The sequence below is a fragment of the Zalophus californianus genome, chromosome 3, assembly GCF_009762305.2.
Source record: "Zalophus californianus isolate mZalCal1 chromosome 3, mZalCal1.pri.v2, whole genome shotgun sequence".
Classification (NCBI taxonomy): domain Eukaryota; kingdom Metazoa; phylum Chordata; class Mammalia; order Carnivora; family Otariidae; genus Zalophus; species Zalophus californianus.
Window position 1 is genome coordinate 96,900,646 of NC_045597.1, and position 72,089 is coordinate 96,972,734.

A 72,089-nucleotide genomic window follows, 5' to 3' on the forward strand; every position below is an offset into this window, starting at 1 on the left:
CCAGACAAAAACATCACAAGAAAACTACAGAAAAATATCTCTCATAATCATAGACATAAAAACCTTAACAAAATACTAACAAATTGAATTCAACAATATATAAAATTTAAAAGAGTTATAAACCATGACCAAGAAGAATTTATCTCAGGTATGCAAGGCTGGTTCAACATTTGAAAATAAATTAATGCAATCCACCAAATCAACAGGCTAAAAAGGGAAAAAAAAATCACATGATCATGTCAATAGATGCAGAAAAAGCATTTTACAAAATCTAATATCCATTCACAATAAAAACTCTCAATAAAGTAGGCATACAGAAGAATTTCTTCCACACAATAAAGGATATCTATAAAAAATCCACAGTTAACATCATACTTAATGGTGAGAAACTCAAAGCTTTTCCATCAATATCCCATACAAGGCAAGGGTGTCCCCTCCAACCACTCCTTTTCAAAATCATGCTCAAGTCCTTGTTAATGCCATAAGTCAAGAAAAGGAGAAAAAAAGTGTACAGATTGGGAAGGAAAAAATAAAACAGTTCTATTAAAAAATGACATGATCATCTATGTAGAAATTCCAAAAGAATTGACAAAAAAATCTCCTTAAACTAATAATTGATCATAACAAGGTAGCAAATTACAAGATTAATATTCAAAGTCAATGCTCTCCTATATATCAACAATGAACAACTGGAATTAAAAAAAATACCATTCATGTTAGCATCCTCAAATGAAATCCTGAGGTATAAATCTAAAAAAAAAAAAAGTACAAGATCTGTATGCAGTATACAATAAAACTCTGATGAACAAAATCAAAGAAAATAAATAACTGCAGAGATATTCCATCTTCATGGATAGGAAGACTCAATATTGTCAAGATGTCAGTCGCTCTGCCCAAATTGACATATGGATTGAATGCAACCCCAATCAAAATTCCAGCTAGATATTTTGTAGATATTGACAATATCTGACTAATTCTAAATTTTATATGGTGAGGCAAAAGACTCAGAATGCCCAACATAATATTAAAGGAGAAGAACAAAGTTGGAGGACTGATACTATGCAACTTCAAGACTTACTTTAAGCTATAGTAATTGAGATACTGTGGTGTTGGTGAGAGAACAGAGAAATATATCAATGGAATAGAACGGAAAGCCCAGAAGGAGACTGCCATAAATATAGTCAACTGATCTTCGACAAAGGAACAAAGGTAGTACAATGGAGCAAGATATCCTCTTTGAGAACTGGTGCTGGAACAACTGGATATTGACATGCAAAAATAAATAAATAATAATCTAAATACAGAACATACACTCTTCACAAAAATTAACTCAAAATAGATCATAGATTTAAATGTAAAATGCAAAATTTAGAAGACAACATAAAAGAAAACTTAGATGAACTTGGGTATGGGAATGCCTTTTTAAATATAACACCAAAGACATGATCCCTGAAAGAAATAATTGATAAGCTGGACTTCATTAAAATTAAAAACTCTACCTCTGCACTATGTAAGACAATGTCAAGAGATTACAAGTCATAGACTGAGAGAAAATATTTTCAAAAGACATATCCTGATAAAGGACTGTTATACAAAATATACAAAGAACACTTAAAACTCAATAAGAAAATAAACCAGATTAAAAAATGGGCCTAGTGAATTTAACAGACAACTCACCAAAGATGCTATACGGATGGGAAATAAGTATATGAGAAGATGTTCCATATCATATGTCATCATGGAAATGTAAACTAAAAGGACAATGAAATAATACCACTATACATCTATTGGAATGGCCAAAATGCAGAACACTGATACCATCAAATGCTAACAAGGATATGGAACAATAGGAACTTTCATACATTTCTTATGGGAATGCAAAATGGTACAGCCAATTTGAAAAACAATACGGCAGTTTCTTATAAAATTAAACATACTCTTACCATACAAACCAGTATTCACAATCCTTGGCATTAATCCCAGAGAGCTGAAAACTTATGTCCACATAAAAATCTTCACAAGGATGTTTACAAACAGCTTTATTCATATGTGTCTAAACTTGGAAGCAACCAAGATGTCTTTCACTAGGTAAATGGATAAACTGTGGTACATCTAAATAATGGAATATTATATTTAGCACTAAAAAGAAGTAAGAAATTTAAGTTATGAAGAGAAATGGAGGGACATAAAATGCACATTACTAAAAAGCTACATACTGTATATTTCCCATAATATGACATTCTGGAAAAGGCAAAACTTATAGACTACAAAGTCAGTAGTGGACAGGGATGGAGATACAGTTGAGTAAGTGCAGCACAGAGAATTTTCAGGGCAGTAAAAATATTATGTATGATATTACAACTATGGATATGTCATTATACATCTGTCAAAACCAATAGAATATACAACATTAACAGTGAACTCTAAGGTAAACTCTAGACTTTGGGTGACTATGATGTGTCAATGTAGGTTAATTAATCCTTGTTTAAAAAATGTGCTATTTTGGTGAGTGATGTTAATGGTGATAATGGGGGAGGTTCTGAATGTGTCAGGTAGCGGGCATATGGGAAATCTCTGTACCTTCCTCTCCATTTTGTAGTAAACCTAAAACTGCTCTTTAAAAAACAAGTCTTAGAAAAAAAAGAATAAATAAGACTGGTTAAGACCAGCTTTTCTTGGGTCACCAGGGTGGCTCAGTTGTTAAGCATCTGACTTTGGCTCAGGTAATGATCTCGGGGTCCTGGGATTGAGCCCCACGTTGGGCTCCATGCTCAGTGGGAAGTATGCTTGTCCCTCTCCCTCTGCCCTTCCCCCAGTCATGCTCTCTCTCTCTCTCTCTCAAATAAATAAAATCTAAAAAAAAAAAAAGACCAGCTTTTCTCGTATGTGAAGAGATACACCCTACTACATCCCACAGAGAATGAACTAGTGAGGAATCCTTGTTCATTTATGACATTGACCAGAAGTAGCCAGAAGGGTAAACATCAGAGTAAATTGTGTCAGTGTTTCAAATATATCAAAAGATGAACGTAATTGACCAATTAATTATTATGCAATATAATTGAGTAAAAAGGCAATGTTCCAAAGAAGCCTAAAGGAAAAAGAAGAAACTATCACTATTCATGAGTGGAGTAAGTGTGTTTTTAGACTAAAGTCAGTTGAAATTTATCTGGGTCTACACCAGATTAGATACTTTATATTTGGTGTGTGTTATGGGGTTTAAATTTTTTAAATTTTATTATTTATTTTGAGGTATGTGTAGATTCACATGCTGTTGTGAGAAAAAATACAGAGAGATCCTATGTACTCTTTACCCAATTTCTTCCAATAGTAACTAACGTCTTTTAAAATTATATTACAATTATTAATAATTCCACTTTGATGTATCTAATTATTCACACAAACTCTTTTTTCTCCTTCATCTTATCCCTAAATATCTGAAGGCATGAAATAATAATAAGAGTAAAAGGAAAAACTAATAAGTTTAAAGAATTGAGTCTTATTATATAATTCAAATCCATTAATATTCCAGTAAGTGAAAGGTGCAAACTTGAGGATTAATTTCATTAGGGAAATAATGACAAATCTGTTCTTTGATTCAGGAGAGTAAAAGGAGAACAACTTGTTGAGCCAGCCTATTATCATCTCTTTTTTTTTAAATGTTTTATTTTTTTTAAATGTTTTATTTATTTATTCATGAGAGTCAGAGGGAGAGAGAGAGAGAGGCAGAGGGAGAAGCAGGCTTCCCACTGAGCAGGGAGCCCGACGCGGGACTCGATCCCAGGACCCCGAGATCATAACCTGAGCCGAAGGCAGACGCTCAACCATCTGAGCCACCCAGGCGCCCCTATTATCATCTCTTATTCCCAACAGACTCTTATTTCTTCTTTTATTTATTTATTTTTTTGTCTTGGAAAAAAGCTACCTTAGAAAGAATTGTGAACTATAGGTAAATTTAGAGTTAAATAAGTCACGCAAAGAGCCACTGTATCGTGTGCAGCCATAAACCACCAACTAATCATACATTAAAATTTTTATTATATTTGCTTTATCACGTATTCTATTCATCTCTCAACGTCTCTATCCAACCATCAGTCAAGCAAGGGTTTTTTATCCACCTTATTAGGCTACCTTTCATTTATCATTAAAAACATCCTGTGAGGTACACAGGATTCCTAGTGTTCATCTCATCATCAATATGGCATTCAGAATTGGTCCCTAAAGAGCAATGGAAGAACGAATGGATTGATAGATAGCGATGGGGACACGAGTGGATAAAAGGAGAGAATGAAACCACGGAGAGTAGATTTAAAGCTAAGCTTTTGTAACTCTTCTCATCCACTTCCCTTCATCCTGTGAATGTCTTACTTTCCTAATATGGTGCCATTCTAAAATGGGAAAAGGAAATAAACAGTGTATCTTTTCTAACGCTTCAAAATGCTATACACAGGCACATCATGATAATAAAATATCATCATCATCATCATCATCATCATCATCATGTCATCATGATTGATATGATTGTGATTAACTCATTTCATTCTCAAAAATATCCCCCAAACTGTAGAAGAGGAAATCTAGGCACAAAGACATTAAGAAACTTGCATATATCCTCTATATTCCTCTTCTGATAACTTTCCTTTAGTTGCTTTGTGGAAAACTCAGAAAGCCCTGTTGCTCAGGAATTGTAGTTCCCAGGTTAATTGTGCCCTTAGTCCTGTTCACTAACCCAAGTGTAACCATGTGAAGACACACTACTTTGTCTTTATTGAAATGTAAAGTGTAGTAGCATTAGTGAGTTAAGATGTCTAAATGATGATTCCTTACAAATTGGGTCATCATCTAAAAGTACTGCTGACTTCAGTATGCTAATTCCAAGCACAGAAGCAGCATGGCAATGGTTCCTTTCTTTTGCTTACCTCAACATTTTTTAAGAATTCCATTTTAATATATCTATGGTGTTTTTCTTATGATGGCTACTATAAATTCTTTATCACATAATGTCATCTTAATGTTGGCATGTTTTATTTTTTTACACTCATTTTGAAATCTTCCTGGTTCTTAATGTGACAATTTTCAGTTGAAACTTGAACATTTTGTGTTTTATGGGATTCTGGATCTTATGTAAACTTTCTGTTTTAGTGGCTTTCTCTGTCATCATTCTGACAGAGCAAGGGAGTATGCCTTCATACTGCTATTACTGCCAATAGGGGTAGAAGTCTGGGTTCCCTGTTTAATCCCCATTGTTAGCAAGGTCTCGGATTCCTTTTTACCGCAGATGGATGTGGGATTTCGGTTTCCATCCAGCTGGGAGGGTAGAAGAGTACTCTGTTATTGTTTCCCATGTTGATTTGCTAACAGGGGAATGGTAGATGTCCTTATCACTGGTGGGTGCTGATGAATGTCCTCAGTCTCAACTAGGCCTGCTCTCACGTTCCTCCAGTAGAAAGGCCAAAGAGCTCCTTACTGCTTGGTAGGGATGGAAATTCAGATTCCTCACTGGTCTCTGCTGACACCACAGGATAGGGCTTTCTTTAATTACTGCTCAACAGGGATGAAAGTTCACGCTCCCTACTCATCCTTCTCTGATATACCATTTGCCCTGCTATAGGTTGGTGAGAGTAGAAATTTGGGCTCTCCAACCAGTCTTTGCTGGTGAGGTAGTAGTGAGGCCACTGGTTGTGTGTGTGTGTGTGTATGTGTGTGTGTTTATGTGTGGTGTTTGTTGGGTTGGAGCCATTATTTTGTGAATGGTTTGTGTCCTCATAAGTTACACCTTTCTTAGTCCTTTGGCTAGAGAGAGCAGGACTGTGTTAGCACATTTTCTGGTTAGTGCCTATTGGTGTTTCTAGGTTGTTGGCTTCTTCAGCACCATCTCTGGGTAATATTAGGTAAAGAGAAGAAGAAAACTCACCACCATCATTCTTTCCATTTTGGGATCTCTGATTAGTCTGTTTTTTTCTCTCCACCTCTTAGAGTTTTCTTATGTTGGTTTATTTATAATGTCCCTAGGTTTCTAGTAGTGTTTATCTGGAAATAAGGAGAAAAGTATGACTGTTCTATTTTTCTGGAATCAGAAGTCTATATCATTTATATTTAACTTTTAACATAGACATCGAAATAGTATCTACTTATTAGCTAGCTTAAGCAACATGACCAGGACAATCAGTTGTTCTAATCAGTAACATATAATCCAGTAGCAGTATTCTAATGAAAAGACCACTCTCTAGGGCCAGCTAATATAGTATAAGATAGTATAGTACAGAAGTAGTATAATATAATATAATAATATAATATGATAGTGCTGCAGCCATCATTATCTCTGGCAAAGAAAATTTCTTAGACCATTTATTTATGAGCATGTGTTAGATTTTTATTACAATATTGTTTGGAAAGAGAAAAGACCCCTAGTAGGCTACCAAAAAGATTCGTTCTTGTTAGGACATTTTTATAGGAGAAATAATCACTGTAAGAGAGAAAGGAAGAAAAGAAAACCTGGTGAAAGTCCCTATATTTTCACCGATAGTCAGCTAGGTAGGAGTGTAAACAGTCACTTCATAATTTCAAAACAATCTTATTTGCAATAAAGTTCTTTAAAAAATTCACTTACTTTTATCAGGTATGCTCATTTCTTTTCAGAAGAAACTTATTAGTCATGGTCCCAGGAAGTTTCCAGACCATGTTGAGGATATCTTTTCTTTTTATATGCCTATCAATACCAGAAGCCTTTCTCATTAATGCAATAAAGATTGGGGGGGGAGTCTTAATTAGAGAATATATGCCTTATTAAATAGCTTAAAACTGTTAGGATTTCCAGATATGGCGCCTATCTAAGAGAATTTATAGACATTCTGACTTCAAATGAACAGGGCATGTGAATCCTATAGCTTCTACAATATTGCCTACTTGGCTTGATCTATATATGACCCTTTGTTGAGCCACCCATTTGGAGAATCTCTTTACTTGCCTCCGTCTGACTACTGGTCACTCTAGGACTGGCCATAGAACACTGCTTTAATTGTCTCGGGTCATTCTTACACGTGGGGTGTTTTGGAGCTCCAAAAAGATTGAGATTGGAGATCACTAAACTTACATAGTGGTTGTAAGATTGGGTTTTGCCTGTTTTGTTAAAAAGTGTATGTGTAAGTAGAGTTTGGTCTGACACTTACTTTGTTATCATCTATAAAGAAGCTTATGGGGCAGAAACTAGTACTCACACCCAGCAAATATTGTTTACCACCTTTATGTACCAAAAGTACACAATAATTGTGCATTCCAAATTGTCTCTCTCAGTTTGCAACTGTATGTGTATCAAAGCATACTTTCTGTGAATTAAACACTGTGATATAATTTTGTTTAGGGAGCTTATTTGAAATAACAGATTTTTCTAAGTGTTTTGAGACCAGGAAAGCTGTATCACCTGACAATATTCCATGATTCTAATTACCTGGGAGGAATCTCATCAAAAATTTTATTTCATACCACGTCTGTTTAATGTTTGTAGTGTTTCATATTTTTTTTAAAAAGTTATGCTCTTTTTAAAAAGCAAAATACAATGTCAACTTTCTTACCTCCCCTGATTTTTTTTTAAAGATTTTCTTTATTTATTTGAGAGAGAGAGAGAGAATTAGAGATAGAAAGCACGAGAGGGAAGAGGGTCAGAGGGAGAAGCAGACTCCCTGCTGAGCAGGAAGCCCGATGCAGGACTCGATCCCGGGACTCCAGGATCATGACCTGAGCCGAAGGCAGTCGCTTAACCAACTGAGCCACCCAGGCGCCCCTCCCCTGATGTTTTATACTGTGCAATTACTGTGCAAATTTCCTAATCAGTGATCTGTAATATTTGTAACCACAAATTCCCAACACAACACATTTACCAGGTTTGGGCACTCATTATTTATATATGTCTAAAAACCACATAAAAACCATAAACTGGGGAACCTGGGTGGCTCAGTTGGTTAAAGCATCTGCCTTCAGCTCAGGTCATGATTCCAGGGCCCTGGGATTGAGCCCTGTGTTGGGATCCCTGCTCAGCGGGGAGCCGGCTTTTCCTGCTCCCTCTGCAGCTCCCCCTGCTTGTGCTCTCTCACACACTCTTTCTCTCTCAAACAAATAAATAAAATCTTTTTTTTTTTAAAGATTTTATTTATTTATTCATGAGAGACAGAGAGAGAGAGAGAAGCAGAGGGAGAAGCAGGCTCCCAAGGAGCTGGGAGCCCAATGCGGGACTCGATCCCAGGACCCTGGGATCATGACCTGAGCCGAAGGCAGACGTTTAACCATCTGAGCCACCCAGGCGCCCAATAAATAAAATCTTAAAAAAAAAAAAAAACACTAAACTTTTTAAACTTATCTTTCCATTCATGGTTTTAGAGATTTAGAATCCTCAAATTATTCCCCAATGCATGGAGTGGATTATGCCTTTTTTATATGTTATATCTGATTAATGCTAATTGCTCACTAGGCCCGTTCTATTTCTTTTAACTTATGCTCTCATATCATAGGATATTATAAGTAAACCTGTACCAAACTGGAGCTTCAATCTAGCAGAATGGGCATTTCCAAAAGATTTTCAACAATTGTTATTTACCTGTGACTATTTCTGTGTCCATTAAGGTCCTATGACATTTAGGTATGGATGTGAACCATTGCCACTTCACACAGCCAACATTCATCAGAAACAAGAGCCTAAATCTGTTCCCAGATCCCTCTTTTTGGGCAAAAAACTGTTTAATGAAATGTGAAAACAGGCATCTCATAAAGTTTTATGACCAAGCTATGGGCCTAGGAAAGAAAAAACATGGCCAAATTTATAGTTTGAAAATATAAACCCTTTTCATATACCTTACTTCACTAACAATCACGGCTAGATCCTAACCTTTAATTCAGGATTAACATCCTGAAGTATGAATCCTTTCTAATTCTGAAGGTACTGAGATATAGAACAGCCAGATCATATCTACTTCAAATACTTATCACTGGCACCTAACACAGTGATGAGTGTAAATGATTTCAGTTGCAAACTAACTAAAAATGAGCAAAGCAATATGGAAAATTAATTCACTTAGCCGTAGTCCAGAGATAAAGCAGCTCTAGAATTGGTTAGTTCATTGGCAAAATGAAATCATCAAAAATCCAGCTTTTCCTTCCACCTTTTTCTGTCAGGCTTAGTATGTTGGATATTTTCATGGGTAAAGATTGCTATTTTATTTGTAGGCCTCACTTGCAGACATGACAATATTAAGTGGACAAATAATCTGGTTTTTCCAAGATGTCCCTTTTTAAAAGTTAGTAAATATTACTTAGAAATCCCCTCAATTTCTCTTTTTCTCACATTTCATAGATCACATGCCCTCTCCTAAAATAAGCATTAACAAAGAATTCCCATGATTGATTTACTCTCTCTAACAGGTGAATATCTCAATACAATTAGGGTTTTGATAACAAGGAATTGGGGAGAATGTTTCCACAGGCAACTATGAGTATCTGCTACAAATTTGTTGTCTAATACAGATATTCAGCTAGCCAGCCTTGTATAGCAATCTATAATAAACTAGAAACTATGTAAGCATTTATATGAGATTTTAAAATAAATGTAAGTAAAAAAATTGATAACTATACTGAGAATATCACGGTTTAAGCCAGGTATTTTGCACAGCTAGATTTTACAACTATCTTGGAGAAAGGCTAATGTCCTATAATGCTTGTGCATTCTCTGTTTTCCCCTTGAGTGTCTTTGTCATACAAGTGTCTTACCAAGAGAATCAGCTTCTATTTAAAAAATGTAATTCTAAAAGGTAGACGTAAAAGCTGGCAGACATGAATCCCTTTCAATTATCCCTGGTCCCTACAGTCTTGACAAATCAATTAGATGCATTAATTATTGAATATTTTCAGCTTTTGGAATCGTGTTTCATTCACACGTCTAGCCAGAGAATACTCAGTGCCACATGTACATCAGTCGAGGGGGACTGGCTTGGGGTACAATTTCCAGGGCTAGGATGTTGCTATTGGTTTCTACTCTGATTTCTACATTATCATCTTCCACTTTAAATATAATTGTTTATAGTTATGTGTGCAGAGATGTAATAAGAATAGGAAAATATATAGTAGATGATGACAAGAATCAGGGTAGGAAGCATAGGCTTTGAGAGTAAGTAGAGGGCTTTGCATTAGCAAATATTTGTGTTTATCATCTTTCCAGTTTTTGACTCCCAGTGTGGCATGTGCCCCAGTGCTGGTCCACAAATTGCTAAGTGTCAACAAGAAGATAGAGAAATTGAGAGTGAGCCTTTAGAAACACATTGCAGCAACATCCAAATGAATCTTCTTTTTACAGACCAGTGCTAGGTCTATTCAGGTAATAGTTAAAATCATTTGCTAAAATCACATGTAGTGTGAACAGCATGTATTGGTCTGTGATAAGTTGTACACTTAAAAATTAAGACGAAAAACAAAACTTATCTTCGAGCACACAGAACTTGCGAAGACTTACTGTACAACATTTAACCTAAGAAAACAAAGGTTCCCTTTAGTCTTAAATAGATGACCCATAAGAATATGTTCATGAATTAATAAATGGATTACATAATAGTAGCTATAAGTGTAAGGCTTAACACAGACCAAGTCACTTTGGGTAATGGGTGTAGGTCACTCAAATGTCAAACCAGTGTGTTTCTTTCAACCTCAGGACAAAGTATTTTCGAAAGTAACATGAGTGTGTCCTACCCCTAAAGCTTTTGTTTCAAGCTAATAAAATAGGTCTTATCTGTGTGATTAAAAACAGACAGTAAACAGCAACAAGAAGCACTTGCCTGCTTATACTCCCGGAAACCAACGTCTGAGACTCAGTGGAAATTTAGCTGAGGTTGAACTGGTAAAATCCTAAGTATGAGGATCAGTGCTGGAATTGAGTTCCAGAGGTCAGGCTAGCTTCCTAGGTGCTGGGAAGCACCCACAAATTATGAGTGCAGAAGTTTGTTTTGTAACTAAGATGGGTTGGTTAAGTGAGAAAGGAAAGGTGAATTATGGAAAATAAGAAACACTGAAGAAAAAGCAGAGAAAGATATTAAGTACTGCTCCATCCTAAATTTATTTATTTAGGGCAGCTTGTAGATTTTGGAATAGTAGACACATAAACCTTTTAAACAAAATACATTATTATATTAATAAGCACTGAAAATACATACTGTAAAATTTTAAGTCCAGGTATTAATTATTTGTTATAGTGTGTATAATTTTATGCTTTTTTTCTGTATTAGGCATGTATTATTTTGTAACTTTAAAAAGTATTTAAAAGTATAAATCAGGATAACACACAAAAAAGGGGAAATGAAATCCCAGTTTTACAAAAAAATATATGGGAAATAAAAAGTCTGAAAAGCTCTAATATTTTTACAGGCGCAAGAATCCAAACTCTCATATCTTTTAGATAGAATTTGTGAACTTGTACAATAATTTTAGAAAGTAAAATGGTAATATTTGTAGAAATATGCATTTTCACCAAGTCATATCACATTTGGGAATCTCTGTTATTTGAATTAAAGAAATATCAGGTATAGACATATATATTAAACATACTGTTATAATATATATATAATATAATATATAATTATATAAAACATAATAAATGTAATAGGATATATACTATATATATATAATGGAATTTATTGCAGCATTGTTTGTAGTGGAAAAAGATTAGCAATCTAAATTTTGAACTAAAGAAATGGTTGAATAAACAGTGAAGAAACTAGAAAAAATGAGCTAATTCTATATGTTTTAAACTGAACATTCTTGATGTATTGATCCAAGTTACAAAATAATGTGAAAACAATAAATTATTTGTGAAAACAACAAACAAAAATCTTATATGTGTGGATTCATGTAAACAGCTAAGTATAAATTTGGATGGACATGTTGTAGTAAGGTGTTAGGTGATGACATTTTTCTCCTTACATCTATTAGCTCAGAAGAAAAAGAATGGCAGTGTAAGAGAATTGAACAAATTTCTCTTTATACATTTTTGAAAGATTTCCTTTTCACAGAAAGAGCATGTTTCAATTGAGAGCTTTTGTTAATTTTTGTTTATCTTAAAATAATTTTAAACTATCAGTGAATTTGCAAGAAGAGCACAGCTAGCTATTTACCATGATTCAACTGTGAATATCTTGACGGTATTCATGCTGTCTGTACACATGAATGCATGTACAAATGCATGCACATACATGTATTTCCTAGGAACATTTTGCTTTCTTATATAACTACAATGGTCAAGATCAGAAAATTTAACATTGAGACAAGGTGATTATCAACACATGGTCCATATTCAAAATTCACCAATTTCTCCTATCTTCTCTTTCACAGAATGCTTCTCTAGCCAAGATCTGATCGAGGATCTCAAATTTACATTGAATGTCATATCCAAGTAGTCTCTGATGATATAGAACAGCTCTAGTCTCTCTCTGTCCTTCAAGACACTGGTATTTTGTTGTTGTTGTTGTTTTCCACAAACGCTATTAACTTAATATTAAAGTCACACAAAACACCCAAGCACAAAACTAGTTTTCTGCTGTCATTTGTTGACACACAACAATGCATTATTTGAATCACTGTTACATTTGAGAGTGAAACTTATTTTTAGAAATTTTTGAAGAGTACAGGCCATTTTTGCAGAAAGTTCTAGAATTTTGATTTGTCTTATGTTTCCTCATGACAAATACAGGCTATGAACTTCTTGTCAGGAAAGTGACATTTATGGAGTTAATTTTGATCACTTGGTTTAAGAGATGCCTGCCAGATTTCTCAAGTTATTATTTTCTCCTTTAGTACCAGCTAATAGTGCAGTAGGGAGATATTTTAATGTTATGTAAACATTGTTTCTCATTAAATGCTCACCTACTAGTTTTAACATCCATTGGTGATTCTTTGTTACCATAATAGTTGTAAAATGTTGACCTTCCAACTCTACCATTTCCTCTACATTTATTGATTGGTGTCCTACTGTGGATTTTTTTTAAATTTCAACAATGCTTAATAAAAAAAATAACAGCAGTAAGTCGTATAACATATATTGGAGGCTATTGAGGATTAACCAGGCTTAGGATCAGGTGAGGTTAGTAGTTGGCAAAACCAAGCCTTGCATCAAGCTTTGGCTCTAAGAGGATGAATTTCAGTACATCTGTTAATCTTCCTCTGCCTTTGTTCCATTCCTGACAAAATAAGGTTAATTACTGCAAAGGCACTGTTCAGAATTATGATTCTATGAGATATTTTGGAATTGCTTCATTTCCAGGAATTCTTGCACTGGAAAAAGTAGTACAAATTTAAAAGCTTTGGATGAACAAAGATGGAGGCAATTTGGTTTTTTACTATGCTTCAGGGGCCATGACTTCTCACATGGCATTATGCGCAAAGGAATGTGATTCTAGGTAACTAGGGCATGGTATAATTTTTCTGACAATTGATCAAATTATACGTTTTGTACCAGAGCCAAAACAGTAATATGGAGACAGGGGTAATGTGAACATTAAAATATTTGTTTTAAAATATTACAGTAATTTTCCCCCAGTTCCTCCATGCCTTTAAAAGATTGAATTGCATATAAAGTAAACATTTGCTGTAAAAAATAAACCTCCTCTTCATGTAAAGGATAATGATAAAGTGAAATTACACCTCAAAGGAACATGTTTTGTTAGCAATGAAATTTAAATTATCATCCTACAAAAGAGAAAGTGGATGCTCCACATAATCATACAACTAGAGAGAATCTTAGACATTATGAGGTCCCACCTCTTTATTTCACAGATGATGAGCTGAAGTCAGCTGAGATGAATCACTGAAGGTCATGGAGATGAGAATGCAGATTCTTTGCTGTCTAGCCCATGATATTTCTAATGTTCTGTTCTTCCCTTTCGTATCCAAAGCTTAATCACTATCAGGTTCTAGACACAGTATGTCAGGATAAATATATTAAGCCCTTTCCTGCGTGGTATGATATAAAATGTAGCAAAATATACTATCCCCCAAATTATTCCTCACTGAGATGACACATTTTTTTCCAAAGTTCTAATATTAGAATTCTATCTTATGAAAATTTATTTATTTCTATAGCTCTCTTTTAAAACTCTTACATTTTTCTATTATACCTTCATTTCATTGAGACCTGCTAATTCATTAACAGAATGTTATGTATTTCCTATGGATCTCTGAAGTCTTCTTTACATCTCCTTTATCTATCTACCTATCCATCCAGCCATCTATCCAACTATGTATTCATTTATTTTTCCCTATATTCCCTATGCTGTACTTTACATTCCTGTGACTTATTTATTTTAATATGTACTTGTCTTTATGCATGTATACATTTTTTATATGTATTTGTTTTCTCTGTTTTTTTCTTGATCAGACTACAAAGGCTAATCTATTATTTTGGTCTCTTCAGAACAATACTTTTGGGTGTGTTTATTAAATCTATGGTTCTTATATCTTTTAAATAACTATATTTTTGTTTTATTTATAGGTTTCTTCTACCTTTCCATGTTTTAGAGTACTTTTTCTAAATAGTGTTTAATATACCACCCTGCTAACTTTCATACATTCTTACAATAATACACTGAATATCAAATTTTGACGAAACTCTGAATATAGCTTTAACCACATTTCTTACATTTAGAAAAACACTAATCTAATTATCTTACAGTTTATAAAGTAATATTGGTTAAAGATTGGTGTCAGACAGACCTAGACTGAATTCCAGCTCAGCCAGTATTTCCAATTCATTCTTTAGAGAATTACTTTAATATTGAACCTTACTAATATCATTTTATATGTTGTAATCTTGATGATACACATATATGGGAGTGAAAGACACAAATGTTAAGTAGTAATAAAAAAACTGCAGATAATGAAATGGTAATTAAGATAGTTGAGGAATATATTGTATTACTACATTCAATTCCACACTGTTCTCAAATAGCAAAGGTGGATATAAAATTCATATTCCTTCTCTGTTCTCTACACCCAGTTCTCCATTTCAATGATATGTCCTTAAAAGGAATGTGGAGGATTGTGTGCACTTGAGGGAAGGAAGATAGCTGTACTTTTAAAAATATTTTTTTAAATAATTTTTAAAATTATCTTCACTGGGGAGTGAGTGTATAGAGTACTTCTTGCTGTCATGCAGGAACTCCTCCCTAAGGTCATAATTTGCATCTGGTAACTGATAATCCTGAACATCATGTTTGGGCTCATTTAACTTGATTAAATATGTATTTAAGAATTTCTGATTTTGTTTAAATGTGTTGTTCATAATTTTTGCCAAATCATAGTAATTTTTTTTCTGGGTGTAAATATTTTCATTGTCTTCTCATTTGTGGCTCACTTTTTGATTCTTTTAATAACATCTTTCAATGGATAAAGGTTTTAAATTTTAATAAAATTCATTATTTTTTCTTTAAGGCTATCATTTATACACTTTATCTAAGAATTAGTTGTCTATTTCAAGGTCATGAGAATATTTTCCTAATTTTTAGTTTTTTACCTTTCTTTTTTTTTAAAGATTTTATTTATTTATTTGACAGAGAGAGTCACAGCGAGAGAGGGAACAAAAGCAGGGGGAGTGGGAGAGGGAGAAGCAGACTTCCCGCTGAGCAGGGAGCCCGATGCAGGGCTCGATCCCAGGACCCTGGGATCATGACCTGAGCCGAAGGCAGACGCTTAATGACTGAGCCAACCCCTTTACCTTCTTTTTGATAACAAAGTGATTCTGTGGTATGATGTTACAGCACCTTTTATTAAAAGATAGTCCATTCTCCAACAGAATTTCAGTAAACATATGATATGAATCAAGTTGCTTATATGTGTAGATATTTTTCTGGACTCTAGTTGGTCTTATGGATCTATTTGCCAATTCTTATGCCAACAGTCAGTTTTATTATTTTCTAATAAGTCTTGAAATATGGTACTATTATTCTTCCAAATTGTTGTTCCTCTTTAAGATTGTTTTGGCTGTTTTAGTTTCTTTTCTAATAATATTTAGAATCCAGATTGTCAGTTTCCACCAAAAAACTGAAGAGTTTACAGAAAACTTCCATCCTAACAATATTGAGTCTTCCACAACCTTTATTCCCCCATTTAAGTCTTCTTTAATTTCCTTCAGCAATATTTTTATTAAATTTATGGTTAAGTGTTTGATTTTTTTCTTTTATATTGTAAGTGAAATGGTTTTAAAATTTCATTTCCCAGCGGTTGCTTTACAGTAATACAATAAATTTGAGAGTATTATATTCCGTGTGTTACAAATTAGCAAAATTTTTATATTTGTGCTGATTCCTTTGCATGTTAATTTAGATTTCACACTTACCCAATCATGTTATCTGTAGATAAACAATTTTTTATTTCATTGCAGTCTTCCCTGTTGCACTTACCTTTAGTAAAATGTTAAATGGAAGTAATGGGAATAAATGCCCTTGTTCTTAACATCAGGGACCAAACATTACATTTTTCATTTAATATTATGTTAGCTATGGCTTTTTTTTGCAATTATTCTTTATAAGAATAATGTTATTTCCTTCTATTTCCAGTTTGCTTAAATTTTTGTCATAGTAGGTGATGAATTTTTTCAAGTGCTTTTTTTCTGCTTCTGCTGAGATGATTATATAGTTTTTCTTTATTCTGTTAGTGTGATGATTATGTTGATTTTTTGAATGATAAGAATTACTCTGTCATGCAGCATAATCTTTTTTTATTATATGTCTAAGTATTTGATAATACTTTTATTCATGTTATTTTCATCTATGTTGATAAGAGATGATCATTTTCATTTATTTTTCTTGTAACATATATGACACATTTGGTGTCAGTTATGCTACCCTCACAAAACAATTCAGCAAGTGTTGTCTCTTTCTCTGTTCTCTGAAAATATGGCATTCTGTAGCCTCTAATATCATCCATCTTCCATGTCTTCTTGTTTCCCTAAATCTTCCCCCTGCCCCTTCTGGAATACTTAGGTCTCATGATAGAAAAACTCTTATGCTTATTCTTCCCACAATAGGAGAATTCATTTACTTTGCAAAGTCTCTTCCCCTCTTGACCTACTTGAAAGCTACTTCTACCATAAGGATATCCTTACATGGCAATCCTCTCAAGTGGTGATAATTTTTATAGCCACATCCTTCCTATCAATGGTGCTGAAGTATTGTAATTGTTCCTTTTTAATAATTGACTGTTTCAGAGCATTTTTCTTCCATACCCCACCCACCTGACAAAAAACAAAAATAACAACACAAGAAATATTTTCAAAAGTATTAAATCTCAGGCGGTAAGATTATAAAACCTGCTGTACTCCTCATAGTAAACTTCATCATAAAGGCATAAATATAACAAATTCTTTTTGCCACAACTTTTCTCATAAACCTTACATAGCTCTCAATTCCCTGCACATTTTATAAAATTTGGTCCAAAGTTTTATATTCTCCATAATTTGGCCCCGCTCTGACTCTGTAATGTTGGTCTTTCAGTAATATCCCTGGAGCACGTTTATTTTATTTTCCTAAACACATGTAAGTAATATATCCTTACTCATACCATTTCTCTGGAATACACTCTACTCTGCCTATCCAGATTCTGCTCATTCTTCTATACACAATTTTTATTTCATCCTGTCCATGAAGCTTTGTTGGTCAACTCAAAAGAGTTGTACCTTTAAACTTCTGTGGCAGTGACATCACTGGTTATTATTAGTTAACCCTTTTTGTATGTCAAATTTTTCAACTACATGATATATTCAGAATAGGAAGAAGTTCTCTCTTATATCTCTTACCTAAAAGAGTGCCCAGAATATATCAAATACTCAAAGGATATTAGTTACAGAAATGAAAGTGAAAAAAAGTAATTATTTTTGCTTTCAGACATTAAATCTTAATAAACTTCATAGAACATTCCAAGTATAAGAATCAGGGATTTGGCCTTGGCTGTGCTACCAACTATTTACATAACATTAAGTAAATATTTCCATCTTAGTTCCTCCTCTTTGAAATGGAGTCTATGACTGTCTATCTCTATATACCCCATAAACCAACCAGATACATCCTCAGAAAATTAAAAAATCCAGGTTGAAAGAAATAATTTATTATATAAAAATAATTATTTAGCTTAAATTTTGACCAAGGCCTAGTTAACAGCAACATCCAAATATAAATATGACCTTTAGAAATCACAAGGAATCTCAAAATAATTACAGGAGGGAAAACAGTGTATTTTGTTACCACATGGCAAAAAGAACATTTGAATTCCTCCCCACTGTGGGGTCTCTGAGTATTTTTATTCTATTACTATTGTTTTCCCTTTATTTATAGGTCTTCCTTATTAAAAATCTCAAAGGTAAATAACTAAAGAAGAATATTGTGAAAATATATTTTCCTATGCTCTAATACCTAGAATACTGTTCTTAGGAAAGACAGAAAATATAGTACATTTGGCATAAATAGATATATAGATAAATGAAATGTGAAATTTTCTGCAAAACATTTCTTAATAGTAATTAAAATGGGCGCGTGGGTGGCTCAGTCAGTCAAGTTCCTGGCTCTTGGTTTTAGCTCAGGTCAAGATCTCATGGTTCATGGGATCAAGCCCCATGTCAGGCTCAGCACTCATAGGGGAGTCTGCTTGAAGATCCTCACCCTCTGCCCCTCCCTCAACTGACTCTCTCTCTTTCTCTCAAAATAAATAAATAAATCTTTTAAAAAGAAAGTTTCACTCCAAAACAAAGATGAATTCCAAAATATCCCAAAGCGAATTTGCTCAGTAATAAATGATATTTCTATGGAAAACTTATTTTAACATAAATTGTAAAAGAAAATACTTTCCAATTCTTGCTGATTTAAAAGGAAAGGTTCAGTGATATCCAAGTGCTGGATGCCATGGAGGCCCTGTTGGTGGGGGAGTTATGTGGGCAGATGGGATTGGAACAGCTACATTCAGTTGGGGTTTAGGTGGGAAAGAGACACACATAGTGTCTCCTAAATATTCAGACAGTCAAAAGACCAAAGAGAAATGGAACTTTTCTCTCATTATTTTATTACAGTAACTGTTCCAATGACTGAATAATAGCATAAAGTCTGCTCATGTAATTGAATAAATAAAAGCAAAGGAAGCTCAGAGCCTATTTCCTAGAATGACTAAAAACTGTTTTGTTAGATGGAAATAAGTGGTACAGGATTAGGGGAAGGAAAATAACCAAGTGGATGTGTCATTATAGGACTTGATGAATATTTAGCGTTACCTTTTCTGAGCTTCAATAAAGTGTTTTGCTTAGGTGAATGGACATAGGACTAGTATCCAGCAGCAGCTCTACAAGAAAAGCTTAGAATAATGCTAAGCTGGTTATATATATTCTATTTCTACCATATTTAAGAACATTTGTTGGCTATCATTAAGGCTAAAATTTAGAAAGTACAATTTAAAAAATGTTTCATTATTGAAAATTTTTAAATACATGGAATTGACTATGTATACATATATTATAATTCTTATAAAACCCCAATTAGATTCTTTTCTAGATGCCAATATAAATTTTTCAAAACTTCATTTAAAAAAGTAAACTGAAGTTTGTAGATGAAAAGTAAAAACAGAATGGCTGACATTCCCCACCATATAATGAAATATATTCTAAAGTAAAAATAATTAAATTCACAAATATTCAGGCAGATCATTGAACTAGAACAGATAGCTGTAGAATTTACCTCATGGTAGGTAGTAAGCTGTCCCAGATGTGAACAATGTTTATCTTCTTGGCTTGCTGTCATGAGATGGCATTCATGATCAATAATACATCGAGACTTGGAGATTTCAAATATGGAGATCTAAGCTGTTCATAGGTAGAGGCTCCCCCGTTTATATAAAGCCTTACAGTATAAAAACAGATTTTGTAACACATAATCCAGTGAGGCTGATGGCTTATTATTATGGCTTACCAAACAAGTATGTTAACAGGGGAAGCTAATGCAGGTTTCTCAATATATTGGATATGTGAAGGCATAAAGAGAGACAGAAACATGGTCAACCACAACCGAAAACTTTGTTAATATAAAGGATCGAAGACTTGGTGATAGTGGCAATTCTAATGAGAAATGAGTCATCAGAATTGGTTCCTCAATAAGATTGGCTGTAGAAAAGTCAATCTGAGAAAGGAAATATATGGAAACCTTTGCTACTCAGACCCTTATTAAGTGGCTTCTCTTAAGCACTCATGATTTTGAATATTAAACAATTTGATTTGATTCTGGAAAAGACAATCTTTAAAGAGAATTTAACCACACATTCAATATATTTCAAAGGGACCTGAATTATGGTATGCATTGCCTGAATTATGGTATGCATTGCAACCTCTCTTGCTCATTTGTTTTATTTTTGTCTTTCTAAATTAGAGTATTTGCAAATGTGCCAATTCTTCAGTTCTCTTTATTATTTTTCAAATGGTTTGATTGTGCACTTTTTGTTGTAAGTCAGCAAACCCCAAATATTTAATTTTCTCTTTTTGTACTTTCCATTTATTGCTAGAATATTTTATCCTCTCAGCAGAGTTAGAATCTGCTAGTGACCCATTTGTCTGCCTGCAATTGTTAACAGTTGACTTTCAGTCCTCTGACATCCTTCTGGTTATATTGAATACCTGTGTGTCAAAGAGAACTCATGACAAGAAGAGTATATAAAACAGAACTCAGAGTAAAATGTTCTCTGAAACTTTGGGTCAACCTCACTATTTCCTGCTCATTAGTGTCACTGACCTCTTGTTCTCTGGTTTCTATCTGTCTGGACTTCTAATCCCTGCCTGGTTCTGCCTACTCTAAGCTACCTTTGCTGAAGTCAATGTCTTCCCCTTTAAACCAAATGAAATAGTAAGAGATTGATGTAATCCTCAGACTCGCTCTTCCCTCCTCAATCTCTGCCCCATCCCCAGAACCGGTTTGGTCTGACTTCTGGATTTGTCCTGGTCTAATCTTATTGCCACTATTATTTAAATCAACTACAACTACTGCTTCAATTAAAATCTCATCAAAATATCATTTTGTACCAAATGCCATGTTTTATAAACAATAGCTCATTTAGACTACGTATTAGTCCTGAAATACGGGTGTTATATCCCCACATAAAAGAGGAGAAAATTGTGTCACAAAGATTAATAACTTATTTTAAGACATATGTAAATGATAGAACCAGGAGTCCGATCCATGTATTCTAATTTCAATACTATTCTCAATTTGCCACATTTATATACTAGCTCAACAAGAAACCACACCAATTAATCCATGCGCCAAAAAGGGATTATACATTTCCCTCCAGTGTGTAGGCCTTGAATTGCGAAGGTTCCAGATAGAGCAAGTCAACAATTTAAAGGTATGAACAAAATTGAAAAAGAAATTAAGCCTTTTTAACTATGTGAACAAAAAATTAAATGTATATACATGTGTATATACATATTTATATGTACATATAAATAGATGTGTATGTTAGTGTATATATATGTATATACATATGTGTACACAGAATTTTGTTATTTAGACCCAATCAATATAGGAACACCTGTTTATAAACTTATAATTTATTGGGTTATCTCAAGAGATAAGAATATCGACACTATCTTATGAAGCAAAGAAAATTAACAAAAAGCAAAAATGGCCTAGAAGAAAAATTTTGTTTTCTATTTGTTCAATTACCATTAATTATTTCAATATGAAATTTACCTCCATAAAAACTTAGAATTAGTAAGAATTTGATTAAAGGGGTTTGTGGAAACTGTGAAGAATGTCATTAATTCAAATGAAGTTACTTTTATTTGATAATTTTATATATATATAAATATTTTGCAAGATATTGTATTTTGCATTGAATAAACTAAAAGGATAATATGCTCAAAAGAAGCAGTTACTCATTTTAACTGAGCATAATAGAATTTGAGCCTATTTTATTATAAACCTTTTTTCCCTTAAAAATGGTCCATATTTTATTCTTTAAAAAAAATAACTACACTTTATATTGGTACAAAATCCCAGTAACATATTTTTTAAAATTTTCTGAATTCTTCTGTTATGTTTTCCTTTTCTCTGAAATTATTATTTTGCAATTAATATTTTGATAATAGTATTTATATTCTGTAGGAGGTTAGAAATTGAGTTTAAATTTAAAATTAGCTATCACAATCATGTTATATTTCCTTTAATAATTAAATATCTACATTCTTTTGACACTGAATATTAAGTAATGAGGGGAAAAATTCCCAGTTTGATTTCATATTAGTCTTTCCCAAACCGTTCAGTTTGGAGCATGATTCTCATCCTCACTAGGCCTCACTATTCTCATCTGCAAAACGAAGACAATGCTCACAAGAAACATGGCTGTTGTAAAAATTAAATGAGGTAATGTACACACACGCTATTAAAATGTTGCTTAGGACAGGAAGCCTATAAATATAGGCTTTGTTATATTAAATATTAATATTATATTAAATACTATCAATATATTAATATATCATCTCTAATTATCAATATTAAAATATAAATATATTAATATAATATACTAAATATTATATTAAAATAATTATAATAGATTATCATGATCAATTTATTTATTTGTTGTTTACCAGTACAATTTAATTATTCCTGTTTCATTCTAACCAATTATTACACATTAGTTTTGTTTGTTGCCTCAAATCCAATATAGAATGAGGTAAGACATAAGATAAATAAATTAATTGATTCTAATATGTAACATACTCTTGAAATACATTTTTTTGTCTTTACTACCAATACCCCATTATAATTAGCAAATTTCAAATGAAAAGCTAGCTTTTAAAAAAATATCAGTTGTTTTTGGTTCATTAACTTATTTAAAAATAGTTTGAGTTGGGGCGCCTGGGTGCTTTAGTTGTTAAGTGTTTGCCTTCGGCTCAGGTCATGATCTCGGCGTCCTGGGATGGAGCCCCGCATCGGGCTCCCTGCTCTGCGGGAAGCCTGCTTCTCCCTCTCCCATTCCCCCTGCTTGTATTCCCTCTCTCACTGTGTCTCTCTCTGTCAAATAAATAAAATTAAAAAAAAAAAAAGTCTGAGTAAATGGCACTATGTAACACTGAGAATTATGCTGACCATTTTCCCTCTTATAGAGCTTTACCATGAATCCTAGATGGCTAAATACAAAATGCACACATTCAGAGCTGTTGTAAAATTTTTTATTCAGTTCTTAGTACCACCCTCCGCTGCTCTGATAGATAATGGAAGTTGACCATTTATGACATTTATCTGATTCTTTTATCACCTAAAATTTTAAAACTAACTGAATATTATTTTGTTGGTAGCAATAATATCTGCTAGGGTATCCTTTTTTATTGATTTTGTGTCTCTCCTTGTTTTTCAAATTTTCTATCTTGGCAAAGCTAAATTGTGTAATTGTTCCTGCCTTCCAATAAACTGAAAATTATTATTAATGATGTTGATATTCACAATATTTTTACTACCTCCAACATCATAGAGGACAGAAATGGATATTCCCGAGGCAAAACTACATGTATGGCATTTGAGAAGTTTCCACCTGCCACTATATTAAGATATTTCTTGCATCTTCGAACAATACCTGCTTGCTAAAAAGTCTATCCTCCATGTAAAATTACAGTTTCTATCCATGTGAATTTTCCCCTAGTTCATGTTCAGCTCCGTACTTTGAAACTTTGACCCACCTATTCTTTATTTTTCTCCCCTTGGGAAAGGCAGTTTTATTTTTGACCTACCTATTCTTGACTGCCAAGTAATGAAGTGATCATGACCTTTGTTCTGGAATGACAAAATGTGGGCATTATTCATGTGCATTTTCCATTTCAGAATTACTTATAACAGAATAAAATTAGTTGGCTATTTACTTTCCTTCACCCGTTCTTTCACTGGACTGACCAATACCAATCTCCCTCACCCTGAAAACTCTGCTTAATCTCTTCTCTGCTTTACTCTTGAATATGCCTGCAAGAGGTTTGAAACAGGCCAGAATGTGTCTTTTACCCATGGTCATACGTGTCTCACATTTTCCTAACCCCTCACCCACGTTTGTTAGTGGCTTCTCCAATTTGATGCTCAAAAACCTGTGTACATGCATTTACTTCCCATATAATAAACATTGAATGGATATTTGCTAAGTGAATAAATAAAAATGGATTGTTATTGTATTATAATAGGAATTTGTTTCCTAAAATAGTTTAGATATTGTGTCAGAGAAAAAAATATATAAAATTCATTTTTGTATCCCATTCACCTACTACAGCACTTGGGACACAGAAGAAGCTCCAAAAATGTATTAAATGAACTGCATTTGCCTTTTCAGATCATAAAAATGATGTAAAGTAAATATTTCTCTTTCCCTCTCCACTTTTTCAGTGTCAACATTTAGGTCTAGTCTTTTTGGGCAATAAAAAATGATGGCCACTTAGAGCTGGGTGAAAAGGAAAAACAAGAAGGATTTGAACAGCACTTAGGTAATGTTGTCCAGCCCGATGATTTATATTACCATGGAGGGACAGCCTCAGGAAAAGACTTTGAAATCTTGAGGACGTAATCTGAACTTTCAGATACTGAATTTCATACACTAAACCTACCCATGAATATGTGCGCATAAGTCTTTGAAAATTTCTTTTCTTCTTTTGTTAAGAACATCACTTTTTTGCTTTAAAAAGTGTTGCTTATTATAAAGCATTTATAACATGAAAAGCAAAAAGAAAGAAAACCATCCCACATTACATCACTAATTATAAATTGCTATAAATTCCAGACACTATTTTTCTGTACATATATACAGAGAGCATATTAAATTAAAATTTACTTCAATTTCACCCAAGTAAAAAAGAAAAGTAAAATAAAAGGAAACCAAGGAAATTGCAGAACTGTTAAATATTGCTTTATAAAAGTTATTATATCCCTAAAGCTTTCTCTCACATGAAAATATTATGAAAAACATTAGCAGTATGAAATATTTTTTCATCAATGATTTAATGTTATGCAGTACCTATTGACTCTCTGCTATGAAAGTTGAGGGCTTTAGCAACTGATTCTCTTCCCACTTTCACTCTATGAACTGCTTCATGTGTGCTATTTTACTTGTTATCAATTACATCATTATTTTTGTACCATTAATGTTTCCAACCTACAAATTTTCTACTGTAAAACAGCATAATAACAGTTCTGGATACTTGTTCTCTATTTCCTAAGTCCATTCATGTTAGGAACATATCCCTGGTCTTTATACCTTATTTAAAATGTTAATTTGGTATAGGTGGAATATTTGTTCATTCTACAAGTTGACATACACTACTCTGCATATCATCTTCTGATACTGAATGTTGTTTTAGGGAAATTTGAGGCCAACCTGATTTCTTTTTCCTTCTAGTAGCTATATTTTTTCAACCTGACTTTATATTACTTCACTTTTAAAAATCATGAATTTAATTAGGTGATGTTTCAGTAGTGATTGTTCAAGTTTGCTAGAACATATGTTCTTCTAATATGAATATCTTATTCTCTACTTCAGGGAAAGTTTATCTCATTATATCTTTTAATGTGTTTTTCCATTCCATTTATTTATTTTTCTACATTAGAAGACAACTCATCTTTTTGTTTAATTTTGACTTTCTTTTTGGTAATCTTTGTCACCTCTATCCACTGGAATTAAGTATAGCTTTATTCTATGTCAGTAACTGGATTCTTCAGAAGTAACATCAATTCTTTTAATTTGTATTTTATTCTTTAATTCTGCTTCTTTTTCATTGTGTTCTTATTGATATTGTTCTTACTAGTGTTTCTCAGTTTGTTGCCTTATGTTTAGTTTCTCTTTTTATTTTTTATCTCATTTATTTTTAAAACCATCTTATCTTTATAAACTTTATTACATTGAAATTATTAGTTTGTTGTTATATACTTCCAAAATTATGAAGAACTTTTTGTCTGTTTACCTGAGTTTTGTTTCTTTCTTGGCCACAAAATGGTCCAGTATAATAGTTAAGTGTTTAGACTCCAGAACCAAACTGCCTAGATCAAACCCCGGCTCTGTTTTTTACTTGCTGTTTGACTTTAACAAGTGACTTAATCTCTCAGTTATCCAGTTTGCTCCTCTGTAAAATGGGGATGATAGTTACTGTATGTACTTCAACCCAGTTTTTGTGAAGATGAAATGGGTAGCATAGGAAATAATATAGCCTAGTACCTGGAAAAAGGTAAGACCACTGTACAGAATAAAAGATAAACTCAAAATGGATGAAAGACCTCAATGTGAGACGAGAATCCATCAAAATCCTAGAGGAGAACATAGGCAGTAACCTCTTCGACATCGGCCACAGCAACTTCTTTCAAGATACATCTCCAAAGGCTAGTGAAACAAAAGCAAAAATGAACTTTTGGGACTTCATCAAGATAAAAATCTTCTGCACAGCAAAGGAAACAGTCAACAAAACAAAGATGCAACCCACAGAATGGGAGAAGGTATTTGCAAATGACACTACAGACAAAGGGCTGGTATCCAAGATCTATAAAGAACTTCTCAAACTCAACACCCCAAAAACAAATAATCAAGTCAAAAAATGGGCAGAGACATGAACAGACACTTCTCAGAAGAGCACATACAAATGGCTAACAGACACATGAAAAAATGTTCAGCATCATTAGCCATGAGGGAAATTCAGATCAAAACCACATTGAGATACCACCTTACACCAGTTAGAATGTCAAAAATTGACAGGGCAAGAAACAAGAAATGTTGGGGATGTTGTGGAGAAAGGGGAACCCTCTTACACTGTTGGTGGGAATGCAAGTTGGTACAGCCACTTTGGAAAACAGTGTGGAGGTTCCTCACGAAATTAAAAATAGAGCTACCCTATGACCCAGCAATTACCCCAAAGACACAGATGTTGTGAAAAGAAGGGCCATGTGCACCCAAATGTTCATAGCAGCAATGTCCACAATAGCCAAACTATGGAAAGAGTCGAGATGCCCTTCAACAGACGAATGGATAAAGAAGATGTGGTTGATATATACAATGGAATATTACTCAGCCATCAGAAAGGATGAATACCCAACTTTTACCTCAACATGATGGGACTGGAGGAGATTATGCTAAGTGAAGTAAGTCAAGCAGAGAAAGTCAATTATCATATGGTTCCACTAATTTGTGGAACGTAATGAATAGCTTGGAGGACATTAGGAGAAGGAAGGGAAAAATGAAGGGGGAAGATCAGAGAGGGAGACAAACCATGAGAGACTATGGACTCAGAGAAACAAACTGAGGGTTTCAGAGGGGAGGGGGGTGGGGGAATGGGGTTGCCCAGTGATGGGTACTAAGGAGGGCACATGTTTCATGGAGCACTGGGTGTTATATGCAAACAATGAATCATGGAACACTACATCAAAAACTAATGATGTATTGTATGGTGACTACCATAACATAATAAAAGAATCTCATTCTTCCAATACTTATTCAAATGGATAAAGTATAACTGCCCCCCAAAACAGTGACCACTAGAAAATAAACAAGGAAAAACACAGAGTTTAAGAGTATAAATATCAAAAGACACAAAATCCATGATCAAAGAACAAAATACAAGATTCTATAGTAGTAAATCACACCATAGCAAGATTCTTGCTCCTGTTTCTTTCCCTTAGAAGGCAAAGTGGTATCCTACAATTCAAAATCCTAAGAACTTTCACTAATAGTCCCAAATCTTTTGAGCAGGGAGTTTTCAACCTTTCCTATGACAGAAGAGAAGTGAAATGGACTGAAAAGGAAACACAGGTGAAACAGGTATAGCAGAAAATACATTATGCTTTCCTCTTCTTCCTGTTAATAGCTCTTCTACATTTCCTGGCATCCCTTGCGGATAAGCTTGGCCATGAGACTCCAAGGGAGTATGTGGAAACTGATTTGGACCACTCTAGTCCAGGCTCTTAGAAACCTCCCTTGTTTCCATGCCAGGTTAGACAAGAGAGGAGGCAGCCCCAAGAAAAAACTCAAGAAGCTACAGGTTGAAGCTAGGAAAGACTCTTTCAGCCCAAGTTTCAGAAACATTACACAGAATAGGGGCCACCTCTATAACATCTTTATTCAATATGGTAAAATGAAGGAAAAAAAACTTAAAAAAAGACATCTTTTACTGTGTTTGAGCAGTTTACAATTTTTACAACTTTCAAACGTTTGTCATGTAAGGCTACATTAACTACAATTCACGAGCAATGAAAAAAAGAGTTATCTCAGTCTCAGTGAATGCAGTGAAGTTTCCAGGGCTACATGCTGCTTTGGGAATTGATATGAAGCCTGGGGCTATACTGAATATAGCAGATCCTTCAACTCTGTGTGGCCAACCCTCAGATGTGGCTTCACAGAACCTCAGGAGCGAGGGAGGAACTCCTATATTCTATCAAAAACTGCACACCACTTCATATGAACTCTCTCCATCCCCATCATTTCCTTAGATTGCAGAAAAATTAGAAGAAACACCCAGCCCCACCCAGATGAAAGACCAAAAATCTGAGAAAGAAAAGAGCTTGGGTGTTTAAGGAATGGAAAGGATGTCAGGTGGAAGACAATCATGAGGAGGCAGGAGAGTTGTGCCCAAGTCAGAAATGACATACGAAAAGTTTGGGTATGCTGATCCTATATGGTCTTGCAGATTTTTTATTTCAGGTATTATTGTAGACCCCATTTTGGATTTTATGCTGAGACCTATGGGAAACACTGAAGGATTTCAAGAGGACAGCAACAAGATATAATTTATACTACAAAAAATTACATTGCAGGGGTAGACAAACTTATAAGTAGGAAAGTCAGGAAATCATTACACATGATAATAAAAACATCACCCGCTCTTAGAAATGACCTTCAGTTTAATAACTACAGTAACTAGGAAAGACCAGAACCAGTTTGAAACCTGACACATCAATAACATTTCACTTCAGTGAACATGCCTCAAAAATCCATCCAACTTGTCATAGTCCCACATAGACTCACTCTAGTAAACACACTTCTAAGACTGATACCAACCTCCTGCCACCTCTATAAGCAACACAACCCCATGATTAAACTCATTAATATTGTGCAGTGATAAAAGAAAGAGTGTTTGGAGAGACCTGAATAATCCATCAAGTAGCTACGGTCTTTCAAATGGCTCTGTGTATGTGTGTGTGTGTGATACATATATATATATACTTAACATTCCCTTTATACCATGGATTGTTTTAACCAAAAACAATAAATCTCCTCATGTGTAAATGATAATGGTTTGGAATTGTGACAGTAAACAAATCTGTAATGGAGAATGTGAACAAGGCGAGCTGAAAAATGGGTGGTAGGCAGAGGTCAACATAAGTAGGACTGGGCCCTAATTGCTCAGAAGTGAAGTATTAAAAAACAAAACAACACACTGAGGGTTCTAGAGGGGAGGAGGGTAGGGGGATGGGTTAGCCTGGTGATGGGTATTAAAGAGGGCACGTACTGCATGGAGCACTGGGTGTTATGAACAAACAATGAATCGTGGAACACTACACCAAAACAAATGATGTAATATATGGTGATTAACATAACAATAAAAATTAAAAAAAACATAACAAAAACAAAACAAAACAAAACAAAACAAAACAAAACAAAAAACGAAGTGGTGAAGTATCCACTGCTTAGAAGTGGGGAACATTTATCATCTAGAATCTCTGAAAGTAAGTGGGACTGAAAAAAAAGGTAAGTTTTCATAATTAGTAAAACACATACCTAATGACAAGCAAAAGAATAGGGTACATGCTTAGGGCAATTTCCATGTTTCATCTTTGCTCAAAACTAAAGACATTATTTGTTAACAAGTGTGCAAGACCTCTTCAGTTTTGTTCACTACCACCTTGTAGTGAACATCCATCTCAAAAGCTCTGTTTACAGCAAAGTGACTAACCATAGTAGACACTCAGTAGGTTTGTGTTAAATGAAAGAAGACTTGAATTTTGAAATTAATACCTTTGAGTGCTCTTTGAAAATGTCAATGTTCTAGAAACTACTCTGAGGTTTTCTGAATAGAAATCTCTAAGAGATGTGTAATTTCCTAGGTAAATACTGAACAATAATATGTGTGCAGTTTGAATAGTAACTATATTGTATTTCCTCCATTTGAATTGTCTTTCACTATCCTAGTCAATCTTTTTGCAGCATTGTATTTCCCCTTCTTCTCAGAGCACTCTTTTCCTCTGTCTTACAGGGCACCACCTTTGCCTATTTTTTCTCTTTCACATATTTTCCTTTTCTATCTCCTCTGCTCATCTCTAAGTATTAAAGAGTCCTAGGGATTTGGGCTGTCTATTCTTCTATAACTATACTGTTCCCTGAGTGGTCTTCTCAAGTTTCATGGTTTGGCCAATGATTTCAAAATGTAGATGTGCAGCATTTCCTTCTAGTGTACACTCCAGACTCATATAACCAACTAACTAAACACTTAGCATATGAAGCCATTTAAATTTAACTTCACAAAAGCAGAACTCTGATTTTCACCTCTGCTAATGGAAACTTACCACTCTTTTCTTTGCTTCATCCCTAATATAATTCATTTCTAACTCCTCTTGGCTCTGTAGTGAGCATATAACCATACACCACCATTTCCAATGCTACCTCCTTTGTTCAAGACTCCATATATCAAACCCAGGTTACTTCAATATCCGTGGAAGTGGTCTCCAACATTCAGACTTGTCCCCCTTCCATTGCTCTCCACATAACAGCAACAGTAACATTTTTCAAAACTAAATTAGATTCTATTATTACCTATATAAAATATATATGAGATTTTTCATCACTATTATAAAGTCCAAAGCACTTCATTGGCCTACAAGTTCCTGCACAATCTGGACCCTGTTTATCTCTTTGATTTTTCTCTTCTTATTTTCTCATCTCCTACTATACCCCAGAATCAATGGCCTCCTTTTTCTGTGTCTTAGGGTCTTTAAAGTTTATGTTTCCTAAGCCTATAGGTCTATCCTCCCACGTATTTGCATGACTGTCTCCTTAGGTCTCAGTACAAATATGTCTGAAAAAAAGCCCCTCTTACCACCCTATCAAAAAAATATGTACCTGCAGTCAAACTTTATTACATATCTCTATTTTATTTTAAGGCAATTATAACTTATTTTAAGGCAATTATAACTATCTGAAAATATTTCTTTCCATTATGTATTTATTTTTCATTTGCCTTTCTCCACTATGATAGCAAGAAAAATAACTCTCCTTTACTATTATATCTCTAGTCCTGAGCACAGTGCCTGGCATGTAGTAATTATTTTAATGTGCCGAATAAACAAATTAGTAAATATATTTTATATATATAAGATCAAAGTGATCAAAATAGGGGAAAATAACTATAATCCAACCACATGGTTGAGTGACTGGTACTTGAATATATCTATGACTAAACAGATTTGTAGATAAAGACATGGTGCTGAAATTATTTTTACATGTCTTGACATTTTATTTCTTCAGTGTTGCCTAACTTGTTCCTGAAAAAATATAGCTAACGTTTTATGGGGCACCTGGGTGGCTCAGTGGTTAAGCGTCTGCCTTTGGCTCAGGTCATGATCCCAGGGTCCTGGGATTGAGCCCCACATCAGGCTTCCTGCTCCCTCTCCCACTCCCCATGCTTGTACTCCCTCTCTCTCTGCCTCTCTCTGTCAAATAAATAAATAAATAAATAAATAAATAAATAAAATCTTTAAATATATATATAGTTGACATTTTATTTATATTTTACTAATATATTTTTAGTATTATATGTAAGCCACCACAAAATTTTCTATGATCTAAGGCAGAGGAAAAAGAATTAAAGATGTGACTGACAACCTGAAGAAAATGGAAGATGTATGGTTATCAATCAAATGACTTTCTCTCATCCACCATTGCCTTTTTAAAAAACCTTTTTATGCCTGTGATTGAAGTTGATACAGTTTAAAATACACTGTCATAACTTTAAGGTGTTTAATGTAATTATAATGGTAACCACAAAGAAAACATCTGTAGAATATACACAAAAAGAAATGAGAAAGGAATAAAAACATGTCACTACAAAAAGCCAATGAAATAAAAGAAAAAGAGGAAAAAAGGACAAAATATACAGATCCTACAGAATACAACAAAATGGCAACTGCAATTCATTCTGTATCAATAATTACTTTAAATGTAAATGGATTGAACACCCCAATTAAAAGATATAGAGTGGATGAATGGATAAGAAAATAAGATACAACAATACACTGTTTACAAAAGACTCACTCTATAAAGAAACACAGAGGCTGAAAGTGAAAGGACATAATAGGAATGGCCATGTTCATGTGACACAAAATCGACTTTATAACAGAAATTGTCCTCAGACATAAAAAAAGGCAGTATATAATGATAAAATAGTCAATTCTCCAGGAAGATATAGTAATAATAAATATATACACACTTAACAAAAAGTACCCAAACACATAAAACAAACATTGATAGAATTGAAAGGAGAAATAGTGCCATAAAAATAGTAGAAGACTTCAATATTCTACATTTAGATATGGATAGGAGAACCAGAATAATCAATGAGGAAACAGGGGGTTTGAACAGCATTGTTATAGGCCAAGCAAACCTGATATATATATGTATGTATTTCTAAAGTGCACATAAAAGATTCTCTAAGATAGACCACATATTAAGCTATAATACAAATCTTAACAAATTCAAGAAAATTGAAATCATCCACAGTATTTTCCCTGAACACAATGGAATGAAGCTAAAAATTAATAGCAGGAGGAAAATAAGAAAATTCACAAATATGTGGAAATTAAACAATTCACACTTAAATAACAAATGGGTCAAACAAAAAATTATAAGGGAAATTAGAAAATACCTGTAGACAAATGTAAATGAAAATACAGCATCTCAAACAAGGTGCTACTCTCATGCTGTTTTCAAGATTCGTCTTCGTTTTTCAACAGTTTGATTATAATGTATTGTTTTTTTAGATTTTTGGATGTGTACGTTCAAATCTTTCATCAGTTTAAGATGTTTTCCTTCATTAAATCTTCAAATACTATTCTTGCGCCTTTCTCTCTCACTCTCCTTGAGACTCCTTGATCCTTGATCTTTTGGATATTGTTCTAGAACTCCCTCAGGTTCTATTCATTTTTCCTCATTGTTTTTTTCTTTCTGCTTCCCAGATTTGATAGTTCCAATTGTCCTTATTTTCAGGTTTGCTGATTCTTTCTTCTGCATTCTCAAATCTCCTGGTGAATTCCTTTAGTGATTTTTTTTTTTCCTGTAGTGAAATTTTTATTTCAGTCATACTTTTCAGCTCCAGAATTTCTATTTGGATCTATTACTGCTACTTATTGATACTTATTTTCTTAATACATTGTTTTCCTGGTTTCCTTTATTTCTTTGTCCATGTTTTTGTTAGCTTTTTGAGTATATTTAAGATATCTGATATAAAGGTTTTGTCTAATAAGTACAATATCTGTGCTTCTTCTGAACCAGTTTCTGTCACTTTATTATTTTCATGTGAATGAGCCATACTTTCCTATTTCTTTTTATGCCTTGTGGCTGTTTTTTTGAAAATTGGACACTTTTGAACATTTTAATGCAGTAGCTCTGGAAATTAAATTCTCCAAGAAATCAACTTCTTGCTAATATTAACTACTGCAGAACAGAACTTGCTAATATCAACTATTTAGGGATGCAGTTGTCTGGCAAATTTTACAAACTATTTTCGAAGACCCTATTCCTTCTGCTTTGAGGTCACTGAAGTCTATATCCCATTATTTTAGCAGTCAATAGTCAACCTGACAAAAATTTCTTTAAATACCTGGAGTCAAAAAGAAAAGAAAAAAAATAGCTGATCTGTTGTGAGCTGAGGCATCTCTTCAATGCTAATCTTTGAATGCTAATGCCACCTAGAACTCTGTCTTAGCCATCTCTTGCTTTTGAAGAACACACATATTCTTCAAACATACATGCCTAGCATCTTCTCAGGTCTATTCTGAGACTGCTTCAATCCCTGGGCATGGACACTGCAATTAATATTGCCCAGTGAAAGCTGATCCTTCTGAGTCTTTATTTCTTCAAGAAACTTCTTCTTGAGCTGCTTCTTTCCCAGGTGTGAAAATTGTCTGCTGTTCACCCATTCACTGTCTCTTGCCTCAGGGAGGCACAATGTATGTCTTTAAATCTTTTGATGGATGCTGTCACTACTCAGAAAGCCAACCCAGCCTGATGGGGGAGGGTGGGTGGGTGGAGAAACAAATGTTAGTCTCTGCCCTGGTCCCTAAGAAAACCACCAGTGCACTGATGTTTGTGCCTTCTCAAAATTCATGTGTTGAAACTTAATCCCTAATAATCCCTAACATGGTGTTATCGAGAGGTGGCATCTTTGGGAGATGATTAGATAATGAAGGCGTAACTCTTATAAAAATAGGATTAGTGCCCTTATAAAAGAAAGCCCCAGAGAGACCCCCAGAAAGTTCCCTTGTTCTTTCTACCATGTAAGGATGCAACAAGACAATAGCAGTCTGTAACCCAGCAGAGAGTTCTCACCAGAACTTGACAATGTTGGCACCTTGATCTCAGACTTCCAGTCTCCAAAACTGTGGGAAATAAATTTCTATTGATTATAAGCCACCCTATCTTTGGTATTCTGTTATAGCAGCCCAAACTGACTAAGACAACCAGTCAGGTCAAAACATACAACCATAGTACTTTAAAAATAAGATCCTTATTAGCACCCAGCACCAGCAAGCTATGCCAGGTATGTGGGCCACCATTCCCAAAGCCGCTATTCCTGCTGTGCTGGGGAGTTGGGCATGGTAATTGGATGAGTGAAATGTTTCAATGGCCTTACCAAATCTTAGCTATACTTTTCTTCATCAAGTGGTCCCCTGGTTGTCATAAATTTTGGATTAGATTAGGTTCCAGAGTTCCACAAAAGTTTATTCTGTCAGTATCACCAGTTTATGATTGTTTCAGCGGAGGGACCTGTTATTTAACCACCTTACTCTGACATTTCCTGAGGGATCACTCCCTGTGTGATTATCTCTTGGTCTAAGGACTGCACCTTATCTCTCTTTCTCTGATGCATAAGGCTTAACGTCTGGAAAAGAGAGATTGTACTTGGCTTAGTTCAATTTATCATTACAACTAGATAAAGCAATTTGAGATAATGGCCAATTCATAGATCAGTAGTAGTATTTCCATATACTAAGATAAATTAAGGTATCACCTAGGAATATTATTTACATATCTGCCCAGAGCAATTTCTTTGTATTGCTCTATTTGGTCTCATTTGTCAATTATAGAGTGGCCTAGAAAAGTCTTTGATAACTGATAAAGTTATAACTTTATTATTATGCTTTAATTCTCATTTCATAGAAATCTTTAAACATATTATGTATTGCATGTTTTTTGAAAGTCACAAAATGGATTAGGAAGAAATTATCTCATTGTATACACAGTATTTATTAAGGTATAGCATGTCTAGATGTACTTTATCCTTCTAAACACAGTTTTCTTTTTCTATATATTTTTAAAATTTTTCTAATGTATTGCATACTGCTTTCCATAGTAGAGTTAAGCAATTATATTAAAATTTAAAAAATTAAATTGTGAGAAGGAATAAACAGAATAATAAAGGATAGTTTAAAAGGCAAATTAAAAGCAGAAAGTTCTCAATTTAATCCTTTCACTGGAGTTCGACCTATGAAGAACTCTGAACATACCTATATGAAATCACATATCCACTTCCTCATGAATGTAGGTAAAAACAAACAAACTAATAAAAACCGTTTCCAGAAAAGGAAGTTGTTGTCTACATCCACCCTGAAAATCATGAGGCAATGTGGGAGAGTACTGGCAACTTTTACCTCTCCACTGGAAATGACTGACATTTATGCAAGTGAGAACAGTTAATTAATTGATGTTCAAAATAATAAAATAACCCAAAATATAACTATTTTTCATATCTTATTGTTATAAATGGTGTGTATATAAAATAATTCATATAACGTATATGTATACTTTAACAAAGAATAAAAATAAATGCCTGTTGTATAGCTTAAAAAACCTAGGAGCCATTTAACTACCATATGGTAAAGTTGCATATTGTCACATTGGTGACCCTGCTAGCTAAGTTTATTTCAGTGTTCTTTGTTTATAATTGTGCACTGATTAAATATTTGGAAAGAGGTTAATTTTTTTTTAATTTTTAAGTTTTATAAAATGGAACTATTCAAATGAGAATTCTAAACTTTCCAATTTGAGACACTTCCAGGATTAAGTAGGGTCTTCACTCCTTAAAACCTTTTCTTGAAACATCCAATACAGTTACTTATTAGATTGCCAAACAATAATAAAAAGCTCAACAGTATTACAGAGACTTAAATAATGCCATGTGTCTCAAAAAATATTTTCAAACTAGTTTTTCTCTAGAAAAGTGGGAAAGATTGGAAAGGGATTCCCTTTCTAAATGATTTTCTCTGTTTCAACTGATATAGTTCCAAATATGTTCTTTCTATCATGGATTATCTATCTATCTATCTATCTATCTATCTATCTATCTATCTATCTATCATCTAAAGTTCTATAGAAGTTCTATATTTATATATATATAGTTCTAAATATATTCTATATCTAGTTGATGTATCTTTTAACTTTTGGATATTGCTCATGACAGTACTGGAAGTCTCACTACTCCTCTTCAATATGAAACTGGTTAAAATTTTCACATCTTATGTCTAGAAAATAGGGTGAATTTTAGTAATTGCAAAATTCTCTTTGTAGAGCCTTTTTTCCCCCATCCATCAAGAAAGTAGTATTATGGGAGAATTTGGAACTCTTTGCATCCCTTTCAATCTTTATGACACTGTTACTACCCTCTAATTCAAAGTACAGTAGCACCTAGCCTTAATTTGTATTTAAAAGAAATGGTTTAGTATTTCAACATTTAATTTGATATTAACTTTAGACATAGACCACTTATTAGGGTAAGGATATTTCAATTTCTATTTCTAACTGCATATGAATTTTATCATAAATCAATATATATTTTATTAAGTGGTATTTTTTCAGCTACTTTGATGAGCATGAGATTTTCTCTTAAATCCAGTAATATGACACATTAGTAGAGTTTTCTAATATTGAAACAAACCTTTATCTCTGGAAGAAACCCATCTTATTCAAAATAGATTACCATTTCTACCTCATGTTCAATTCTGTTTGTTAATTTTTTTCCCGAATTTTTACATCTGTGCCACTAATAAGATTGCCCATAATTTCGCTTTCTCATACTGAACATGTAGGAGTTCGAAATTAATATTATAATTGGTAAAAAAATAAATAAATACAATAGACATGCTAAAATGTGGTTCTTTCAAAGAGTAAGGTTGAACAACCTTTGGTGACAGTATTCAAGAAGAAAGAAAGAAGGCACAGACAGAATCAGCAATGAAAATTGGCACATCATTACAGCTGATTCTGATAAGGCAATAATATATACAAAATTGTAACAATGTACTTGAAAATTTAGACAATGTGGTTAATTGTTAGAAAAATAAGTCTCACAAACTGATATAGGAAGAAATAGAAAATTTGATTTGTATAATATTGTTAAAGAAAATCAATCAGTAGTCAAAAATACTTTCACAAAGTAAACATCAGATGCAGATGGCCTCATCAACAAGTTCCACTGAATATTTCAGAAACACATAATTTCATCTAGACCTAAAGTCTTCCCAGACAGTACTCCCCAGCTCACTTTATGAGTGAGGCTCACAGAACTTTGAGGTTTAAGGATGGTAATGAAAGTGTGAAAATGACTAATTACAGGCTGATCTTACTCAGAAACATAGGTGCAAAATGTTAGCAAACATATTTAACAATACATGAAAAAGATAATACAGTGTGAACAGTTAGATTTTCCCAGGAATATAAAGTTGTTTCAACAGTTACAAAGTTAATCAATGCTAGCCAGAATATTAGCACATTTAAAAGGGTAATTTAGGGTGCCTGGGTGGCTCAGTCATTAAGTATCTGCCTTCGGCTCAGGTCATGATCCCAGGATCCTGGGATCCAGCCCCACATCAGGCTCCCTGCTCAGCGGGAAGCCTGCTTCTCCCTCTCCCACTCCCCCTGCTTGTGTTCCCTCTCTCACTGTGTCTCTCTCTGTCAAATAAATAAAATCTTTAAAAAAATAAAAAAATAAAAATAAATAAAAGGATAATTTATGTGATCATCTCATAGATGCAAAATCATCATCATGATATAAAATCTTAGAAAAACAGGAATAAAGGAATATTCACTTAATATGATTAAAATGTGTCTATGCATATATGCATATCATGTATATGTCAGCATTTTAGTATTTATATATAATATAAAATATAAACATGTGTATGTATATGAATGTATGTATATATAGGCGTATTTAATAAATATTAATATATATTTATATTGTTTTTTTTAATTGGAAAGAAGTCCAAGCTCACCATCTTTATTCAGTATACCAACAATGCTATCCTGTAGAATAAGGCAAGAACAAGTGGAATAGAGAGAAACAAAATTGCCATTAAATACAGGGATTATATGACTGCATATGTAAATGTTCCAAAGGAAATTGCAAATACATAATCAACATTAAGACAAGGATCACTGTGATTAGATTTATTGATTTATTATCCATCCAGCAGCCCTATTAAATCCTTGTCTTAATGTCGATTATATATTTGTAACTTCTTTTGGAACATTGGATCTATAGAACTATCACCTCTAAAAGTTCCTTTGTGCTCCTTTGAAGTCAACTCTTTCCCCATGCTCAGGCAATCATAAATCAGCTTTTTTCACTATAGATTAAGTTTGCCTTTTCTAGAATTTCACATAGCATGTACTCTTTCTTCAGGCTCCTTTATTCAGTATAGTGTTTCTAAGATCCATTCATGTTGTTTAACTTGTTATTAGTTCCTTTATTTTTGTTGCAGGATAGTATTCCTTTGTGTGATTATAGCAATTTGTTTATCCAGTCTCCTATGAATGGACATTTGGACTTTTTCCAGTTTGATGCTATTATGAATAAAGCTGCGGGTGCTTGGGAGACTCAGTTGGTTGAGCATCAGACTCCTGGGTTAGGCTCAGGTCATGATCTGTGTGATCATGTGAGATCCCACATAGGCTCTACACTCAACAGACAGTCTGCTTGAGATTCTCTCCCTCTCTCTCTCTGCCCTTCCCCTCATTTGCTCTCTCTCTCTCTCTCTCAAATAAATAAATCTTTAAAAAAGTAAGAAATAAAGCTCCTATAAATATTTGTATTATGGCAACTCCTCAGAATGAAATTGCTGGTTGTTGCTGTAAGTGTACATTTAATTTTATAAGTAACTGCCAAACAGTTTTTCAAAGTGATATATGACTTTACATTCCGACCAGCAGTATTTGGATATTCCAGTTGTTCCACATTATTTGCCAACTGCATCATTTGGGGTTCTTCTGAGAAACAGAACCAACAGGATATGCATAGGTATTTAGAAAGAGACAGATCTTATGATTATTGGCTTACATGAAGCTCATGTGGAGGCTGAGAATCCCATGATCTACTCTCTGCAAGCTCTAGCCCAAAGAAAGCTATTGATGTAGCTCCAGTCCAAACCCGAAGGACTGAGAACTGGGTAGACAATAGTGTAAGTCCCAGTCTAAGTCTGAAGACCCAGGGATGAGGAATCAATGGTTTAAGTCCTTGTCCAAAGCCAAAGCCTGAGAACAAGGAACGCTGATGTCCAAGGGAAAGAGAAAATGGATGTTCCAGCTCAAGCAGAGCTTCAAGAGAGCAAATTTGCCCTTCCTCTGCCCTTTTTGTTCTAATCAGGCCCTCAATGGATTGGATGATGCATACCCACACTGGTGAGGGTGATATTTATTTATTTATTTATTTATTTATTTATTTATTTATTTATTAAGATTTTATTTATTTATTTGACAGAGAGAGACACAGTGAGTGAGGGAACACAAGCCAGAGGAGTGGGAGAGGGAGAAGCAGGCTTCCCGCTGAGCAGAGCACCTGATGCGGGGCTCAGGACCCTGGGATCATGACCTGAGCGGAAGGCAGATGCTTAATGACTGAGCCACCCAGGCACCCCCAGTGAGGGTGATCTTTAAATGCCAATGCTAATGATTCAAATGCTAATCTCTTTCAGAAGGAGCCTCAAAGACACATCCAGAAGTCATGTTTTACCAGTTATCTGGGCATCCCTCAGTCCACCACGTTGACACATAAAATTAACCATCATACCAACACTTGGCTATGTCAATATTTTTGGTGTTTTCAATCTAATGAATTTGTAATAATAATTCATTATGCTTTTAATCTAAATGTTAATGTGATGACTAATGATATGAGCATATTTTCATGTGCTCGCTTGTCTTATTCTGTTGTGAACTGGTCAATATGTTGTGTAATTTGTACTGAATTGCTTTCTTATTGTTAACTTGTAAGAGCTCTTAGTATATTATAGATTCAAGTATTTTTACAGCATTATAATTGCCTTTGGGGGTAGATAGATATTCAATGGTTTTGGTGTTCTGGATATTTTTTACTTTTATAGCTGGAGATATTTACAGTTTTTACATTAATATTCTTTAAACTATACATAATGTTTTATGCATTCCTCTGTATATATGTTATATGTATTCTTACCCTGGTAGGTCCAAGCAAGAAAAGAAAGGATGTTGGATGGAACTTCTGATGCTCTCGTTAAGTCGGACACCCCAGAAATTTCCATCTTGTGCCTCTGCTATTACTTTAGTCCCTTGAAATATTCTACCGGATCCTTAGGATTCACTGAGGAGAGAGATGATTATTGCTAGTTTCTTATTGGCCAGTTTCTAGTAGTGGCACATACCATTTCTGGTAACAGGTAATTTGCTAGTCTTTAGTTATATGGCCTCATTTAAATGCCTAAAATACTAGAAAGTACAATTTAGCTGTAATCCTAACGGGGGAAAATTATTCTTTTTTATTCTTATTTTTTATAGTCTCATTTCAGTTTTCATTTGGTCCAAAGGTGGGCACATGGTCCAAGTCTGAGGTATTACTTTATTTCTTTATTCTTACTACAATGATTCAGGATGGTTATTAAACCCAAATTAGCCCAAAGAACCCCAGTGCATTACAGCTAAGTTTTGAGAACCACAGGACAGTGACTAGGGTGAGTGCCTCTTACATTTTACAACTAAAGTGGTTCACTTAACCCAATACAGTCCCAGTCTTGAGAGCCACTATTCTTCATTAAAAATCAGGAGCTCTCTAGAATGTATTTTTAAAAGTTCCTGCTATTTTGGTTTCTAAACAAACTATTTAAATAATAGGTGGTCCTGCTCCTGCAAGACACTGGGTGGGAATAATTATTCTCAACCTCAGAGAACAAGTTGTGAAAAAAAAATCAATTTATATTTGTAAATATTATAGCCACTAAAAAAAAGGCACTCTCTCTCTCTCTCTCTATATATATATATATATATATACATATATGAAATCCCAAGATTCTCTGAAAAAACAGTGTAGCAATCCTGCAGTTAAAAATAAAATTAATTAAAAATGAAAGCATGGGTACTGTGTTTACAATACAGCGTGTAGTATAATTGGCTTGGGAATTTATGACAATTAGTTTTTAGGTGTATTTGGTAACGAAATTTTTATATTTTTATTCTACTTAGTTCATATAAATGTACTATAATTTAGGCACTGCTGTCCCCATTTTACAGATGAGAAAATGTTGCATGGAATATTTTTTAATATAATGAAGTTTTTGAGTAAGATTTAAATATATGTCTGTACAACTATAACCTCCATGCAATTTATTTTTTTAAGGATTTTATTTATTTATTTGTCAGAGAGAGAGAGAGAGCACAAACAGGGGGAGAAGCAGAGGCAGAGGGAGAAGCAGGTTCCCTGCTGAGCAAGGAGACCAATGTGGGACTCTATCCCAGGACCATGGGATCATGACCTGAGCCAAGGGCAGACACTTAACTGACTGAGCCACCCAGGTGCCCCAACTCCATGCAATTTAGCGAAAATTTTTTATTGATGATAATCAATCAATTGGTAAATCATTGAGAATCTACTTAAAGGCACAACATGCTCTGAACTCTTAAACACAAAGAAGAGGGTTACTACCCTTATGCCCTAGAAATTTATAGTTTAGGATATGTGCAAAAAATCTTATTATACTCATAAGCAATTAGATAGTAATACAAATGATCTTTGATAGAGTTCTAAACTGTCCTGTTCCAACTGGTCAATTAAAAAGTCATTAATTTCTGGTATTCTCCACTTAAGGTCATTCAGCATAAAATCTATAAAAGATCTGAACATAAATGGTATTTTAAAAACAAGGTGGATATTTGTTATACAGAGAAGAGGGTTAAAGGTCCAGATTCCAATGTTTGCAAAGAATTAAAGGTATAGCCACTTGCACAGAACGACTATGAAATCATAAGGACTTTGGTTTGGGGAGCCAAATTCACAGCATCCTGCTCTAAATGTTAGTTAGCATTTTCATGGTCAATACCACATGCAATGCCATGATGACATGCCGAAGGCAAGGTTTCATGCATGGAAATGATGTGTGTGCCTTAAAAAGTCCTGATTAATAAGTAAATGTGAGGCATCCTTAGAAAACTCTTGGTAATACCTTTGATGTTTGTATATTTAGGAGAAGACTGTCAAATTCTGAGAAAGCAACTTATAAAACAGATCAGAATAGACTGATATATACCAAATTATGCCCTTTTTTTTTAGACCACTTCAGGTAATGGTATCATGGCTTCTTGAAATCTATCTTAAATCTATACAAAGATGACATTAGGATAACTTATTAAGCATGTAAAAATTAGCAGGTAAATAGGTAGTGCCCCACAATACACCACACATGTAAAGCAACTGCAAATTAGATTAATGACACAAAATTGAAAAGTATAATTTTAAGCCTTTTATATGAATATTTGATATTTGGGATAAGGAATGGTTTCTTGAAAAGCAGTCAGAAAGAGTAAAATATAAAATTAAATATTGAGGATATTATCTATATTGCAACTGATATTTTCACATAAAAAAAGAAAACAAAACTCAAGATTTTTTTCAATATATGTAACTGAGAGAGGATTAGCATTCAAGAGATCTGAACAAAACTACAAATCAAAAGAAAAATATTAAAAAACATAATTAGAAATATGAGATAGGGGCACCTGGGTGGCTCAGTCAGTTAAGCGTCTGCTTTCAGCTCAGGTCATGATCCCAGGATCCTGTGACTGAGCCCTGCATTGGGCTCCCTGCTCAGTGGGGAGTCCGCCTCTCCCTCTCCATTTGCCTCTCCCCCAGCTCATGCTCTCTCTTGCTCTCTCTCTCAGATAAATAAAATCTTAAAAAATGAGATAAAACAACGAATAGGAAATGCATACAGCCAATTAGATGGATCTCTTATTTTGATTTGATCAGGGTTAGCAGCAAAAGCCACAGGACAGTACATGAAAGGTGTTTTCATGCAAGTTGAGATTGTTCACCTGACCTTTTCAGTGTATCCAAACACCTAGTTCCCCACCTAAAGCAGGGTATTCAGAATATTTACACTAAATTTTAAAAGTCTGTGAATACAAAATATTGTCAAGGATGCAAAAAATAAGAATATTCACAAACTGTTGATGAGAATAAATATTGGTAAATCTAATTTGGAGAAAAATGTGGCAATGCATGAGAAATTCCAAATAATCTATATGCAAAAGTACATAATTACAGGAATGTTTATTGTAGCACAATTTAAGAAATTGGAAACAACATAAATGACCTTCAGAAATAAAATAGAGATATAGTTTGTGAAATATTCAGTGATATAAAGTACTTTAAATGAATGAACTAGATGACATATATTAACATGAATAAGTTTCAAAACATAATGTAAAAAATAAAAATACATATATACTAGCTCTTATTTATTAAAAGTCAAATATTATAAAATGTGTATGAGTATGCACATATAATGGAAAGTATGCATGTGATATAAAACCCAAATTTCTTGTAGTGATTTCCTGTGAGGAGGAAGAGAGGCGTTAAAACTATACAAATGATCTGTGAAAATTACACCCATTTTAGGATGTATTTCAACTGGTTGGTGGGTACATTAAACATCATTGTGTTATTATAAATTCTTATCTCCTTTTTGAGGTGCTTCTTTAAATAAGCACATTTTAAAATAAAAGGATTAGAGGAGACATAAAGGTGCTATCATCTGGTTATAGATTATATTTCATGAAATAAAAACATCACTTATCAAATATTAAGGCTTTCTTTTTACAGGTCACATTTAAAACCATTGTCTAACAAGTCTAGAAATTAGATTTTATATATATACATTATATAACTCATTTTCACTGTGTGTTGTGTGTGTGTGTGTGTGTGTGTGTGTGTGTGTGTATAGTTCTTATATTATTAGTTTTAATGTTGATCTCATGGAGCTATGTCCTACTAAAATGTTGTACACCAAAAATGCTAGCATAAAAGTAAGTACATATCATCATTTTTAAGGAAAAAATTACCTATCAATATGTTCCAATGTCTTAGACAAACCACTCATTTACATTCATTTAACAGTAGGAAACCATGCAAAACAGTACATTTGACCTAATTAGAATATGAAATATGGAATCCCATTTCTGGCAACAAGCCATTCACTTGAACTGATTTTCAAAACCACATCCTTCTCATCACCTTCTCTTGAGCTATGTGGATTGAGTCCATTAAGTTCCCTTCCCAATCTGAAGCCTCTCTAAATTCATTCGACTGTGGATTTAATTTGCATCAGAATAAGAGAGAGCCACATATAAGTGATATTCTGGTAGAAGGTAAGACAATGAAGACATCATCCAACTGGTATCAGAGAAGTGCAAGTCAAGCCTATTCATAGTGGGACATTGGCTCCCGTTGTGGGGTTCCTATCATGGACAGCCTATTTAGTGGAAGGAAGATTGAGGTCCCCAATATATTCCACAAGTCTCTACATACTGGGGATAGAAATTTTTACTGGCTAATAAAATTTCAAAAGGAATGTAAGTTTGAGAGAATATCCGGAAGTTATTGAGAGAAAAATTACTATCTTTCTTATGCAGTGCAAATGACGAGAAACATTGAGAGAGAGTGTGTGTGCGTGTGTGTGTGCGTGTGCACGTGCGCATGCACTTTGAAAATATTTCTGCATTAAGAATTGTGTTGTTATGGATTCTTTATCTTATGTTTTGCTTCTGGTTTTGGTTTTCTTGGTATCATAGCAGCTTTTATCATCACAACATTTCACATCAATCACTTTGAAACTGAGGACTCTAATCCCAACTTGTCAAGGACGAAGAGATGAAATGTGAGGAAACTACCTGACAAGAGGCAGATATTTGTACACCAAGAAATGATATTCACTACTCCCATCGTGAATCAGATGTATAAAATTATGGCTGTCTTGGCAGTGATTGGCATTTGAGGCATTTTTTCCTACAAAAGGGTGTCAGAGAAACATCTTTAATAAAACTCATGCCTCTCTGTTGGCCTGTGGTTCACACAGTGATTCTAGAATTCAATTTTACACAAATGCCTACATAACATATCTAAATTCCAGTTTTTATAACTATTCTTCTCTGTTTCTATGTACTATAATGTTACCATGTGTATTGTCTTGCAACTGTAATTTAAATATCAGGGCAATATATCCACTATAAAGACTATTTTATACAACCACCTAGAGTTAGAGACTTGAAGGGGGTCCAGCTAGAACAACTGTGTTTGGCCAACTTTGATTTGATATATATACTTTCTCAATTGGTGGTGTTTTTATTTGTAAAAGGGCACTGAATACAAAATATCCTTTAAGTATATACCACATAATTCTTTGATCAGTCACTTCCTATAATGTGTATGATGGATAATTCTATGTGTCAGCTTGACTGGATCATGGGATGCCCAGATACTTGGTCAAACATTATTCTGGGTATTTTTATAAGGATGTTTGGGATGAGATTAACATTTAAATCATAGACTGAGTAAAGCAGATTGACCTTCATAATGTGTGTAGGCCTAATCCAATTAGTTGAAGGCTTGAATAGAACAAAAGGGCTGACCCTTCCCCAAGAAAGATAAAGAATGTTTCCTGCCTAATAGTCTTTGATCTGGGACATGGGCTTTTTGGAACATGAGCTTTTTCCTGCCTTCAGAGTGAAAATGACACATCAGTTCAGCTCTCCCTGGCTCTCAAGCCTGCCACTTTTCATTCTGGAACTTAAGCCATTGGCTCTCGACTGGTCTTATTGATCTACCCTACAGATCTTGGTACTTGATAGCCTCCATAGTCACAAGAACTAATTCCTTGTAATAAACCTCTTAGTCTCTTTCTGTGCATACATCTAATTGGTTCTGTTCCTCTGGAGAATCCTGACTAATGCTAATAAAATGTGAATGAGTCTAGTGATTTAGTTTTCAGTGACAGAGAGTAACAAATTTTTGAGTAATAAATTGAGTATATTATCTTCCTACTATGAGTCAAGATAGATAAACTCAGAAGAAACATGTAAAACAGATCACTATAGACTTATACCAAAACAGATCAGAGTGGACTAATACATATCAAATTATTTTTTTATCCACTTAAGTGGTAATGATGAATGAGATATCTGAGATGAAATTAACTATTTTATCATATCTATTTGAAATTTTTAAACAATCATTTACTAATTTTTTCAATAAAATATAATGTATAGATAAGTAAATCAATAAAATAATAAAATAAAGTTTAGATAGAACCCAAATGTGCAAAATTTCACCATTTGTCATTATATCATTTTTTAAATTTATCTTATAATCTTTATTCTTATTCTATCTCGTGGGTTTACATACTATATTGATCTTTGAAGTTGATTTTCAGCAAAAATATGTGGCTAGAATTTGAGAAGTATTTCCCCTCATTCAACATTTTTTCCTCACATGTAGTAGTATTATTCAAAGAAATCTCAATTTCAGAAAAAAATGTTGCTTTTACAACATTTTTAGATAACACCCTAAACACAAAGGCAGAAGTACAATAAGCATTTCATTTTCTGTGAATTCCAGCTTAATGTAAATCTAAGACCTGAATAAAAAGTATAGTCAAATCTAACTATTTGAGGGGAGGCTGCATCTGTAAAAATTCAGAATTGAAAAATAATTTAAAAACCATTAATAAACTAAAATAAGCTCATTGATATTTATAAGACACACACTACACAAACAATAGCAGAAACACTCTTCAAGTATACACTGAGCACATAATGAGACAGGCCATATTCTGGGCCATAAAACAAGTCTCAATATTTTCACTGGATTTAAATATGTAAATTATATTATCTGTCTACACTGGAACTAAATTAGTAATTAATAACAAGAAACTATCTGAAAATCTTCTGATATATCAACAAAAAAATCAATTTCTAAGTCTCAGCTAAAGCAATGCTTAGAGGAAAAAGTGCAGAATTGAACACATTCATTAAAAAAAAAAAGAGTGAGAGAGAGAACACTCATATTAATGATCTGACTACCTTAGGAAGCTAGAAAAAAGAAAAGAAAAGAGAGAACTTTAAACTAAAATTAAACAAAAGAAAAGAAATTATAAATATAAGGGCAGAAAACAATGAAATAGAAAACAAAAACTAAGGCAATATCAATTCAACAAAAAGATTTTTCTTTGAGATCAATAAAACTAACAAAACTCCTGCCAAGCTGATCATAAAATATGAGTAAAAATGTAAGTTATCAATGTCAAGAAAAAGGGAGGGGACATCACTTCAAATCTTCTAAGTCTTTAACAAGTTGATAAAGAAAATGGTATGAAGATCTATATGTCAATGCATTCAAAAGTTAAGATGAAATGGGCAAATACCTTGAATGACACAAACTACCAATCTCATTAAAAAAATAATATATAACCTAAATTTTGTTTGTCTATGAAAGAAATTCATACGGTAGATAAAACTTTCACACCAAACTCCAGTTTCAGATGACTTCACCAGGGAATTCCATCTAATATTTGGGGAAAAAATAACTTCAGTTCTGTAACTTTTTTGGAAAATAGCATAGCAGGAAACACTTCCCAACTCATTATATGAAACTGGCATTACTCTGATATACAAACCAGATAAAGATATTATAAGAGAGAACTACAGAGCAACTACCCTCATGAACACAGATACAAGATCCTGTAAAAAAAAATTTTTAGCAAATCAAATTCAATGATATTCAAAAGACAATAATACATCACGACCAAGTGGGGGTTATCCCAGGAATGCAACAATGATTTAATTTTTTAAAAAAGATTATCCTATCACCAGATTAACAAAGAAAATACATATGATCAGCTCAAGCATTTGACAAAATTCAATCTCCATACATGGTGAAAACTCTTAGTAGACTAATAATATAAGCAAACTTTCTCAACCTGATGAAAGATATATATGAGAAAACATATTTAGTCATTTTTAGTGAAAACTGAATTTTCTCTCTTTTAATTTAGAAATAAGGAAAAGATATTTGTTCTTACCTCAAAAAAAATTGTATTGGAGGTTTAACTAGTACAGTAGAAGTAGGGAAAATAAAATCGTAGCTTGGAAAGCAATCATTAAATGTCTTTATAGATGACATCATCATTTATGTAAAAAATTCTAAGAATCTACAAAAAATCTATTATAACTAGTAAGTGTGTCTGGAAAAGTTGGAAGATATGAAGTCAAAATGCAAATATAAATTGCATTTCTATATACCAGCAACAAATAATTGGAAATCAAATAACCTAAAAAATATACATTTCACAAATAAATTGAACAAAAGATGTACAAGACCCCTGACCTGAAAAAGATAAAACTGACTAATATCTAAATGAATGTAGACATATACTAAGCTGATGCATTAAAAGACACAACATTTTTGTATTAGAGTTCTCCAGAGAAAAAGAAGCAATAGGAGATATGTTTTCATGAATATATATAGTCCTCATTTTGCATGGTAAGCAGCTAATGGAAACAAACATCAGTTTTTGCATTTCGTGTTTCTGTGTGGTTCCAATATGCACTACTTCCGGTAACACCATATTAGGCAAAGAGAGGCTGCTTTAATATATGTCAATACATTATATTATATGATATTATATTATATTATATTATATATATTGGATGTATATAATTTATTTGAGATGATTTATACTTAAGTCAAACTATAAAAAGTAGGCTTTTTCTCACCACTTGTCATTTTCTATGAATGAGATTAAAAATATCAAAGAGCTACAACTTTAAAGACAATTTCATTTCTTTCATATAAATTGACACCTCCTATGATATGCCATTTCCTGAAAACTACTGGGAGCTTCCTGAATCTGAACATCTCCACATATCCCCAAACCATCCAGATCAACAGGGAGAACAAAGAAAACCACCCATAACCTTTGCCTGGAGTGAGTAAGAGAGAATACTACAGCTTTAAATTATGTGAGTGATGATATGAACATCTCATTTCATTCCACAGTCATCTGCATCTGCAATGCAGAAGCACGATTTAATGGAGACTTCTCAGGAAGAGGAAAGTCCTACTCTAAAGGAAAAAACATTTCAAGTTGAGACTAAGTTGATCAGATCAATGGCCACAGGAAAACTGGTAAGAAGGGGCATAACTTCTGGGAGAAGGCAGGTGATATAGAAAAGTGTCCCTCAGAGCCTTGGTAGTGAAGGTAAAGAAGGATGTGAGCAGTCAAAATTAAGTTTTCTACATAAACAAACAAAAATATTCACAAAAGTAGCCCTCTCTATCAATAAGGCACCAAAAATTAAAGAAGCTGCTTTCCAACAGAGAAGATCCTTTACCCATAAATTGGCCAAACCCCTCACCCCTGCCTATGTTGAAACAGCTGTTATTACTGATCTAAGAAAATACAAAACATGAAAATAAACACATAATGGCAGGTAATATATAAGTAAAACTACAACAAAGGGAAAATACAAAGACAAAAAAAATCAAATGCTAAAAATATCATCTAAGTTACAAAAACAAAGCAGAGAAAACCTGTAACATATCACATAAACCTAAATTTAATGCATCAAACTAGCCTTTGTAGGTCTGAATCAAAATTCAAAAATCTCTTGCAAAGAAAAAATCAGCAATATATGAAAAAAAACTTTTACTAAAGTGAGAAATTAAATAGATTTTTTTTTCTAAATGGAAGTCTATTACAGACACCTTTATTTTTTGCTGTAGACAACAAAAAACAATCATAAGTCAGTCTGTAGGGATAATCAAAGTATGTCACTTTTTAATTTTTAGGTGACAAAATTCACTATATCTGTATTGGATTAATATTTGATATTTAGGTTTATATTCAGATTTAAGGAACAGAGATCAGTCGCCTATGTGCCATATACTCCTCTAGACTACATGTTAACTCATTTAATTCTCATGAATTCCTTGTGGTGGGCGTTTTAATTTCTATTTTGAAAAATCTGAGAAACAGTAAATTAAAGAAATATGCTCAAAGTCTCAGACCTTAATGTCAAGCCAGATTTAAATCCAGTTCTATGTCCAGTGTTTTTTCCATTTTATTCTGAGAAAATCTATTACACTCTATAAACTGTACATTTCATAGGTATTCATGTGTAAATAACTACTTTTAAAAATTTTAACTGAGTTTTTCATGTATTAAATGCTAAAGAAGTGTCATGAACACCAAAAGATGTTGGATAGAAAAAGGAGGTTATCATGGCAACCTCTGAAATTGAATTCTAGGCAGAGTAGAGGTGACACAGATGAAAATGAAAATGCAATGGGCCTCCAGTTGTGGCTAAGGATGTACAAAATTGTAAGAAAATATCAATCCTGTTCTAACAATAAGTACAGGACAGATAACCTATAAATTATAATTTGTTTTGGGCGCCTGGGTGGCTCAGTTGGTTAAGCGACTGCCTTCGGCTCAGGTCATGATCCTGCAGTCCCTGGATCAAGTCCCACATCGGGCTCCCTGCTCAGCAGGGAGTCTGCTTCTCCCTCTGACCCTCTTCCCTCTCGTGCTCTCTATCTTTCATTCTCTCTCTCTCAAATAAATAAATAAAATCTTTAAAAAAAAAAAAAAGGAGCCTTGAGGCCAAGGAGACTTAGCACATAGGTAAGAAAGCCTGTCTCCTGTAACAAAATAGACAAATGAAAAAAAAATTATAATTTGTTTCTTTCTTAACACCCAACATAGAGCTGAGGGGAGGGATGGCAGGGACAAGTACACACACACACACACACACACACACACACACACACACACACATACAGAGTAAATGGCAAACCTCTCTTAGGAGAGATGAGATCCATAGCTGATTTCATTGTTAGCAGAACATGGCAAAAGGAGGAACCACAGTGGCTAAGAGGAAAGAAGATAAAATTTTAACACATTTTTAAAGCTATCTTATGGGCTGGTGCAGCGGTTTAGAGTCCTTAGGAGCCCCAAACACAAAAAGTCCCTTGCCAGCTCTTTGCATGAAGCTTCACTAGTGCTCACAAGAAAGAGGGAGGGCAGGGCAGAAAAGCTGGTGAGACCTTGTCCAAAACCACAGGCACAGCAAGCCTGGTGAAGGCTGAGGAAAGACCTGAGAACTCAAACATCTGAGCCTTACGCGGAGCATTAATTTGCTGTCACCTGCAGCTGGAAGGAGGCCTGAGGAAGAACTTTCTCCCTTCAGTACAAGCATACAGAGCCTCTTAAAGTCTGAAGGTAGGGCAAAGAACTTCAAGTCTCTAGGTATATGTTGCAGCTTATTCTGAGTACAACAAAGCAGTCAGCAGTGACTGAGTAGAAACAGGAGATGTGGAAGAAGTGCACGTGTACGGGGTCTGTTGAAGGCTGAGAGTAGGGCCAAGAAATGAGACCAATATTCCAGGCAAATACCATTTACAATAGGATACATATATGTAAAATACTTAGGAAAAATGTAACAAAAGATGTTCAATAAAAGTGAGAAAACGTTGGAAAAATTAAAAATGATCCATTAAATATATGGATATATCATATGCCTATTACCCAAATGATGCAGTATTGCTAAGATGTCATTGTTCCTCAAATTGATCTATAACTCAATTTTATTACATCAAAATTCTGACAGGTATATTTTGTAGCAATGCATGAGTACAATGGAAAAATACAAAACTGCAAATGATATAGGATATATATAAAAGAATGTCGGAAAAGAGAATAAATATAGAAGTCTTATATTATCAGATTACAGTAATTAAGATGGCATAGTATTGGTTAAAGGACAGATAGAGAGTTGAATGGAGAAATAACCAAGATTCCAGAAGTAGATCCATCCATATAGAATGAATAAAGAATGCTAATGCAATTTAATGAGTAAAGGAAAGTCATTTTGTTTTATTTTATTTTTAAAGATTTAAAGAGAGAGAGAGTGCAAGCAGGGGGAGCGGCAGGCAGAGGAAGAAGCAGGCTCCCCGCTGAGCAAGAAGCCTGATACAGGACTTGATCCTTGGACTCTGGGATCATGACCTAAGCCGAAGGCATACGCTTAACCAACTGAGCCACCCAGGAGTCCCAGGAAAGTCATTTTAGAAATGGTGCTAAAATAACTTTATATATATAAATCAAATATTTGATAAATATAATTTCACATATATACAAATTTTATATATATGTAAATTAACCTTTACTACACTGGAGACATAAATCTAAAAACTGAAAGTATAAACGTGTAGAATAAAACTGCAGAAAGGATTTGGGAGCCTAGAGTCAACAAACATTTTTTGGAGGGGTGGCATGGGTAAGAGAAGAAAGCACTAAGAATAAAATTTCAAAATGATAAATTGGGACTTCACTATCATTAATAACTTGTATACAACCAAAGAGATCATCTAGTAAATCAATAGAGAAGACGCAGATTGGAAATATATATATATAAATATAAATATATATATATGTACATACGTACATATCTAAGAACTTGTAACCAGAATATACAAACAATTATGGCAATTCATTTCCAGGTTTTTTCATCATGCCAAATGGAAATTCTACAACTGTTAAATAAAAACTTCTCTTTTCCCCTCCCCCAGTTCTGAATAAGGTCAGTTCTCCTTTCTAAGAAATTGCCTATTCTAGATACTTCATATAAGTTAAATTATACAATATTTATCCTTTGGGTCTGGCTGTTTTCCCCTTTTGGAGTTATCTCTACCAAGAAAAGACTATTAAAATATGAAGAAATACATAGAAAGTTTTCAACTATAACTTTCCTTTCGTATGAATATATTGTTTTGAAACTATTGTCTGGCATTTTAGCTAGAAAAGATATGTAATTATATATTTTAATTAATTATACATTTTATTAACAATTAGTAGTTTCAAAATAAAAAAGGTACAACTGTATAATCAAGTATTTAAATTTTAAAATATATATATTATTGATATTAAATAAGAAAGATCAATATAACTTTATAAAAATAGAAATAAAAATGAAAAACCTATTTTTTCTAGGTTTTCCCACTGAAATGGCCATTGCACAATGCTCTCAGTGCTCAGATTCTGATATCTACTTTTCTATAAATTTTCGACAAAGAAAATACAGCATTCTCTAGAGAACTGTTTATTTTTCTCATTCTGATTCTGAGACAGAAGGACACAGAGGAGAGCATGATATACCTGGTCGTGCCAGAAGGTAAGAAAGCTTTCAAAGACTATTCAAATATGGCAAAAAAGACACAAAAGCCAGTGCAAAAGGAACCTCTACTGATATATAAAGTTGACATAATTTGAATATTAATATAGTAATGGCTTCATTAATTAACATATATGAAGTCTGAAAATCCTTAAACTCATAGTTATACACTATCTTTTAAAAGCTCTGTAATCTTAAGATTATAAAATAATGGCAAATGCCATGACATTTGAAAGCCTTTAACTTGTCTTTCTTAGGTTTCATCAAATTTATCATTCTTTAGATTAAAAGAGGGGAAAAAACATATTTATACAACTTTAGCACCCCTCAACTCAGTGACAGTCTTCTTAAAGGTAAACTGCAGAATCTAAAAATGGACTACAGTTGTTTCTCCAGGAGAATGAAACAAATAAGATCCCTTTGTTAATTAAAATTTCTAAACTGAATATATGACAGGAACTGTGTGTGTGGGTGGGGGGGGATTTCCTTTTATTCTTCATTCCGCATCTGAAATCTTTAAATACATATTCCATCTATTCACAGAATTACAAATGTGCCTTTTCAAAGGTTCTCATTCTCATCATCATAGACCCTTGTAGAAATTGAATGTTTTCAAAATTAAGAAACTGGAAAAATATAAAAATAAAAATATAGAAGGTGGCAATCACCGATCAACACATGGTGATTATGGGCTGATTACTATAGACATTGTGGTTTGGCTTGCTGGCCTTCCTATATGATTCTAAGTTCTAGTAGTATTATGGTCCAGCCAAGTTCCATATGTATAGCCAGACTCTCTACTGTGAGTTATTGAAAAAATACATTTGGATAGAAATGAAGGCCCTTGAGAATCAAAGGAAATTTAGGTAAAATTCTTATTTTCAGACTGATTGCAATGTTATCACACAAAGGAACTTTGATTTTTAGAAGAGCAAAAGAATTGGATGATGCTTTCAGTTGAGAGAAAAGGATGAGTAAAAACTAATATAAGTTTATAATTTAAGTAATTCAAGCAAAGCTCTCTCATGACATTTGTTTAAACTGCAGGTATAGGGGGATTCTATCTATTTCTCAATGTTCTGACTATACTGTCTAATATAGACTCAAAAATGAATATCTGCTGTCTATTTAAATTTCTTCACTCTATTGATCAGTAATTTCATTGTCATATGAACACTACCAGACTATTCTTCCAATTCCCTCTTCTAAAATGTTTAAATCATCACTGAATGAAGTAGAGTTGATCAGTCATATCAGAATTTATTTTATCTTTGGATGATTCAAAGCAGTCTGCTTGCTTCTTCTGTTTTCCTGTAGTGGTCAGGCTTTTGAAAATTTCTATTTCTATGTCTCCACAAGAGATAAACGGAAAATCCAAAAGCTTAAATGAAATGTTTAATAGGGGCTAAAATTTAAAATACTGGAGGGGTGCCCAGGTAACTCAGTTGGTTAAGCAGTCGACTCTTGATTTTGGCTCAGGTTATGATCTCAGGGTCATGATATCGAGCCCCACGTCAGGTTCCACACTCAGGGCAGAGTCTGCTTAAGATTATGTCTCTCCCTCTTCCCCTCCCCACCACTTACATCCATGTACCCCCACGTTCATTCTCTCTCTCCCTCAAATAAAATCTTTAAAAAAAATGAAGTACTAGAGAAAATCTTTGGATTATCTGAAAATTTCATTTTTCTAAGAAAGCTATGTTCCTCACAAAGATAATTTTTTTCCTATACTCAAAAACATGTTTTACAAGAAGGCAAATATAAATAATACACAATATGTAGAACATAATATCAACTTACATTTTTTTCTGGCACATTGGAATGATCATGTTAAAATTCTTAAAAGTTTTTATTACCCTGATTTGTTCCTTGAAAAATATAAAAACCTAATGAAAAAAGTCTTTAGAGAACTTGCAGAATGTAGTTTCTAATTACAGGCATACTCAGAGATTTTGAAGGTTCAGTTCCATACAACAAATATTGCAATAAAGCAAGTCAAATGAATTTTTTGGTTTCCCAGTGCATATAAAATTTATGCTGTAGCCTATTAAGTGAGCAGGAGCATTATGTTTAACAAAGTGTACATAACTTAATTAAAAAATACCTTATTCCTAAAAAATGCTGATCACTTGAGCTTTCAGTGAGTGTAATCCTTTTGCTGGTGGGGGGTCTTGCCATGATGTTGACAGCTGCTGACTGATGAGGGTCATGGATCCTGAAAGTTGGGTGGCTTGTGGCCATTTCTTAAAGTAAGACAACAGTGAACTTTGCCAAATTGATCAACTCTTCCTTTAAGAACAATATCTCTATAGCATGCCATGCAGTTTGATAGCATCTTATCCACAGTAGAACTTCTTTAAAAATCGGAGTCAATCCTTTCATACCCTGCTGCTGCTTCATCAACTAAGTTATGTAATACTCTAAATCTTTTGTTGTCACTTCAACGATTTCACAGCATCGTCAGTAGGATTCCATCTTAAGAAACCACTTTCTTTGCTCATTCATAAGAAGCATCTCTTCATCCATTGAAGTTTTATCATAAGAGTGCAGCAATTCAATTCAATACTCTTTTATGCTGGGGCTAGTAATTCCTATTGACAATTCTCACTACCCAGCAACTTTGTATGCTCCTTGGTCCGTGGGTGCCTAGAATTCAGTTTTGATCAACACTAGATCATAAACCTATAAGCAAAATGATTTATTCTGAAACTCTTTGGAATGGGAGGCCTAAAGCTCTTTATTTATTTCCTAATTTGACATCTTTGCTTTTGGATATAGGAAGAGTAGGGCTTTCAATGCCTTGAGCTATGAGAGGTTAAAGATAGAATGACATGACTTTTTTTAAAGGTTGAAAAGAAACCAGGAAAAAATATCTTGTGTGTTTATTAAGTAAGTGAGCAATAAAAATTTATTGTGTCCATCAGCTGATATTTGGGAATTATTTGTTATAACAGTTAATGATTTCAACTTTGATTAATTCATTCTTGAGTATTGTGAATGGAAGTCCTCTTGCCAAAAATGACTGATAACCTTTTTCCGTTTACTGTGTGTTTGTGTGTGTGAATGAATAATAAATGTTTACTGTGTGCCCTGTGACTTTTGAATCAACTAGAAAGAACTTGACACAGTACCAAATTCCATCAACAACTCAAAATGCCCCCAGAAGTGCCTCTCCTACTTGCTTTGTTTTTGGAGGGGTCAGGGGATTCAGTCAATGTTCAAGACACAGCACAGATTAATGGCTGAGAGCACAGTTTCTGCAAACATCCTGTCTACAGTTGAATATTGGCTGAGCTAGTATGCAAGCCCAGTGTTGTTTTAACTGAAGGTCCATCCTTTTCCACATTGCTTCTCCTTTTTAATATAACATCCTAGTCAGTAGAATTGAAAGAATGCTCAAATGTAAAGTATATATTTTTCAGCAGAGACACAATGAGAAAGACCACTTATAAATAGCAATGTCTTCTGAAAGAACTAAACTTTTTTATGTTGCTCAGGTTCAATGAGTATTACAAATGAAATCAGTTGAAATATGATGATACATAGCTGTAGGACTGTTATAAACACTTTAGGCTTCACAATTTACTGTTAAAATTCGTCTAATTTTCATCTCAAAGCTGTTGCAAATGCATAGCTGAATGAATCAGTCAGTTGTTGATTTTCACTGTGGAATTCAATAGTACATTTGCAATTATATCAATGCAAATTTCCTGAAAAATGAATTTTTTTCCTAAAGAAAGTACAGACTATTCTTGTGGTTTCTTAATATTCATATAAATGTGCACATTTATATACCTTGTTATCTCCATTGAAAATTTTAATCAAACTCTATTTTATACTTTTAAAAATAATGAAAAAATGATGAATTGACAATCATTTTACTCTTCAGTTATAAATTATCTGACAGGAAGCATCTGAAGTAGAGAAAGATCAATATGTATTTTTCTGGTATAGTTTACATTTTTTGTGTTACCCACAGATTGCCAATGTCAGCAAATAAGTTAGGAAAGAATAGGCCTTTAAGTTACATATTTGGGGCCAAACTAATAGTGCTAACTTCTTTCATTTCTTTCAATCAGGATTTCAGTAACACATTATGATTGTTCTTATTATAACACCAAATTGACCGATAGCACTTAAATGATTTTATTACAGACTTTGATTATAAAGAACAGATCAGGATATTTTGAATAAAAAGTGACTCCTTCACCCGCTCACAAAGGAAGTTTCTGTTAGTTTTCAACCAAAATGTTAACTGAGATATGAGTTTACTATACTGTTCCCCTATTACTTTATTTCCAAACACAGAATTAGTCTGAATTTTGGTGCCTGGGTGTCTCAGTAAGTTAAGCATCTGCCTTTGGCTCAGGTCATGATCTCAGGGTCCTGGAATCGAGCCCCTCCTCAGGCTCCCTGCTCACTGGGGAGTTGGCTTCTCCTCTCCCTCTCCCTCTGCCCGTCCTCCCTGCTCCTGCTCTCTCTCTCTCTCTCTCACATAAATAAATAAATAAATAAATAAATAAATAAATAAATAAATAAATAAATCTTTAAAAAAAAAAGAATTAGTATGAATTTCTCCTTGCCTTCCCTGAATAAATGACCTGAAAAATCTTTAAAGGTTATGACTTAAAAGAAATAAGTAACCAATAAACTACAGTGAACTATTCCTACTTATTCAGAATTCAATGCTCCACCAAAATTCCAAGCAAGAGGGTGGGAGTGGAAACAACAAAATTCAAAAGAAAAGGCTGTTAATTTTGAACTATTGGCTTACCCATTAGGAATTGTGGGCACAGTGCCCAAGATTATTTTAGGGATCCCTAGAAATGACTTAATTTTAATTTCTTTTAAAATCAGAAGAAAAAATTAATAGTGTAATACTAATGAAAATATAATACTAATTTGATTCTGGATTAATTCATCTTCATACCAATACAATTGTAAAATATAATTTTTAGTACTTTTATAGAGGAAGGTGTCCCTGCAGGCAAAAGGGCCCAGGTTTCATGGTAGTCATAATGTAGCTTTTCTACTGGTTATAAATTTTAAATAATTATTTGAATAAAGGAATAATTAATTAAAGCTAAATAAATTTGAACGGTCTGTATAAAATACTGGGTCGCCAATACTGGGATGTCAAAATTTAAGTATCCCCAAATTGAATTTACGTTAGTCAGCTTTATGTAAATTGGTCTTTATAATTATACTAAAGAAACATCAATTCACTTAAAATGGTATAAAAATGTTCAGAAATGGTCTTTGATAGTTCTGAAATGAAACTCTTAGGCAGCATATTTTATGACTGGAAAAGGCAAAAGAAAATAAACTAAAATAGTGCTAAACAAAACACTGTTTTCTAATTTATGTCCCATAAACACTGATGTTTGTATAAGGGCATTTATTAGAACATAATGTTGAAATGTTGCAATCTATCTCAAGGAAACTTTTTAGTTCAATATCAACAAATAAATATTAAATTGCAAGCATGGATTAATGACAAGGAATGATCATAAATAAAAGTATGGTAGTAGTAGGCAAGAAATAACTCAAGCAGATTTAAACAGCTATCCTCAAAAGAACCCTTTTTAGTACAGCCTAGAGAAAAGCTCTGGAAACTGTACATTCATTCAACTATCATTTATTAAATAGTATATATTTGTTAGCTACAACTCCAACTAAAGAATAAAAATACTGCTGTAATAAGAGATATTTCTTTATCTTGGAAGAGGCTAGCTTCAGTATTATCAGACTTTCACCTTTTTCAGTTAACTTACAAAAAGTATTATCAAACTGTCAAGTGATACAAACCTTAATGATATTTTTAATACATAGATTTTTTTAATGATTTATTTATTTGTTTTAGAGAGACAGAGAGAGAGTGTGGGGGTTGGGGGAAGAGGGGCAGAGGGAGAAGAGAGAGAAAATCTCAACTCTCTGTTGAGTGCAGTGTGCTACACAGGGCTAGATCTCAAGACCCTGTGATCATAACCTGAGCTAAAATCAAGAGTCAGAGGCTTAACCAAATGAACCACCCAGGCGCCCCTAATACATAGATTTTAAAGATAATAGAAAATTGCTTGATTAAATAAAATTCTTCTTTCAATATAAACTCATTATTAATTTTTGCCATCTAACATATAACATTATGTCTATTAGTACAAGGATCTGATGTGTTTAATAAATGAGATTTAGTTTTAGCTTTGGGGAATATATGCCATTTTAAGTCCATTCAAGTTCAAAAAGTGTAATTTTGACAAGTGATGTTGCTTTTATGACAATTCAATTACTTTCTATGCTTGGCTCTTTTATTTTCACCAAAAAATTTGAAGATTTAAAAGAAAACTAGGAAAAAAATGTTAGTATAATTAAATACTATTCAAATAAGTTACCTGAATGCTTACTATGTGCAAGTACCTGAGGAAGGGAACATACATAAGTTTTTGTTATTGTCATGATTATATTTCAAAATAATTATGGACTTTGTGTGGAGAATGGTTTCAACCAAATAAAGACTGGGGTCTTAGAGAATGTACTGGCAGAAGTAATGATAAATAAACCTGATAGAGATTTTGGAAGTATAATTTAAAAAAAAAATCACTAACTGGACTGATTAGATCTGGGAGTAAGGATAAAAGGCAGAATCAACATGGACAAGGAAATTTTTTACTTAAAAGTTGATTGAGCTACCAACTAGTACAGTGATTATAAGAATTAGATACATTTTGTGTGGGAGGGTAAGACATGATTAGTCCTTGGTTCATATTTTAAGTTTGATACCTATGTTGTAAGTAGTTGGCTATACCACTCTTGAACTAAATCAGGGAAAGAAATATTGATGGAAGAAAAAGTACAATGTTCTTGCAACAATGGATGTGAATGGAATCACACACATGGAGATGACAACTGGGACAAAGGAAAAAGAAGAACCAGTTAATAAGATTATAAATGTGTTACCAGGGAGTTGGATTCAATACCAACTCTCCCAAAAACATTTTCAGAAAGATGAAATTGTCAAAAATTATAAAAAAAGAAAGTTATCCATAGGATTTTGGAAGAAACTAAACATGGATGACCTTTGCCACAGCAGTTTTGTGAAGCAAAAACTAGACTGCAGTGGGTTGAGAACTCTATGGGAAAGGAGAAAACAGAAACACAAAATAACAAAAAGGGTTTTAATAAAGCTCATCTAGCACGATTTATTTTCTTCCTTTTATAGGTCTCTAAGGGGAAGCAAAGATATCATAGGACCAAAGGCTCATGGTTGAAGAGATCAAAGTATGTTTAAATGATGATGGGAAAGAGCTATTAGAGAAAGAAAATTGAGAATAGAGTGAAAAATTGATCAATTATTTTACTGGAGGTAGATATGGGTCCATAATACAAGAAGAGACATGATTTTAGAAAAGTTTGTTTTATATTTTCCTTTGTGACAATGAGCAAAGACAATGAAGATTGTACAGATCGAGGCAGAGGTATAAAATAATGAAGGACTTTCACCTGCTGATGAGTACAGTGATGATAAAAACATTAAATATTTATATGGCACTTACTGTATACCTTCCATGGCTCTGAAATATGTATTTTTTCTGTAGGAGGTAAATGAGATTTTCTCTTCAGAATTATGTTGTTTACATGGTGGTATGTAATAGGCATACAAGTAGAATATGGGACAGGAACTAGCAAAGACAAGAGACAACGTGAAATAGTCACTGTGGAAAATTACTAGACAGTGTTGAGTGTCCAGTAGTACTGGACAGCAGGAATCTATAAGGTCACAAAGCTGAGTAGTTAGAAGAGTTTCCTCAGCTTTGCTCAGGAGCTCCTGTAAAAAAGGTGGAATATGAGAACTATCTCTTGTCAGAGTGCTCCAGATAAAAGTGACAGCTGTATGAGGGCAAATAAGGAAGTGGAGTCAGAAGTCGTCTCGCAGAATGGAGGAAAGAACAGGTGTCAGTGAAGTCAGAGAAAAGGTGAATTGGGAAAAGCAGAGGAATATTTGTATAATATGAGGCTGCTGTCAGAGACTGAAGTATTTTCATTTATGATTTCAGTTTTGGAGAAGCCCATGATCACAAGAGCAAAGATGTGGCTACAGGAGTGGATGTTAAAGTAGAGTTGAGATGTAGGTCACTGGAGCCAAGCAGAGGTCAGGAAAATTTAACAAGTCATGTTCCAAGATTGGAAATCACCCCAGATCCTGGAAGACCCTGGAGTCAAGAGGAGGACTACCATTAGATGCTATGAAGCGGTGGATGAGAGTAGGTCTGGTAGAAGCTTGAGCATGAGAGAGAATGAAGAAATGTAGTGATGACTCAATTTGGTAACAATCTACTGATTTTTAAGTTCAAGAAAACAAAAAAGCTTATTTCCCACAGAGAAAAAGCTCATTTGTTAATTCATTTTACTTTTCATTTTCCAAATTATCCAATGTGAAGTCTTTAACCTTGCCATCTTCTTCTAGTAAGAGCCAGCTCCCCACACAGAATGATGTAATGATGATGATAGCAAATACAAAGGATTTACTATTTCCCAGGCAATCACTCTGAAGGTTTATTTTACCCAAATTGATTTCACAATAACCTTATAAAGTAGATATTACTATCATTCCCAATTTGCAAATTTAAATAATGGAGACCCAGATAAGTTAAGTAAGTTTGTTCACAATTACACCATTAAAAGGAATAGATCTCTCATCTGATTAAGTATATAAGATCATTGGTAGATTGTAATTAGCTGAGCCTAATAAGAGGAGAGTGTTTTTCAGACTTCTGCTTCTCTAATTAATAGATTTAGTCTTGCTATCTGGGGCAATCACTAAAAACTATCTCGTTTCCCTGTCATGAGATCCCAGTCATTAAGATTTGGGCTCAGTTTCCTAGTACATCACTTCTACTGTTTGGCACAATGAACCTATGCTCTAAATGGCAGTGGATTTTGTCTCCCCCTTTCATGCCAACTTTCCATCCCAGGTTTTTTATTATTCCAGCTCTAGCTAAAATTGTGAGTGTGGCTATGCCTTGGGCAGGTTTGTTTGAAGGAACCATGACAATTTCCATTTCCTGAAATCTCTACTGTCTAAATCTGAGCAAAGGATTGGAACACTGGATACTAAGACATTCTACGTAACAGGCTGCTTGTCATACCCTTCACAGTGTAGAGGACATTATAGACCCAGAAAAATTCTCAAATAACCTCATATTAGTTCCAAATATATTAATTACACAGCATGTGTTGAGCAAGTGTTCCCTTTCCACGGGTGTTGTCAGGATTCTTTTTCTTTTTCTTTTAATTTTTCATCTTCATATTGAAGTCAGCATTCATGCTAATTAAATATCTCAAAATCACTCCATTTGTCCCAGGCAAACTACAAAGCAAACAAGAAAGCAAGTTGCATTAAGAGTGACAGTCCTATTATTTAGATAAGTAATAGAATATACTTTACATTAGAAAGAGCAATATCAAAGGGAGCAACAAATGGCAGATTTCAAAATGGAATAAAAGACAAAATAGATGTCTTTTCCCTCCCTTCTATGAGGCACCAGCCTTCTCATATTAAATGTTAAAGGTTATAATGAATATAATGAAATGGAAAGCAAAAGCAAGATATCATCACTTAGGTGTTTCTCAACAGACATCAATGAACTGGGTTATTTTAACTTTAAGCTATTTGTCAGTAAAAGACATCTCACCCATGGGAAACTAGAGATGTCATCATAGTTTTTAGGCCTTGTGATATTTGTAGTGATAAAAAAAAGTCAACAATTTAGAATGAAAAGAGATGATCTGGATAAACTAGATTAGAAAGATAAAACTGTCTAGGTCAAATAAGGCATCTATTTAATACATCTTTTAGTTTAGTGATTTTCTCAAAGATAAGCAGGAACATGTTCATCAAACTATAATTTTTAGCAGATTAGTATATTTAGCTCTCAGTCAACAGCTTCCAGGAATGAGCTGACTTGATATTTTTCTTGTCCCCTTATCTGCCTGAGAATATAGAGTACTATAAACCCTCTCTGACACATTCAGCTAATTTACAGAAAGATAAAGAACCACAAATCAGATATGGCTTGCCATAGAAAGCCAACCAGGTCACAAAGTGCATCTGTCTTTTGCTGGAAAAGATTTTGCATTTGTGAACATAAATTTATACTAACATTTATTATGACAAATATTCCAAGATGCACTATTATTTGGAGGATAAATATAAGTCTCTTTACTATCTATATTGGAGGAGAGTTGTGTGTTTTATAAGGAGGAAATTAATGTCATCTGACTATTCCAATAGATCACTGAAATAATTTTTTTTGCAGCACAAAGGTTTAGATAAAAAGCTTAGGATGATGCAATGTTCTAAATATCAACAATATGTTTTTCAAATATTTACAGTCATTAGCACTAAGTAAACCTATGATTTGGCATCTTTGAATTCTAAGTAAGTGTAAAAAAAAAACATATAACAATGACCCGTGTACTGTGCCCACCCAACAGAGTTCAAGTGTTATTGTTCAAAAATAGCAATTCAAATGTGTGGTATTTTTAAGGAATTAATGACAAATGGGAGGAGCAGATTGCCTAAGACAGAGTTGAGGACAGTTAACTTCAGATGGTCATTAATCCCCAGGAAATGTTTTGTGCTTGTTATTGCCTCTAAATATTGAATTGGGAAATAATGCAGTGATATGGGTTCTTTTTATTGCAAAATTGATAGTTATAACAGCAATTACTAAATTCCTATGGAGGTTTGCCCATGTTAACTTACTTAAGTGGGTTAATTGCCTAACCTTTCTTATGCTACTCATAAAATATATACAAATTATGAAAAATCAACAATCACCTTAAAGTCCTGCCTGGCTGTTTATGTAATATAAATAATAATAGAAATGAAGTTAAGTAGCAGGTGCACTAAATATTTCATAAACTGTGATTATATCCAAACTTGACAACTCTCAGTTTTGCAACACTGGGCAAATTACTGTTTGAATTTAGTGCCCTCAACCATGTAATGTGGTAAATACTAAAGATAATATAGGAATGTTGCACAGATTAACTAGGCCCACAAATATAAAGTCCTTAGCTTAGAACATTGTACTTATTTAGGACTCAATAAATGTTATCTCAGTCCCCTTACTTCCCTAATCACTTGGAACTTAATTGGGTACCTAAGTGCAATGACTGAAACGATAGCAAATGTGCTCACTGTCCTCAAAGAGTCCTCAACATATATAAAATGTACTCTAAGGAAAAAAGTCTTGCCAAATGTTCTGGGGTGAGGGGGAAGAAAGCATTTTGTAGCCAAAAAAGTTTATGAACTAGATTAGGCAGATAGATAATATCTATTGATAGCTAGCTAGCCAGACAGACTGGTCCTATCTGGAATACTCATGATGTACAGAAGCATATTAAAGAATCTGAGAAATCCTGTCATAAAAAAGCTTTCATTTTTAGAATTGTTTTTCTTTCATTGCTATGCAGTGCTTATTAATATTTCCTTTACGAAGTTTCTAAGGAACAGACACTGAAAAGTACTGATGACCCTTGAACAACATGGGTTTGAAGTATGTGGGTCCACTTATATGCAGTTTGTTTGTTTAAGAGTTGATAGCGAAAGACAAGAGACATTTATTTACAACTGCCCATCTCAGTCTCCACGGGACTGAATCTAAGGCAACTGAAACAGAGGGTACACCCAGTGCCTTTTGAGTATTGGAGGAGTTCTGTCAGGGCTTTCAACAGCTCCCGGGGGCCCTAGACTGGACAGGGCTGTAGGTCACCCCGTGTGCCCATAGGGTGGTCAAGTTAAGCTCCCAGGGCTGGTGGGCAGGAGGCTGAGCTGAAGCAGAGGAATGTGCCCAGAGGGCAGGGATGGTACTGCGCAGGGAGCCTTGCGTCCCCAGTGTTCCTGCTCCCCAAGTCCTTTGCACACTGGGCTTGGGGGTTGTACAGGGAAGGCCTCAGTCCTTGGGCTCCTCTGGGCCAGGCACAAACTCATTCTCATGGGGGCACCCAGCCCTGCAGCCTCCCAGAGGCCAGCACACTCACATGAGGCAGCACCTGCCAATGGCCACATTCTGATGGTTTACCACCAGGAAGATAGGACAGTGGTACTGCAGCTCCCGGCTGCTATTGCCACCGGCAGGCCCACCCCACAGCTGCTGTTGCTGAGCCAAGGTCACCAGGCTGCAGAACATTGCCATCCCAGAGCCAGGCCCTCTGCGTGCTCCTGTTCCACTGTGGCTTGGCCCACCTATACTAGCATTTTTTTTCCAATAAATATACATACAATACTGTAAATGTATTTTCTCTTCCTTATAATTTTCTTAGTAACACTTTCCTCTAGCTTACTTTATTGTAAAGAATACAGTATATAATGCATATAACATACAAAATATGTGTTAATATATTTACGTTATTAATAAGGCTTTCAGTTAACAGTAGGCTATTAATAGTTAAGGTTTGGGAAGTCAAAAGTTATCAGCAGATTTTCCAAGGCACAGGGGATTGGCACCCCTAACCCCTGTATTGTTCGAGGATCAGGATTACAATTTACTAAAGAGGTTGTTGATACTATATTCTATTAATAAAAAAAGTCTTGAATTGTACAAGATTTGAAACCTGAATACATTTGAAACCTGTGTACATTATCACATTTTATAAAAACTTATACGTGAAAGGATCATTCAGGATTAAATTGTAACGGCAACAGAAAATTTGAACAGCTGGAGAAGACTCCATGAAGGGCACCACACTGGAGCTGAATCTTGAAGTCCACATAGGATTTGAAAAAAGTTCTTGTACGGGAACAAAACCTGCCACCCCAAAATATGTCTCTTTGGCATGTGGTTATTTCAGGGTAGCTATTTTAAGAAACAGAAGACTTAAGATGTTTTTCTCTTTGCCTCTCCCCTATCTGCCTAGAGAATTTAGATAGAGGACCTGTTCTAGAAAGTGAACTACCATCATAGATAACTACATTATAATATGGATTAGGTGTGGTAGAGGGAAGAACCTAGAAATGTCTGTTTATTAATTTCTCTCCCAGTTCCCTTGTTTTGGTATGGTCCAGCAAACATTTGTTTACCAAATATCTACTCTTCCTACTCTTCTTCCTGTGGATTGCCTTCCTTCCCTTTGAAGCCCCAGAACCCTACCCACTTCTCACTAATCCAGAATGACACATATAGCTCATTTTGCCTGTCTTTGGAATCTCTCGTCTTTATGTGGATTTCCTATACATATGTAATTAAATTTGTCTTTCTCCTGTAATCTCTTTCATGTCAATATAATTCTTAAACCAACCAGAAGAACCACAAAGAACAAAAGAACATTTTTCCTCCCCAACAGTCAGTGTAGTCAGCAGGATAAATTTTCCTGGCTGGACATTGCTCACTTTGAGGCTGCTGCAACTGAGAAATACTGGGACGTCTGATAAAAGGTGGCAGAGGGTAATATTTCTTACCATGTCAGTCTCCCAATCTCTGTCCATGCGGTCCAATGAAAATGAAAGTGATGACAGTCCTTTTTCTCTTTCTTTCTACATTTAGATCAGCAGAAGAAAATATCTGTGGAACTAGTTCCCTGGCTTAGCAACTCTGGTGAGTTTGATAGAGTACTCTTGGTTTAACTAATTCATTTCCTTCTAGAGATGGTCACTGTTTTCTCTTTGTCTTTTGTGTTGTCATAAGGAGGAAAAAAACATAGGATAGAACACAGGTATAAGCCCTAATAGGCCTGCTGTTTGAGCCAGCCTCACAGAGGGTTAAGTTCACAGTTCTCAGCAGACTGGTGTCTGCTTAAACAAACTATTCTGTGGTTTCATGTGCACAAGATAAAGGCTATTGCTAAGGGGCATCTTGAAAGCCAAAGCCATAAAATTTGAAAGCATGGGTGAAGCACTTAAGAACTGTTAGAGCATTTGCCACCTAACCAAAGACTCCTAGGTTAGGATCAGTTGGTCATGGAATGGGTTAGATTAACACTAGGTCACCCGCCAATGTCAAGAAAATTTCCATGTAACAAGACATGCTGTAAAACACTGCATAATCCCCAACCCCATAATCCATGGCCATCCTTCCTAGGTGTCACTTTTGGCTCTGACAGACCTAAGGCTTAGCTAAGTTGTTAATGTGCACATAAAGAAAGCCGGATGAGGTTTCCTTTTCATCTTTTCCTATATCTTGAGAGCTTGGCTTTATGACCAGTGAGAATGTTTTCTCTGGTCTCCACCAACCAGAAGGTGCATGTAGCAGCATGCATCATGTGGACAGCTAAATAGACTGTGGATTCAATAAGTTGGTTGGTCAGAAGTATAGGTAACAAACTGAGCTTTTTACTAGCATCCCTTTGTCCAACACTTCCAGCTCTCAGGACAGGTTGTCATAAGGAGTCCTGGTCCATAAGGGACCTTTGCCATCTCAACCTTCATTGTCTTGTTAGTACTAGGAAAGTCCCATTCCAGTAGCACCTGCCCAGTGTCACAGATTAGTGAGTCTGTGACTGGAGGCATCGCACATCTTTGACAATATAATAATTAAGATGTTTTTCTTTTTGCCTCTCCCCTATCTGCCTAGAGAATTTGAAAGCTTGGGTTTTGCTTATTTAGGCTAACTTTGGAAGTGAATTTCTGGATCTTATAAGGACTCCATTATTTGCACTCTCCTTTGGAGATGCCTCCTGAGTCCATCTTATTGGTTCGATAGCTAGTGAGGTTAAGAAGATCTTACCTGACAATGGCCAGAGGATGGATCCTCTAAACTGGCTATATTTGAAAAAAAATTTGAACACTCATCCTGAACAATGTCTTATTGGTTTAACAATTAGCCTTAAGGACTGCCTTAATAAGGTAGAAGAACAGAAATTAGACTTAGAACAAAAATCAAAGTCCATTCAGACCCTTTCCTATTTGCCTTCAGACATTTGCAGATAACGTAAAAAATCAGGACATTGGAAGTATAGTTGTCCTGCACTTCAGAAAAAAAGAAGAAAAAAACTGAGAGCAATTTCCCTTATCTTACAGATACCTACAAAACTTAAAACAAAAATACAATCAAAAGTCCACCTACTCCTTCTTACCAATTCTAAAACCTCCTTTACTTATCTCAAAAGGTTTGTAAAGTATTAGGAAACCTTAGGAAACTAAAGTCCTTCTTGGAGGAACTTGCATTCTTTCTCTGTCTCTTGAAGATATAAATCTTACCATTTCTTTGAAATATAAACATCCCAGGAGGTATCTAAAACAATGTCTGCACTCACCTAAGATGAAAGGAATTAAAAAAAAAAAAAGATGACTTTTAAAAAATATAAACTACAAAAAGAGCTCTCTTGCCCAAACTTTGGATCATAGCCTCCTTAAGATTACTTCCAGGGACAGATGCAAATCTTAAAAGTCCTCTCCACACATAGTAAAAAAAAAACTTTAGCGATCTGAGTGAGTGAATTTGCTTATTTCAACTTTAATTTATGAATTATTGAGTTTTGTATTGTTTTATAACAGAAGCTCTAAGATTTCTGTGTTTGTCTATATGTACATCTACATTATAGATATTATATTTTTCTACCTAGGGATGGTATTGCTGAAATCAATTTATAAAATAGCTCTATTTAAGTAGCTTAAGGAAAATTAGGCACTTATGTAAATTTAGTATTCATAAACATTCTCAAAAATAAAGTAGAAACTTAGTTCAAATGAATTTCAGGTTCATATGATCTGAGAAAATATTCAGTATCAAAGCTAATTTAAAATAGACATGTTTTACTTTTTATTCCACCTGAATTTCTTACGCAAATAATTTCATGTTATCTCTTTTGCAAAATTTATCAGCAAAAAAATTAATAATAATAACTTAGAATGATGGTTGATTTTGTCTAATAACTCATGAAGTTTTTGTGAGTAACCTAAACATAATTGTTGGGAGTAAATGATTGAAATAGATGCAACTGTGATTAGAATTTTTAGGTGAACTTTTTAGCAAAATATATGTTTTATGGTATGTATATTTTAAAATGATTTTGAAAATCTTTTTGGTAACCTGAGACTTTAGAGTTTTTTTAAATGATGAAAATTTGTGGAATATCTTGGACCATTTCCAAATAGGATAAAATAATGAAACATTATTCCTCAACATAGGTTTATCAACTTTTGGCTTCCTTATTTCAGAGAAGCTAAAGATAAATTTGGGTTTGTTCATAAACATGTTTTATGCTTTATTGAAAGATTGTACTATGAGAATACATTTCTGGAAATTATGGAATGTATTTATAAATTTGCCAATCTAAAGAATGCTGATGTAACACATAGTTCACAATTGCTTACTTCTTAGTTTTTACTAGAAATTAAGTGCTCGCTTCGGCAGCACACATACTAAAATTGGAAGAAATTCAGGTTTTTAAAGTTATAATTTTTTGTTTGAAACATTGTTGATGCTTTTTAATGTTTTGTTTTCCATATATAAGGAAAGTTTTTCTCTTAAGCCAACTATGACTTACAATTTGGTAAATTATAACTTTGTAAACAGAATGGAAACAATTATCTTTCTCTCCCTACCTGATCACTCCAGAATTCAGAAATTGTCAGTGAATACTCTTATTTTTATGGCAATATGTTTATTTGCATAAGTTCAATAAGAATCTCTTCTCCTTGTAAGAGGATACAACTGAAAATAGTGGTTATATTACCAAGGCTTTGACTGCAATGTCATATTTGAGAGAGATGTGCATATGCTCATATGACCAGGCAGACTTAAAGAACTAAGGTTGGCTTTATGGGTCCAAAAATCTCCTTGGATATATTGGTCTGCTACCTTACTTACCAGATTCCCAACAGTCTTGCCAGGTGGGTAAAGAAGGTCACTTCCTGGCAGGTGCAGGAACCTCAGAAGAGAGGAATTAACCCAAATCTATCAGTATTGCAGACAAAATCCGATAGCACATCTTAAGCTTGGCTTCTCAGCCTCAAGAGGTGACAGAAGTTCAATCTGGACATTCCTTATAAAAAGTTCATGCAAAGTAGATTTAAAAGGGCCTATATGATCAATCAGTATTTTTTTACACTTACATAAATAATCAGGCCAAGTTTATCGAAACTAGACTTATTCTGCAAACAAAGTAGTCTTAATTTGGCTCTCTTTGGTAGAAATGAGGGTGATTGTAAAGAGAAAAAATATGTTTTAATAGCATGTCTTTGTGGATATTGTCCATTATAAACGGAACTAGATCCTGAATTCTTCTAGTTCCCCCAATGTCTGGATCCAACTCTCCAAACTAACATTTTCAATTTTTTTTTCTATCCTTCTGACTTAGAATCATTGAGAATTAAAACTGCCTTTTTTCCAGAAGCCCTGCAAACTGAATACAGACAACTTGGTATAAACTTTAGAGAAATCACCACAACACTCACGTATGGATAATCTTTGTGCCAGTTGCTGTGGGCTACTCAGAAAGTATACCTGAACACCTGTTGACATCATCACAGACATTCAAATTACCAAAAAAAAAAAAAAATACTTTGACCCTGACATCTAAAAATCTTCTTGATTGGCTACCCTCAGAACTCAGAAACTGGTTTATAATTTGCTCCAATCATTAATCACCGTTTTTCTTTTATTTCCATGGAAATGCCTCTTATTTAATACATGATTACTTGAACCTAGACCTAACTTTGAGAATCCACTTGCATCACCACCTCCTGAAATAAGTTTAACTGAACTGATTTATTGTCAGGATTAAGAGACTGGTTCAATAAGATGAAACAATCTACCAACTTAATTTCTGGACTGTGAAACTTCTTGGACAATAAGAGAGCAAAATATGCCACCCCAAAATGTGTCTCTTTGGTATGTGAATTAGTTTAAAGGTAGAGTACTCAACTCTTTGGCTATAAAGGATCCCATTCAAACAAATTTTATTCACCTGAGGCTTCTACTGGACATTGTCCAGCTTAAACCAGACGCAATCCAGTTCTTAAATTAAACCCAGTCTAATTTAAGATCATATCCACCAATGATTCCCAACATGTATTAGTAAATGAAGACTGTGGACTACGACTGGACTCCAAAAACTGGGGAATTCCACACTGAATCAAAGACTAGGAATTTGGATTCTTGATGGAACCACATGCCAGCTCAAGTTGACCCGCTAAGCCCTGAACTGGAAAGCCATTTAGACCAGGAGCTTAACCAACTAGAGCTCAAGCTGAGAGGAACTTGCCAACAGCCTTAGGAAATAGTGGGAAAGACCATGAACTCAGAAGTGTTCTCAGGGTGCCATACCTGTGTTTCTCATTGTCCCCAAATGCA